The sequence below is a fragment of the Pinus tabuliformis genome, chromosome 4_2 (genome assembly GCF_031772625.1).
Source record: "Pinus tabuliformis cultivar Carrire ecotype Pingquan chromosome 4_2, CPIR1, whole genome shotgun sequence".
Classification (NCBI taxonomy): Eukaryota; Viridiplantae; Streptophyta; class Pinopsida; order Pinales; family Pinaceae; genus Pinus; species Pinus tabuliformis.
The window spans coordinates 751,718,694-751,790,782 of record NC_142304.1 but is presented as its reverse complement, the minus strand read 5'-3'; the positions used below and the strand labels follow the sequence as shown (position 1 = coordinate 751,790,782).

Here is a 72,089-nt window from a genome sequence, read left to right as displayed (position 1 = left end):
TCTCATCCAGATCAGAAAACAAAACTCGATCTCCTGTCATGTGAAAAGATGCACCACTGTCCAAGAACCATACCGATCTCGTCAGACTTGATACCAAGCATGCGATTAGGGAAAAATCTAGCTCAAACTGCGAGGCTAAGGCCTCTCCCGCTGCAGATCCAGCAACTTGCTTATTTTTATTCTTCTGAGGACAATTTGTGGCATAATGTTCATGTTGGTGATAGTGAAAGCACTTCATCTTGGACATGTCCTGCTTCTTGCCTTTCACACTAGAATGAGAAGCTTTCCTGTTCTTCCCCTTCTTTTCTTTGGCAGCAAAAGCACAATTTTCTTCATCAGATGCCTTTGATGAAGATTTGTGCCTGATATTCCGCCTAATCTCCTCTTGCACAAGATCAGACCAAAGTCTCTCCCATCCTGGAAATTTCTCCCAACCATTGACAGAGTCCTGATAGGAATGCCAACTCTTCGGAAGACCAAGGAGAGCCAAGCTCACCAAGTCGTCATCATTGACAGTCACCCCCACACTACCCAGCTCATCCTGACATTGGGTGAAATTTGTGAGATACTTGGGCATACTGTCTCCTTTCTCACACTTAATGTTTCTGAGTTTATCCTTGAGTGCCATATTCCTCTAGTCGCTCTTGCTTTGGAATAAATATGTCAATGCTTTCCACTGAAAGTATGGAGAAGCCTTTCCATGTAGGCTGGACACAATGTGATCCTTCATGCCCTCGAACAGAATCCTTCGACACTTTGCTGTCTTCTTTTGCCAAGCCTCAACTTGAGAAACATCAATAGGCTTTGGGACCTCAACATCTATGAACTCCTTCAACCCATTATCATCTAAAACCATCTCCATCCTGTCTTTCCATGCAATATAATTCGAGTTGCCTTCAAGGGCATACTCCAATCGCAATACATTGAAAGACATTTCAACTTCGACACTAAGAAAACACTGCTACAAATTTGAATTCCACCAACTCAAAACTCAACCGCTTCTGATCTAAAATTCGTGAGAACAAATTATTTCTCATACAGAGATTGATTGTATGGGCATTTACCAGATATCTCACCTTAGAAAAGAAGGATGAATCTAGAGGCTACCTGGCCCGATTATAGACTTTGCCTGAAGAAATAAAATGTAATCACTTCTGAATAATAGATCGATGATCAACTTCGCTCTTATACCATGTAGAAATTTGAATAATATAACACCTTATTCACAAATATTATCCTAATTATACACTATTTTCGGAATGCATGCATAATATATAACCTCCTCTACCATTGATCATCAATTTGCGGAATTAAAGAAAAAACAATCGCATGTGCACATTGAAACATCAATCGCACATATCAACACAGTATGTAATGGGGAAAGCATACAACTGAAAATCCCCAACTATCTGTATATTATAATGATAGAGAACATGTAACAATACATAGTACAATACTCCTCACAAGTACTCAGTACTATCTCCACATGCTACACACAAACTAGCTCATATCTGAACAAGTCACGGGTTCAAATCTCCTCCACTACTTGCCTGCCTCTACTGCGTAATCCAAGTTTAGAATAGATCACATCCAACTTCGAATTCCCTTGGCTTGTACTACACAATCCTCATTTGCAATCTCAATCAATGATTGTGCAAATCTCATGCACAACTATAGTCACAACTGATAGTAGACTCACCTTTTCACCCACCTCTAACACTTATCTCCAACGAGCTCTCCATGCGCTGAGTTAATTGATGTATCCTTTAGTTGATTTATGAGTTAATAATTAGTGAATTAATTAATAATTAATTCACAACAATGATCACTAGTGTATTTGGTAGTTAGACTAAATACAACTAGTTGAACTAAGTCAAACTGAACACAACTCCATCAACTCCTCAATCAACTCCACGAAACTCAATCATTTGAGTTCTGATTGAAGTCCTTCATGCAATAGCTCAACTAACCCATAGGAAAAGTGTATTTCCTTCTGGCAGTTGCATGTGCCACATCCGTAGCTTGAACTGAAGTGCTGCAAGAGGATAAGATAATATTTATAGTCCAAGTATTATTAAGAGCTAATAATATTCGATTGTTGTATTTTTGACAGGCAATCTAAAAATAGACTCCGCCCATATGTCTAAAAATAGAGATCCATCTATTTTTACCAACATGACCAATCATCCATAAATAGCATCCTGCAACCCATAGACCATGATCCATATGCCTAAAAATAGACATAGTCTAAAAATTGACTTTGCGCCAAAAATACCCTACAGGCCTACTTAGTGAAGGAGACTTCTTTTCACTAAGCTCTATCATTTTGTTGCATTTTCAACAAAGCCCATTCCAGAGAAATTCCTTCATAACCCTATGGTATGTTTTTAAAAATATTGAGAGTCATCCTATAACATGTGTGCAATTCGAAAAGAACCTTTTATTTGAGTTGGGAGTTCTTACATAGATATAATCAATCTTCATACCATAGTGAATCATTTTTCTAGATAAATGTATCAAATGCACATGGATCTTGTTACAACTTTTGAATGGCTTTCGACACTTCTTTGTCACTTTCCCATTCATGCCCTTCTTTGGTTACTGAATCTATGTTTCATAATAGAAATGGCACAAGGAAATTCCTCCACATGATTAACCCTTCCTGAGAGTGCATTTGCAAAAAAAATCTTCCATTTTTTGTAGATGACTTTAATGTCATAACCCAACATCTTTGTAATCCATTTTTGCTACTCTTCTACAGACAATATTTGTTCCAAGAAGCAGGGAAAATTATAAGGATGGAATTTTATATTAAAGTTTAGAAACCTTGGTGAATATTCCTAGTCAATAATATGCAAATTATAAAAATTTTGGTAATATTTGTAAAAATATTTAGATATTTAATTATTTTATATTATTTATATGAAATTTTGACGATTTTTGAGGTAGATTAATTTTGTACTATAAAATTTGGGTGAACCATTTTTTGAAAAAATGGAAAATTAACCAATCCTCTTTTGGAGAAAGTATAAAAAATTAGTCCACTTGCGAATATTAGCCCCTAAAATTTTCCTTTTAATGGTGTATTTTAGACTATAATGATCTATTTTTACCTTGAAACATCTCCCCATTAGTGAGGGCACCGTTGTTTCACAACATGTAGTATTTCCAACATTTCCTTGTCGTAAATAGGTTTGTTTAAATAACTTCCCTTGAATGGATGACTTTCAAAAGCAACAGGTCTTCCTTCTTGCACTAAAACAACACCAATGACATTTCATGAGGCGTCGCTTTCCACAATAAATGTTTTTGTGAAGTCTAGTGTAGTTATGACTAGAGCTCATTACATTGCCTCTTTAAGATGTCAAAATTCCTTAGTTTCTTTTGGAGTCCAAAAATATGCATCTTTATTCAGTAATATTGTTAGATGTGTGAGTATGTTCCATAGTTATCAACCAACTTGGGATAATAGCTTGTCAACCAAAGGAATCCTTGAAGATTCTTTAAGCTTATTAGGATTTTCCATTCCTTTGTGGATTTAATTTTGTTAGGGTCTACCTTAACACCCCCATGAGATACAATATGACCCAAATATTCCACTTCATGTACCTCAAAGAAAGATTTGGAGTGCTTTGCATACAATAGTTTCTCCTATGATAGTTTGAAAATGTGGATGGTGCATTATAATGGTTAAAAGGCATGACTAAAAAATCATAATAGCCTTCATGAGTTTTGAATGTTTGTTTTCAAAATGCCTTCTGACTTTATTCTAATTTGATGATATCCTGAATAAAGATCAATCTTGGTGAAGTAAATTGCTCCATGTAGTTCATCCAACAATTCAACAATGAGAGGAATGGTAAGTTTATTTTAAATAGTGGGCTTTTTGAGCTATTGAAGAAGAGAAATAAATTGTGATTGGTTGATTTATAATTGCCTCTAGCATTTCTGTAACCATGTGTTCAATTTCACTCCTTTGGTCATAGAGATATCTGTATAGTATGATCTTTGGAAGAACACTTCCTGGAATCAAGTAAATAGTGTGAGCATGATCACAAATATGTGAGAGACCTTTAAAAGTATCAAATACCTTGCCATAATTTTCAAGGACCTTTAAGAGTGCCACATACCCGCATTGTTCCTTCAAAATATTTGTCATACCATTAGAGATTATTATCTTCTCATATTTCATTGTGACACCCCTTTATTCAATTTCGCTTCCTTCCGAGTAAAATTTCAATGACGAGTTGATATAGCCCTCGTTCCCATCGTAGATCAGCAAAATTTTGTTATGTCCTCTACCGTTCATATGAAAATATAATTTAATTACTTTGAAATTATTTTGGTTCTTTTCATGTTTCCATTCTCTCTGCAGTTGTGAATTAATATGCAAGAACAACTACTTCCTTGTTTCTTTCGTTGTAGGTGAAGAATTAAACGATTAGGAAGTAATATATTCTTGCCACGGCAAGAATTAAGGTGTTTCATTGATTAGAAACATTTTGGGTGTGTTTGTGTCTCTTTTGATCCAATCCGAAATGCATATAAGGATAAATGCATTTTTCTATCTACGCATTATTATTTAATTAGAAAATATTAAAGTGTACACGATTTTAGAGTCAAATGGGTTGGGAATTGGATAATCTAACACTCTTCGTTAATGGAGGTGTAGAAGGAAAATTCAACACTCTCCCTGCATTTCGCATGTGCTTAACACTAGCGATGTGATTGTTTACTAATACCTGTGGGTTTTGGTGTAAGGACAATAATAACTCCAACCAATTGCAAAAGCCAAAGGTCTTGAGTTCCAAACACACCGGGATCACCTTGGACCTGTGGGTTTTGGTGTAAGGACAATAATAACTCCAACCAATTGCAAAAGCCAAAGGTCTTGAGTTCCAAACACACCGGGATCACCTTGGAAATTGTGCCCGGATGTTGGAAATGCTAGAAGGGGTTAAATTTGACGCCCGTATGCAACGTGTGACAGTGATCGGATGGCTATCACCGTATGGCATTTTTAATATGGTGTACCGTGTGACAGTGATCGGATGGCTAATGCTATCACCGTATGATGTATCAAATTTGGGGTGCGGATTTTGCATTCAATTCGCATTTCGGCCTTCATCACCGTATGATGTATCAAATTTGGGGTGCAGATTTTGCATTCAATTCGCATTTGGGCCTTCTGGTTTACCGCTTACCAGTTACCAACTTACCATCAGATTTCATTAATGAGTCTGCGTGGAAATAATCCATCAATTTACCACCGAATCCCCAATGCCCATCACTTGTAAGTTTTGAATCTGTGATGTGCAGCGTGCTGTAGCTAAGTTGTGACTCAGACTCTCAGAGTCATCTTCACTACTTGTCTGTGTGTAAATTGGTGGGAGAATTGGGTTATGGTAGATAGGTCTTTCGAAGGTCGATGGTGGGAGAATTGGGTTATGGTAGATAGGTCTTTCGAAGGTCGATGTCGGCCGGCATCTGTAGATTGTGGATGGTGAATCAGGTATTTTGAATTCTTTTGTTTTTCTTTTTATGATTACGAGTTCCAGCGTCCCAGCGTCCCTGTGCTCTTGACAGTGAGAGCTGTAGGGAACTCTCTTTATTTTTCTGAAAGATTTTGTGTTGGGTTCTGCTATGTATATCCTCCATAATATGGATATCTTGATTTGAAAATGGAATGGGCGTATGCATGTCTTCTCACGATAAATATTTACATGTAAAAACTCGGATAGAGGAGAGATGGATAAGAGGAAACAACATCTATAATTTGCACCACAAGTGTAGGTACTCCTTAATATTGGTTTTGCTTTGCTGTTATGGTTGTGTACCATTGATTTTCGTTATGATATCTAGCTTACCAGTGTTTTGTCTTGGAATTCAGTAAAACATTCCAGGATTACATTTTGTGGTTTTGTCAAATGAAAAGGTAAGCATTGATGCTTACCATGTTTTCAAAATCCCAAAGAAGAATTTGATATGCGTCTACTGGTTGTCTTTGTCTGCCATAGGGAAGTTGCATGCTAACAAGATTCTTCAACTTGTTACTTAGATGATGCTTAAAACCCCAAAGAAGAATTTGATATGCGTCTACTGGTTGTCTTTGTCTGCCATAGGGAAGTTGCATGCTAACAAGATTCTTCAACTTGTTACTGAGATGATCCTATTTGTCGTGAAACATAACTGTGTGCGCTGGAGGCTAAACTTAACGTACAATTAAATAATTTTAAGAATCAGTATACATTTCCTAAGATTGCTTGACATAAATTAAACAGTATGAAAAAAAGGTGAGGTTATAAACTGACGAGGCTGACGGTAAAACCTTCGCGTTTTTGCTGACTAAAAACTTATTTATGAATTCACAAGTTGCACGAAAAAAGTATTAAATAGGTCAGTTCAAACCACGTTTAAAATTCAATTAGCTATTCTCTTATAGATAAAGGAGTTGTATTTGAATGCGTCATACCTTATATATATATGGTGCCTGATACCCATTCAAATTCATATAGGGTTTTTGACTGGTTCAAAGCTTATTATTTTGAATAAAAACCAAAGAAAGCACAAATGTCTAGTAGTGGAGGATCATATATGATTACGTGGAACCAAGTTGGGATAAGGTCTGAAACGCACTCCTGTTTTATTTTATTTTATATGAATTAATAGGCATGTTTTATTTTAGATGACCTAATAGCCAGTTTACGTCTTAAACTATTGCTGAAGCCTGAAACTATAGGAAATTCTAGATTTGGTGTTTGGGTAGGTATTTGGTGAAATTGTCCAAAATTTAATTTCTGTAAATGGTGATATTGTATTTACTTTTTGAACATTTATATAGTTCAACCACTTTAAGGGGCAGTCCAGTCAACTTTAGCCTGGTTCAATTTATAAATTAATTGTGAAAGGTTTTTTGAAGCAGTTTAGAAATAAATAAATAATCCATTAAAAAAATATGCTATGCCTGATTTTATTCTTAACAAACCAGTTCACTACTTTGTATAAATTTTAAAAGTCATATGATGGACAGTTTAAAAATAAAAAAGTCATAAAAAATTCATTGAAGAGTAGCTCGTCAAATTTAACCCCTGGCTGGAGGAGAATAGCAATACTTCTAATTTACTAGTTACAGTCGTCTGGGAAAGCTTTCATCTTCATCCTGAGCTGAGGGAGCAGCATATTATTGGACATAGCACCTATCCATTGGCTGCTGCTATTGCAGCTATGGAGACTTCTCAAAATATTTATCTGTCTCAAGAGTTCGCAGGCACTGACGATGATGAGCGTAATAGGTTATTATGCGCAATCTGCCATGAAGTGTTTTCCATGCTGGAACCTGTAACAGTTTTGCGCCGTAATCATCGTTTCCATAGGCGATGTATCTTTCACTGGCTCGTACGTCGACTTTCATGTCCACTGTGCAGAGACGAGTTGCTGTAGCCCTCGTTCCCTTCGTAGATCAGCAAAATTTTGTTGTGTCCTCTATCGTTCATATGAAAATATAATTTAATAACGTTGAAATTATTTTGGTTCTTTTCATGTTTCCCATTCTCTCCGCAGTTGTGAATTAATATGCCGGAACAGCTACTTCTTTGTCGTTTCTTTCGTTTAAAAAAACTAACCATTTTCAGTGCTTCGATCAACATTACCATTGCGTAACGAACTCACTTTTACGTAGTGATGGTTTAAGATTGGCGTTTACTAAATACCGTCATAGTATAACAGTCCATCTCCTATTCAGATTGACAACAAAGCTTGGTGCAACTACATATTAAATGTTTTATCGAAAACTACTACAGACAACTGTTTGTTAGATAAGTTTTGTACCTAAGCATATACCAGTAATATATGTTCAAATAATATATATTAGCATGTTAAATTTGTATAGATATTATAGTGGTTCAAAATTACTTAAAAGTAGGATTTCAATACAATAAACATGAGTGGAACTAATCTAATAGAATCGTTTTTAAATGTCTAGTCAATAATTTCCACTGTGTTTATATAGTTAATTATCATAGTCAAATCACCAAATACCTATAAGCAAAAAATATTCCTTCTCGTAGAAAATATTAAATGTGTATAAAGAGCTGAAAAATCCTTTAGATATTTGTTCATTGGCCCACATTGAATTTATCAACAAAATGGAAGTTATTTATCAGGTGAAGTGCGAAGCTTATACCACTAACAGGTGGGATACCTTAAGAGGCACGAGCGTACCTTTATGGGAACAAACACCATAAAAATATATCTTTAAGCCAATTCGCTTTTGACAAGTAATGTTATAACCTATCATGAAACTTAAATAGGCCCATTACCACCAAGATATGAAGGGTTTTAATGGCGCTATAAACATATTTTGTTAAAAAACAATCGTTATAGCATATGAATTTCAATAATTTTTTTATATAGTACAAAACACGTAAGCCCATATTTATTCCTCAAATATAACTTACTCATGGTGACTCTAGCTTCACATAATAAAAGAATTAATACAAGACCGATTTAGTCTTTCGTATATGATACTCTACTATGTTCTTGGCATGATTTAAAGATGTAAAACACAAGTGATAATGGTCTTCTTGGTTAATATCCACCGCCTATTCTTCTTAGGACAATATTCTCCACAATGTATCAATATGTAAATTATCAATATTGTTGAGAACTCATATTTCTAATACTTGTAGGTGAAGGATTCAAGCATCAGTAAGTAAAATATTCTTGCCACGACTATACCAATTTGGATCTAAAAACTTGAGTGCAACCTCAAAGCAAAAAGCTATGCATGGATGAGATATGCAAGAATTAAGGTGTTTTATTTGTTAGAAACATTTTGGGTGTGCTTGTGACTCCTTTGATCCAATCCAAAATGTGTTCAAGGATAAATTCACTTTTCTACTAAAATCCTTTCATCCATTATTATTTAATTAGAAAATACGAAAGCGTATTTTTTTTTTAATTTCTAGTAAAGTTTAAAAAATAGCTTTTTAAACCCCATTTACCTTACTACTTAGGAGAAGTTAGTAAATTCTAACTTATGTAGTGTGACCCCGAATATTCCGTAGTTCTGGTTGAACATACATTTAGAAGTTAATGTCAAAAGTACAAATAAACAAGTATTTCCTCAAACAATAATTGATTTATGCGCATCAATTTAGCTATACAAAAAACGTTGAGGATTGCGACAAATGTAGAATTATAGCGGTTCAATATTCAATGGTAAAATATAATTTCCTCCATTATATGAAGGAAATATTCATTGAAAACCTCAAAGAATTTTGCAAAATGAATAGTAATCCAACGTAATTTCCAAACAGGCACTCATTTTTTTTTTTTAAGAGAGTCACTGAAATATGGTTGTTATTCTTTGGACACGAAATTGTGCATATCTCCTATTTTTACTAGTTCTGATTTCATGAAAAGTTCTTTTAACTATTTCACCCAAACATCCATATTTAGTAAACTTTTAAATCTTATTACCATACATGTCATTTGTTATATATCTAGATGAATAACACAATTGCACAGGGCAATTCCTCCACATGATTAACCCTTTTTGAGAGGTCATTTGCAAAAAAAAATTCTTCCCTTTTTTTATATGATTTTAACATCATAACTCAACATCTTTGTGACCCATTTTTTCTACTCTTCTTGAGATACTATTTCTTCCAAGAATTAGAGATATTAAAAAATGGATTACTTAAATGATTAGACATCTAGTGGGCATAATTCTGTAATTACTCCTTATTGTTCCTTCTTCAAAAGCTTTATCATGCCATTAGAGATTATTATCTTCCGAGTTTTCATTTTGATACACCTTAATTCAATTTCCCTTAATTCAGAGTAAAATTTCAAGGAATGTTCTTGAAAATAAAAATTTATTATCCACATAGATTGTAACCATTAAACTCCTAATACAACATTAGCATCATCCATTGGAATGGAAGATATTAGAATATTTAAAACATGTTCCTCCACGGTTATATTGATATTATGACACTTTCTTGAGAAATTTATAATTCCTCCATTTGCAACCATCACATGAAATTTTGGTTCTGGATATAAACAAAAATTCAAATCCTTGACTATCTTACAATGAATAAACTTATGTGTACTACCTGAATCAATCAGAACTATTACCCTTTTCTTCATGATATATCCTTATGTCTTGAGAGTTTGAGGAGTGGTGATTCTTGCTAATGCATTACAAGATATTCTTAGATTCATTTCTTCCTTTTTAACTTATGGGTTTGTTCCTAGTGTATATCTTCATCTTTTGATGTTTCTTGTTCATTTTCTTCCTCCTCTTCACAATCTATGTAATATTATTTCTTATTAGAACACTTTTGACCTTTAATTTATTTGCTATCACTATTCTAACAAAGTCCTTTTTCTCATTTTCCTCTAGTTGTTTTGGTTTGACCTCTGTAGGTTGTGCGATGATAAGTGTGAAAACACTTCCATCTTTATATTTTTGAGTTGAGGACCTCTTTGTTGCCATAATTTTTCTTTCAACGTTTCTTTCCACCCTAAATGCATTCTCTAAAGACTCAATTTCCTAAAGGTGAACCTCATGTTGGATGTTATCTTTTAAAGTCCCTGTGAATACATCAATTATATGATCGTCTGGAATATTAGTTACCTTGATATTCAATATTTGGATGTTTTCAATGTGCTTTGCAACTAAACACTTTTCGATATTTATCAATTGGCTAAATAAGAAGTTTCTCTTTGTATCCTCATAATGTGTACCAATTCCTCCATGAGAAATGTCCAAGTGAAAATTGATTTATGAGAAAAAATTCATCGATACCAGATAAAATGATTGGGCTCTAAATATAAACATGTAATGCGTACCTTCTGTGTGTGTTGCACATCATGTAGACCAAGTAATTGCTCCATTTCTACTATCCATGTTATGGGATTTTTGCCATCAAACTTATTCATATTGATATTTGGGATATGGTTGGTGTTCCACCCAAATTCAGAGTCTCTAAAACAATGGTTCAAACTCCTTTTTTTCTCATCATGAATTTTAGGGAATACCTTTTCACCATTAGGAAGAATTTCTTATAGAATATATGTCAAACCTTTCACTAAACCTTCCATTTCTTCTATTAAACCATACTTCAAGCCTTCAATCTATTCTTTTAAAGTATCCACATACTGTTTTCTTCTTTCTTCTAAACCATCCATATTAACATATATTGCTCCCAAATCATTTTTAGTTCCACTTTGTGAGAGTTAAATTTTTTGCATTTGCTCATGTAATTTTGATATATCGTGTTGCATTTCTTATTCTTCATGCATTCTAGTATAGCTTTCTGAAGGACTAGTGACTGTATATCTTTTTCTTCGGTGGGGGGGATGTGTTTTGGAATAAATTAGTGATACCTATGCTTCACCATGCCCTTTGAATCACCTGAAATTGAATTTTCAAACAAAAGCTATGGAAATTTAAAAATAAACACCGTTGTATCTCTATTATTTTGACCTCCTAAGGTCTAAAATTTTATTTGATGGTAGCCCTCTATTTCTTATTTTCAACCCCACTAGTTAGACTGAGATTGGATTCTTCAAGATGAAGTTATACTGAGTGTCCCATGATGTGATCCAGGTGGCACCAGAAAGACACATAGGATAAAGGGGGTTATGAATGCTCAAAAATCAAAGTGATCGTAATGGTGTCAAATTAAGACCAGAGTGTAGATCTTGTCTTTTTTATTGCAGAGGTCTGAATGGTTCATTAATCCGAGTCTAGTTGATGAAGTTATTGTGAAAAGAGTTGCCTTGGCTCCTTTGAAAAAAGGAGGTTTTTCTCATAAAAATGGGTTTTAAGCCTTTATAAGGAAATCATAATCAGAGGCGGGGGATGGCCAATATCAGCGCTATACAGGCAGCGATTGGTGATATCTATGCTTGGGAATTGGCGATGGAGTGTTGGATCAGTGAAACCCAAAGGCTAAGGACCAGGACCCCTGAATATCAGCAAATGCGATTAGTGATAGCCGATATCGATGATTGGAAGGATCAGTGTTGGAAAATGCTGAACGAAGGACTCCGGTCCGTAGTGATTGTCAATCTGGGATCCCAGCTCGCGATATAGTGTGGACCCGATAGATTTATAGGTCTGATTTTATAAAATTTGAAATCTGAACATTCAAATTTTTCAAATTTTTCCAATGTTTTCCAAGTTTTTGTATTATCGCTTTAAAAAGGATAAAAAGGCTATTTTTAAAGTTTGTTGCGCCCACCGATTGTTCTATACTAACGAATTATATTCTTAAGCAACAGGCCTCTGATTTTGAAGCAGCCTTGTCCCAAACATGTTATAAAACACGATGTATGACAAAGAGCAGAAGCTAGAGGAGCGAGAGAGCTTGCATGCTAGAGAGTGCCCAAGAGCTTGAAAGCTTGTGCTAGAGTGTCAAGAGCATGGATGCAGAGAGCCGAGAGCAGTAAAAGGCTACGTAACAGACGGTGAGGGCATTGTAACAGAAATCCCAAGAGACTCTATGGAGAGACTGCGTGAAGAGAAGCCCGAGAGCCTAAGTATGTAGAGAAGCATGAAGCTAGAGTAGCGCTTCAAATCCACAAAGCCATGGAGCTATAGAAAAGCACGGAAGCCAGATCTACACTTGAGATGCGTAGAGCCATAGAGCTTGAACTTCAGGCGGATAGTAGAGCTGAAGTGGCATAAGCCAGTGGGATACAAAGCCAGATAACTAGCGAGCTATAGAGCCAAGAGTGTTTAGAGCAAGTCTTCTCTTGTGATTGATTCTTCTTCTTTGATCGAATCTTCTCTGATCGAATATTCTTTGATTGATTCTTCTTTCATCAATTCTTCTTCTTGCAATTGATGCTATGAAATCGATATTCAACAAGCTTCAACACTTTGACAGTTTGATTTAGATGTCCACATTCTTATGCGAGCAACCATCTTCCTTCATCGATGCCTTCAAATCGATGGTCTGAGCAGCTTCAGCAGTGAGACATCCACTTCTTCAGATGGCCCGTGGTGTGAGGAATATGATTATTGTTCATGTATTTCTTCTTTTACATTATGCTGCATGGTTCCTTGGTTGATATTGATGTAGGAACTTGTTTATTTCACGTTGTCATGATTCCTTGCTTTATTTTATGCAAAATCTTCTATATGATGTACTTTCTCTCATAACTTATCATGTTATGATTCAAGATCCCTTGTCGTATGTTGCTAGGATAGTCTTGTTGTCATAATGCATGTGTTTTGCTTTGAGATCCCTTTTGTCCCATGTTGGAGGGATGCACGCCATGATTTTTTTTGTGTCATATTGATAGGAGTCTTTTGATTGAGAGTTCTAGTTGTGGAACATCTCTTAGAGCCACTCCTGCGTCAGGGCATTCTTCCTTGTATGATCAATACATCATCTCTTGTGTACATCACCATTATTGATAGCACTTAGCGCAGCAACCTAGACCATCTTAACACCGAGGCCCAGAGACGTAGTCCCTCCTGAATGAACTCCATTATCAACGGCTTTTGTTCTCATGTACTGATGTTGTTATGCTCCTCTTCTTTAAAGCTTGTAGCTATATTTGTTAACGTTCTTTTAAAATGCAATTTTAACACATCATGAAAGTAAAAGGTCTTGGAGAGGCCCTTCTTCACACCCAGACCTGGATCAGGTGGTATCGGAGCACGCCTTTACGTCAATGTGAATTGTAGCATGAACAATGATAGAGGATGAAAGAGCAATGTACGAGACCATTCTTAACATTTCCAAGAAAGTGGAAATCATGTATGAAACTCTACAGAAAGAAAGAAAGGAAAAGGAGTGCTTACATCGTCAATTGCAAGCAATGGAAGAGGTTGTGGATGAACTGAAGCAAAACAAATGCAATCTTCAAACAAAGAATGATGAATTGAAGATGCGTCTACATGAAGAGAAAGAGGAGAAACAGAGTTTGCTAATACAACTGCAAGCAAAGGATGAGGCCTTGTAGAAGCTACAGTGTAACCCATGTGAGGTAAAATGTAGTTCTCCATCTTCATGTATGTTTCATGATGATGATTTTGCTGTGTTTGAAAATCACACCATAGGAATTGGCTCCAAACTATTGAAGAGAATGAGGTATGAAGGAAAATGCTTAGGCGTTAATGGCGAAGGCATTGTCAATCCCATTCAAGTAGAGGAATTATCGTGCTAAGCAGGACTTGGGTATGTTAGGAAAGAAGTTAGGGATTGCGCTGAGACAGTTAGCAAACCACCGACAACGAATGATGAGCAGACCTCATCAGTTATTTCCAAATCGAAAGAGAAGCTAAAAGATATTGATTTCCTTTCGATTTCATCTTCTCATAGTTTGATGTCTGTTGGAGATTTGGAGATCCTGATTACACAAAAATATGAGGCTCCTTATAAAGAAAAGGCATGAGGAGAAAGAACTTGGTGCTAATAACTAAGGCATCACTCAACCTTTGGATGTTATGCATGAACCTCGATTTGTAGGCCCAAGGTACACCAAAGGCGAGTGCTCAAGGATGTTAGATTTGTTCGAGACTTCGTCGAGGAAAGAGAATGATGGGAAAACATCCCCATCATGACATGGTAGTTCCCATTGTAGGGAGAGAGATGAGGTAATCTCATCACCATACTGACATCAGAAATAACAAAGGAAGGTATAATCACTTTCGATATTTGAATGCTAATTTTGATCATGTTGCTAATAATGAATGAAGATCAAGGCATTGAAAAATATGTACTTTTTGTGGTTTACTTAACCATACCTTTTCCATGTGTTGGAAAACAATGACAACACTCATGAAGCATGAAAAACCCTCTCGACAACATGAAAAGAAACAGGTTAAGATGGTATGGAGGAATAAAACCTATTGTAGCCATTGCAACAGAAATGGCTATTAGAGAGCCACTTGCTGGAAGCTCCATCTAGAGCAACACCTTAAAGACAAAGCATCGGTGCGTGAACCGGGAAAAGTAGTTGTTCGACAATTGAAACCACTTCAGGGAGGTGACGCATTCACATTGATTAGTGAGAAATGGTTTCTAGACATGTTGTCATTTCATGGTCATTCTTTTGTAAATCATTTGTTTCATTTTAAGGTGTAAAATTGATGATGTTTTCCATCACTTGGTCATTATTAATGATGTCTGGTCATGTTTTGAGTCGTATTTTTGAGTTGCATGTTCAAACTATGAAGGTGATGAATCCATCCCTTAATGACACAATAGTGTTTCGTATTATGTATGTAAATCATGCATTGCAGTGATGATGTGTTTTTCGTCACTTTTTTAAGCAACCATGATGAGCAAGCCTTATTGTCATAGCTAGGGTATTACATCCATCTTGCTATAAAATTGACCACCGAGTATGTCTTATAAGCTCATGGCAGGTATGGGACGTTTTGGGTCATTGGTTGGTCTTGTCATTGAAAGCATGTAATTAACAAAATAATGTACTACAGTTTGCAGAGGTAGCAGGTGTCGTCTCGTCACTTAAGGCTCCGAAGAACAAAGGTGAAGGAGATGGAAGCAAGACCTTTTCAGGATGCTTGTGATGCAGATAGGGTATAAAGAGAGTTGCAAATTACCTTTCATGCTTTTGGAGGATGAAGAGCTCCTTAGTGGCGAGGATTGATCTAGGTGGCTCCAGAAAGGCACGCAGGATAAAGAGGGTTATGAATGCTCAAAAATCAAATTGATCAGAATGATGTTGAATCAGGACCAAAGTGTATATCTCGTCTTTCTAATCATGGAGGTGTGAACAGTTCGTCAATCCGTGTCTGGATGATGAAGTTATCATGAAAAGAGTTGCCTTTGGCTCCTTTGAAAAAAGGAGGTTTTTCTCATACAAATGTGTTTTAAACCTTTATAAGGCAAATTGCAATCAAAGGTAGGATGATGGCCAATATCAGCACTATACAGGTACCGATCATCGATATCGGCGCTTGTGAATCAATGATGGAGTGTTGGATCGGTGGAACCAAAAGGTCGAGGACCAGGACCACTGGATATGAGTGAATGCAATTAGCAATCACTGATATTGGTGATTAGAATGATCAGCGTTAGTGATCGGAGTCAGCGGATGCCAAAGGAATGACCCCATGTTGTAGCCATCTGTGATCCTGACTGGTGATATATCATAGACCTGATTGAGTTATAGGTCTAATTTTATAAAATTTGAAATCCAAAGTTTTGGATTTTTCAATGTTTTCTATTGTTTTCCAGGTTTTTGTATTATCTCTTTAGAAACGATAAAAGGCTATTTTTTAAAGGTTTTTGCACCCATCGATTGTTCTATAGAAACGACTTCTATTCTTAAGCAAAATACCTCCGATATTCAAGCAGCCTTGCCCAAACATGCTATAAAACATGATGTATGATAGAGGACCAAGGCTAGAGGAGGGAGAGAGCCTGCATGCCAGAGAGTGCCCGAGAGCCCGAAAGCCTATGCTGGAGTTCTAAGAGCATGGATTTAGAGAGCCAAGAGTGGTGAAAGGCCGCATAACAGAGGGTGAGGGAAGTATAACAGAGAACCCGAGAGACTATGTGGATAGATTACGTGGAGAGAAGCTTGAGAGCTTGAGTACGCAGAGAAGCATTAAGCTAGAGCAGGGCTTCAAATCCACACAGCCGCAGAGCTACAGAGAAGCATGGAAGCCAAATCTGTTCTTGAGATGCATAGAGCCACAGAGCTTGAACTTCAGGAAGATCGTCGAGCTGCACCGACATAAGCCAGAGCATTATAGAGTGAGATATCTAGCGAGCTATAGAGTAGAGATTCTACAACAATTCTTCTCTTGTGATCGATTCTTCTTCTTTGAACGAATCTTCTTTGATCGATTCTTCTTCTTTCAATTGATGCTACGAAATCGATATTCAGCAAGCTTGAAAACTTTGACAGTCTAATTTAGATGTCCACATTATTATGTGAGCAACCATCTTCCCTTGTCGATGCCTTGAGATCGATGGTCTGCACAACTTTAGCAGTGAGACACCCACTTCTTCAGATGGCCTGTGGTGTGAGATATATGATTATTGTTCATGAATTTCTTATTTTACATCATGCTGCATGGATCCTTGGTTGATATTGATGGAGGATCTTGTTTATTTCATGTTGTCATGATTCCTTGCTTCATGTTATGTGGAATCTTCTATATGATGTACTCATTGTCATAACTTGTCATGTTATGCTTCGAGATCTATTGTGATATGTTGCTAGGATACTCTTGTTTTTGTCATGCATGTGTCTTTCTTTTCCATCCCTTTTGTGCCATGTTGGAGTCATTCGCACCATGCTTGTTTTTGTGTCATATTGATAGGAGTCTTTTGATTGAGAGTTCTAGTTGTGGAACATCTCTTAGAGCCACTCCTACATGAAGGAATTCTTCCTTGTATGATTGAGACATCATCTCTTGTGTACATCACCATTATTGACAACACTTAATGCAGCAACATACACCATCTTGACACCGGGGCCTAGAGACGTAGTCCCTCCTAGACGAACTCCGTTATCAATGACTTTTGCTTTCATGTGCTGATGATTATTATATTCCTCTTCTTTATAGTCTACATTTGTATTTGTTAATGTTCTTTTAAAATGAAATTTTAACACATTATGAAAGTAAAAGGTATTGGAAAGGTCCTTCTTCACACCCGGACCTCGATCAGGTATGATGACCTCATTATGAGCTACTTCAGTAGACAGAAATTGTACGGTATGTCACATGTCATTGTTTTAAATTTAAACCCTGAGACTCATACACCAGAAACTTTATTCATAAAATTTCAGTTTCTTTTTATGAAATTCAAATCTAATGCTTGAAGAAAAAATTATGACGATTTTCCCTGGGACACCTATTTGAAACATAATTTTGGAGCATGCAGAAAATATAAATTATTTGGACCATATCTTTGAAACTTTAGTGAACCAAGGTAACCAAATATTCATCAAGATTTTGCCTTCACTTGTTATCGATTTCATAGTTTGAAGCTTCGAAGAATAAAAGATATAGCAAAAATTCCATGATGACCTATTTGAAGCATCAAAACCTTATGATCAAGACCTTTGATACCAAATGTTATGTATACATGTTAAAATAACACAAAAACACAAGAAAATATATATTATCAATTAGAGTATAAGCCACTTCTTACTGAAAACCTTCCTTTACATCACATAGATGAACAATTCTTGGATGATTAAAATGACAAAACCTCCTTGGTATATACGAGCCAAAGGGTCAAAATATGATTAGGGCCTACGTAATAATAATAATAATAATAATTTAATGGCATAACAATTGTGGGCTTCTATAGGGAACAACAATAAATAAATTGGGACTAAAATAGTATTATAGGGATTTATCATCATTCATATCCAATATAGTGTTGTGGATCTTTGGATAATTTGTAAATTTATATAAAAAAAAAAAAAATAGATCTACCACCGCAATAAAAAATACTACTTTTACGTAGTCATTGTACGATTGTGTTTGACCTATATAGAATGGATGGAGCTATAAAACAATGAACACAACTTGAAAGGAAGAAGAAAGAAATAAAATTGAGATAAAAATAAAATGAATCATGTTCGTGAGTAAAAAAACAATGCATTAAAATTTACATATGATATACTCTACAACGATAAACTCATGTGCCACAGTAGTGAATCTAGAGAGATTTGGACATGCACCAAAGAAAATTGACACCTAGCCATACGTAACTGGCCTCATGAAAGTGGAGATAAGTAAATCTCATACATTCTTTTTTGCATCACCCTCATGGTTATAATAATGATGATTTGATGCCTGACTCCCTCTACTAGTCTAATCAAAATAAAACTAGGTGTGTCTACTATTTCTAATACCCCTCCTAAAGCAATACAGATTTGCGTTGTAATCATCATTTCCATAGGCGTTGTATTTTTCACTAGTTTGTACGTCGACTTCCATGTCCACTGTGCAGAGATGAGTTGTTGTAGCCCTCGTTCCATTGTAGATTATTAAAATCTTGGTGTGTCCTTTACCATTCATATGAAAATTAATTTAATAACATTGAAACTATTTTGGTTCTTTTCATGTTTCCCATTCTCCACGACAGTTGTGAATTAACAACAATTATTTTCTTGTTATTTCTTTCGTTTAAAAAAAATAACAATTACCATTGCATCTAAGGAATTCACTTTTATGTAGTGATTGTTTAAGATATGGGCTTAGTAAGAACTTCAAAAATCTCTACGATCACTATAACAGTCCTATCCATCTCCATTTCAGATGGACAACAAAGCTTGGTGCAACTACAAAGTAAATATTTTATCACAAACTACTCTAGATAAATGCTATTTAGATTAGTTTTATACCTAAGTAACGTTGAGTTTTCAAAATCATAAATCCCCCTTTCAAAATACATTGATAAAAAATAAATACAAATTCAAGGTATTTTAATCCTTCCAATGGAAGAATTGAAGAAAAGGTGAGTGATTTTTTTAGAACTAGGAAATTATTGAAAATTAATGAGGCTTCATCATGTATCAATCCTCAAATGTAGTGCATGTGGAGCTCATGTTTATTGTCACTGCATTAGATCTTTGCAAAACTTTGGTGTGCTTTTATTATTGCACTAGATGATAATTGATCAATGAAATATGATACCAGACGTAGTAAGGAAATTATATAACCATATGGAATGAATGGTAATGTAGCCACACCATTGTATTCTTCATCCACTGATGACATATAAATCATGGATTGTTGTCTATTGGGACAACAACTGGGGCCAAAACCCAAAATATGAACATATTTTAAAGTGCAATTATGATCAATATGATCACCTACCCAATATGAATCAGGGTCGCCAAATAAAATATAAACTACATCCTACTACATAATGAATCCCATAGTTGATATTTTCATTGACCTATTTGAGTGTGAACTTAGCTTTCGAATATGGATCATGTGGCTCTTGCATGGATTTGGAAACTATAAATTCTACATATGAGAGATCTAGATAGAGTGAGAGGGATACATTAGACTTCCCATAAGATATTTGTGAATTGTACAATATGAAAACAATGTATTCTTATCACCCTCAACATTTATACCTTGTCAAAAATGTGCAGTTGTTGACTTGCAGTGAGTCATAAGTAGTTCACTAAGTTCTGTGACCAAAGCAATCTAGATGATAAAGCCAAGATATCTTAATTCTTCTTACACAACTTCGCCTTAACAGACTTGAATGTGTGGGACCCCAATTTAAAGCTCGGGGACTTACAACTGATTCCCTTTTCATCATGGATTATTCATGAGGAGGCTAGGGCTAAGGAAGTAAAGAGGGTGTTGGAAAGAGAAGAAAAATAGACCCTTTTACATCATATCAGAACATATAAATTCCATGGTTGTCATTAGCAACCACACCATCATCTACAATGATCCCCATCTTACACCGAGATACCTAGCTACATAAGAGCAAGCAATCACTAATTTTGAGGACACCTTGAGCTTGCTAGCGGATGAAAGCCAACGCGCATGCCAAAGGACGTGGGGCACCCTACTATACAACCACTACTACACCAAGGGCACTTTTAAGGCATTTTTTTAAGACGAACTAAATCTTTTTTCTTAAAAAATCACTTTTTGTTTTAGTTATTTTACATTAAAATTTAATATCAATTGAATTGTCTAAAATATGAACTTTAAGACAAACAAATTGAGACAAAAATATTTTAAGACAAAACCATATATTTAACACAAAAATAGTTTAAGACAAATATTTTAAGACAAAAGCAGTTTGACACAAAAATATTTTAAGACAAAACTTTATATTTAAGACAAAAATAATTTAAGAAAAAAATATTTTTAGGCAAAACTTTCTATTTAAGACAGATCTAGTTTGAGACGAACATTTAAAGACAAAAAATTATATTTAAGACAAAAAAAAATTAAGACAAAATTATTTAAGACAGCTTTATATTTAAGAAAAAAAAAATTGAGACAAAAAAAATTTAAGACAACTTTATATTTAATACAGTAACCGGTTTATATGAAACCTATTTAAGACAATTAAAAATTAAGACATAAACATATCAATTTAAGACAATATTATTTAACAACTACAAAATTGACTCTGATAGTGCGCCCTAACTCCACTAGTTTGCATGGAACTACTATCTTGTGCCTATACCAAGGTTGTTATTTTACTTACCATTCACATTATCTTATATAAAGACAAAGATTTGTTATGCTCTTTGCTTTGTCGGGGTAGTCAACTAAGAAGAACATGAAAACTTTTACTGACAATATTTATCGAACATCAATGCCTCTTTTGTCCCTTTCATGTCTACTGATAGGATTAGAGACAACTTGTCTATCATTGCATTCAGCATTGCTACACGGAGGGCGATTTTAAGACAATTTTTTAAGAGAAGAAATATTTTGTCTTCAAATTTTCAAGACGAGGCACTAGTAAAAAAGATAAAGGTAAAGGATTAGGGGTCCATCTGAATATGGATAAGCAATATCATAGCTAGAGTACTTTTCGGGGTCTCCATCGTTGTTTAAATATGTGTTTTCCTACTGTTTCATTTATTTTGAATGCTACTTCTATCTGTCGGTTGCTATTATCAGCACATTATTGTGCTGGAACTCTTGACTGTCATCGACAACATGGATTAGATTCACTTGAAGCATTGTTGAAAAATGTAACAATAAATTCTTAATTTGATTTTTCCTTCATTAAATTGAGAAAAACATAATTTCAACATCCGTATATAAGTTGGATACAATTAACTGTTGTGACATGCCTTATGTCACCCAGTTTCTTGACTAAATTAAAGTTAGAGGAGTTAGAGTTTAGTTAAGAATTTGTGATTGCTAATTTGTATCAATCAAAGTCAGTTATCTCAAGTTGTATTCAGGTAAACTAGTTCTAGTTGTTGGAGGAACTCGTGGAAGGTCAGTTGTGCAGTGGTACTTCAGTGAAACTCAATGATCATCTAGTTAACTGATTAATCATCTGGAAATAACTTGTGCATGCAAAGAATTAAGTTCCCTAGCTGTGGTGGAGATTCCAAGGCAATGTAATATCAGTTGTTGACCAGTCTTTAGCGTACAAGTGTTTCATGCAATCAAATGATCAACCTTGGGAATTGTGCACTCCATTTTTGAAAATTTCCTAAATAATAGGGGAGTAATTTCTTGAGGAATTGCACAAGGAAATAGGGGCTCAAGTAAAGGCGTAAATTCACTAAGTCTAGGTTAGAGCTTCTCAATGAGTAGAGAAAGAGGTTATTCACTTGGAGGTTGTGTTAGTTGAGCAAAGAAATTGTAATACATCTATGTTCATCATATTAATGCAATCATACATTGGGGTTTCTACCAGATTAATTTCCCGAAGAAATATATTGTGTGCATGTGTGTTTTTTCTTATTGCATGTCTCAAATTTTTGTTCTAAGTTTGGAATTAACTTCCATAGTGTAGTAGACTAGGTTTTTGTCTTGTAATTTTGATGAAAACTTCATGAGCCATCGAAAATCTACACCATAATTTGTACACGGTATTACAGAAGGATTCACATTAGAGAAGGAATTTTGAATTTTTTTTCTTAGGAGGTTCAAATTTGTAGTTCAGTGTAGCAAGATCTCTTCAGAGCTGAGAAGATGACCTTCAATGTGTTGAGGCTAGAGTGTTCCTTGGAATGCAACTCTAATTTCATAAAATGGAAGGATTTCATGGAGGATGTATTCAATGACAATGGATTTCTAGAATACATCAAGGGAGATGTTGCAAAACCAATGAAATATGATGCTCAACACCTTGCTTAATGGAAGAAAGATGTAACCAAGGCGAGGAGAATAATATTGGAGGGATGAGACCACATTGTCACCAATCTCCATGGGAAAGAAAATAATTATGCAATGTGGTAGACACTGACAAATCTATTCCAGAATAGTAGTGAACACAAGAAGCTAGAGCTCAAGGATAAACTTTGAAATATGAAGATGTAGAAGAATGACACTATCTCACAGTATCTGAGTAGGTTCACACAAGTTCATTAGGAGCTTTCAATAGTTGGTATTATTGTTTTAGAGGATGACTTGGTAAGCCGAGACCTTCTGGGCCTTCCCAAGAGTTGGCATAACTATCAAGATTTAGTGAATTGGAGGAAGAAATTACTAAACTGGGAAAACTTATGGTCTGATTTGGTACAGGAGGAAATAAGGCGGAATACTAGAGATGGGACCTCATCCGAGGCTGAGGATAAAGAAAACTTTGGATTGGCTTGAAAGGGAAAGAATTGAAAATGGAATAAATCTCAAAGCAAACCAAAATCCACTCAAGGGGGAAGAAGAATGATCTGTCAAAAATTAAATCCTTCCATTGTCATGAATGCGGACACTATGCCATGAAGTGTCCACACAAAAATGCAAGCAAGAAGACCTTAGGAGGAGCAACATGTTAAACCTTGGCTTCATAGTTCGAGCTTGACCTTACCCTTATCGTATGCATGTTGAGCGCAATGATGGGGAGCATGTGGTCCTTGGACTCAAGTGCATCGTTCCACATGAGATGGTGTAAATATTTTTTCAATGACTTGGAGGAGAAAGATCTCTAGATACACATTAAGCTAGGAGATGAAGAAAGGTACACTGTGACTGGTATTGGTACATTCACCTTTCAAAGGGATTTAGGCTCCCCTCTTAGGCTCTAGGATGTCATGTTTGTTCTAGGCCTAAAGAAAAATATCATGTTTGTTGCAATTTTGGAAGACCATGGTTGTGAAGTGATATTAATCAAAGGAAAAGCGTTCCTAAGACAAATAGCCATGGGAAAAGTGAAGAAGATTTGGGTTCATGTGAAGAACCTATATAATCTAGATGTGGAAGACTATGTTGCATTAAGAACTGTCATGCGGAAAGAGTCGTTAGTGCGGAAACAACCGACCTCCCAAGAAGCAAAAGCTTTCTAGTGACAAACAAGACAAATAAAGCTACCTTTCTCTAAACATGCATTGCAAATACAAGTAATCAGGGGATCTTTAACATACCTTTAGTCCAATGCTTTGTAGTAGTCCAGCGTTGCCGATCCGGATGAGCTCCTCCTTCTCTTCGAAACCTGCATTCACTAACAAGCCAAAAGATTAAATAGCACCTGATAAACTCATAAAACAATACATATCTATCATATAGACCAAGGAGTATATGAAACAAATCATGAATAACAATCTGTTGAGAAAAATAAGTTCATTTGCATTAAAAGGTAACAAAAGGAACCATTACAACCTGAGCCTTGGTGTTGTGCAAGTCCCTCCTAGGGTCCAGCAAGAGTTTTCCTTTACTTTGATTAGCTCACCCACTCTCAAATAAGGCTAGGAAAGGATGGGAATCTCTCCTCTCAAGCTTTACAAGGGAGTCCTAATTCCAGCAACATCTACCCTTAGGAATGTTCAGCTTTCAAACTCTCTCCCTTTGGCCCAATGCCTGTATTTATAGTGCTCTAGAGGAAGTTATTCAGGTCCACCATCCATGGGATAAGCCCCTCTTTGGATGGGATAGATCCCCTCTTGATGGGATAAGTTCCTCTTTTGTAGGGATACATGAACCATCTGGAGGTGCTTCATACACGTCAAACAAGCTTCTAGAATGCTCTAGAAATGACCACAAGTAACTTTTTTGGAGTGAAACTTGCGCCTTTTGACCTTTACAGGAGTACGCACCCATTGCTTTATAGACAGAGCGTACAAGTACGTAGGTATTGTGAACTTGGGGTGCATACACGCAGGTAAGGCTAAGAGAAACTGTGTGCCCAGAGATATATAGAATTTTAATGACTTTCTCTCTTTCTTGAAGTTTGACATGGAGAGCAAGGGTATGAGGCTTGCCAAGGAGGATAGTATGACAGTTGATGGAGCCATACTAACTGCAAATAGTCATGGTGACAAATTTTAGTGTAACAGATTGCCCCCTAAAGTGCGAAGCCTGTAGTAGATAAGGGTTTCATATCATCTAGGAAGGGTGAAGTACTTTATCATTTCAAGGATTATCTTGTGGAGAGCCTAGTCGGAACCTGGAAGTATTCAACACAAAATACATATATATGATCATATAATCGCTGAGGTAGGCATTCCCATACTCAGATTGAAAACTTTAACTAATTGACTATCTACTGCTCTGATACAGGAATGATTCTGCAGTGCATCATAATCATAGACTTTTGTAGACACAGTATGGATGCAGCCATCTGTTTATAATTTGTCTACTGTATAATGTATACAAAACTCCTCGCAGCCTGGATGGTGGAAACTAGATCCAGGGTCTTCATTTCTACTTCCCGAACAGGTACGATTCTAACCATGCGAATAAAAGAGTTGATGTCGAACATGGTAGAAACCACTTGATTACCAGTCAATGATGTAAACTGTTAACAAGCGTGAGAGAGACCACCAGTGATGTCAATGGTTCTCAAAGTACCCAGTACAATCCATGAGATGTGAATGAATGAGTTGATGTCGAACATTTCACGGAATCCTTCGATCGAAAGTCAATGATGTAAACTGTCGTCAAAGGCGAGAAATCTGCCATTGATGCATGCAGACTTCAAGGTACTGACGATTCCTAGGTCATCTTTCTAGATAATGTGTTGATGTCGATAGAAAGCGACCCGTTGCAGGCAAGCCCACAACACGAAATCATAGATCAAGTTGAAGAAATATAGCTGTAAGGACTGACTCAGGGATGGTCAAAATGGATGATAAGTATTTTGCAGATGAATTTTTATTGCAGAGACCTCTTGAACACATAACGACACGACAGATGGCTTGGTGACATTTGACCCAAAGTTAATACCTGGCTAAAGACTTTCAATGTGGTTTGATCTACTATGAGGCAAAGGATTTCCCAACCCAGGTGAATGAAAGTTTCGTGTTCAAGAGTGGTAATAAGGCTTCTTCTGAGACAAAGGATAACAAATGGGCTCATTTTTCTCTCTTTTCCCCCACCATTTTTGGCAAGTACCTCTTTATTTTTTACAAGCTTGAGGAGGATAACATATGCTTGATTATAAGCTCATCCTTCGGATGAGTCCAACTTAGTTTTGATTTGAACCCTAAGAAGGAGTGGTCCGTTCTTGTTTGTAATCGAACAGGTCCTTTACTGTGAAATTTTAACGAGTCCAATATAGGAGAAACTCGGCGTTTTTCATTTTTAGAGAGTTTGAAAAAACTTAAGAAGACTCCAGGTTGAACTTTTTCGTAAAGTTGTGTCTCCCAAGCCCGAAAAAGTATAAAATAATACTTGAGAGAACCGCTTAGTCTTGCAACCAAGGAGTACTTTCATGATTAGTGCCTCTGACCTGACACGTCATTTTATTTCCAGTATCTAGTTTGAAACGACAAAAACCCGGCAATATTTTCCTGTTTTTACGGTCAGAAAAGAGCTATAAGGGGACCGTCTTTTAATTCCGTTTTAACGAGTGTAAAAGAAACGCTCGGCGATCTTTTCATGTTTTAGGAGTCAGAAAAGGGCTTAAAAGATGACTCTGAGGTTTCACTTTTTCGTAAGTTTTAACGACTTCGAAAAAATGATAAAAATGTACTAATGGTTTTCACTTTTTCGTAAGTTTTAACGAGTTCGAAAAAATGATAAAAATGTACTCATGGTTTAACGACGGAAAGAACTCGGCATTTTCATTTGTTTTACGAGAATGAAAGATAGCAAAATAATCTCGGGATTTTCATGAGTTTAACGAGTCTTGAAAATAACTGAAATTGACTCGAGATAGGTTTCATTTTTACAAAAGCTTGAAACAGACAAAAACTATGCTTCAAAGTAGTTTCATTTTTGCACAAGCTTGAAAACAGAGAGAAAACTGTGCTTGATGCCCCCTAAGCATAACTTCTAGGGCGCATGCCCCCCAAGCTTCATTTCATTCAATCGGTTGGATGAAATGAAGGTTGAATTACGAGATCATTTGAAAGAATCGACCTAAAACTGTAAGAAAATTATGCAAAAAACTGAAATAACTAACCTAAATACTTAGCATTTATGAGATCTAGTCAATCTCTCGACCCAAGTAGAGGAGGATTTGTTTCATTTTTTAACGAGCTTGACATAGGAAAAGAACTATGCTCGGATTCGGTTTCATGTTTACGCAATCTTGAAACAAAAAACTATGCTTGTTATAAGTTCACATGCCCCCAGCATAATAACGTAAAATGAGGTACATGCTCCCCAAGCTTCATTGCATTCAATGAAGTGGATGGAATGAAGCTTTACTTTCAAGGTCTTGTAAAGATTTGACTTGAAAAGGGAGTTGTTTCATTTTTTAACGAGCTTGACACAAGATAAGGAACTATGCTCATAAATACTCTCTACAATCTACCTAACAAAAAACTCTACTCTAAAAACCTTGATTCATTTTTTAACGAGCTTGACACAAGACAAGGAACTATGCTCTAAAATCCTTGATTCATTTTTTAATGAGCTTGACACAAGACAAGGAACTATGCTCTAAAATTCTTGATTCATTTTTTAGTGAGCTTGACACAAGACAAGGAACTATGCTCATGACTACTCTCTATAATCTACCTACTTAACCTACCCTTGTTTCATTTTTTAACGAGCTTGACACAAGACAAGGAACTATGCTCAAAAAGTTCGCATGCCCCCAGTATAATGATGCAAAACGAGGTACATGCCCCCCAAGCTTCATTGCATTCAACGAGATGGATGGAATGAAGGTTTACTTTCAATATTTAACTTGAAAAGGGAGTTGTTTCATTTTTAAGGAGGTTGACACAAGAAAAGAACTATCCTCATACCTCATTCATTTTATAACGAGGTTGACTCAGTAACAGGAACTATCCTCAAAATCCTACTTTCTACAATCTACCTACATATCCTAAAATCTACCTGATTCATTTTTTTAGTGAGGTTGAGTCAGTAAAAGAACTATCCTCATGCTAGCCTGATTCATTTTTTAACGAGGTTGATACAGGAAAAAACTATCCTCGTACAACTGATTCATCTTTTGACGAGGTTGACACAGTAAAAGGAACTTTCCTCGTACTAGCCTGTTTCATTTTTTAATGAGGTTGATACAGGAAAAAACTATCCTCACGGACACCTGTTTCATTTTTTAAAGAGGTTGGCACAGGAAAAGGAACTATCCTCGCTTACTGATCATGGCTTCCAACTGGAAGAAAGACATGTCAATGGACACACCTTGATCATGGCTTCCAAGAGGTCTTCATCAGAAGGAATAATAGTTCTCTGGAAGGAACACATGTCAAGGGACTCAAAAGGGATAAGAACATCGTGTTCAAGTAATCCCATAGATTTTTCCATGTCAATTACCGGATCTAAATCAAAGGAAGATGAGCAAACTGTGAGAGGCTCACTTACATCGGTAACTGAAAACATGGGACCAGTTGCCACATAATTAACCCGTGGCAGGGTAGATACCACTTTAGAATCAGGAAAATTTAGGGCTGTCATATTATTGGTAGTTGAAACAGGACTAGGGAACAAAAGCTGGTCTACAGTCACAATACTGCCATTTTGAGGGAAAGACATCACGCGAAAGAGTGTCGATACGACAGCTTTCATTGCATAAACATATTCTCGTGCAAGGAGTAAATTGAAATCCAAGGGACCTCGAACTACCATAAGATCAATACAGACAGTTTTACCTTCCAAGGTAATAGAAAACTTAGGAAGGATCCCTAAAGGTTCACTAATGGTTCTGTTAAAATCTTTCAGATTCTGCGTAATAGGCGCAAGATGAGGGGAACCCAAAGCTTTCCAAACAACTGAGGATAAAATACTAATGGAAGCACATTCATCTACCTGTGTGCGATGTATGTCCGTACCACCAGCCTTGACAATGATTTGGAAAGGGATGGAGGAAGGAAGACGAGGTTCTGTCAGTCTATTCCAATCAAAGGAAAAGACCTCAGTACTTGGAGGGGGTTCTGTAGAAACAGGTGAAATGCCCCCTGGCATAGAAAAATCTGATGTAACAAGAAGAACCTGAGCGGTATGAAGTTCACTTTCTAAAGGGAAAGTGGGATCGACCGAATGTGAAATTGAATCGACCACTTGATCAACTAATGGATCATCAACCTGAGTGACATGAGTTTCACTCTCTAATGGAAGAGTGTGATCGACTGTACTTGAAATTAGATCAATCACTCCGTCAGTTGACGGTAGGTTGGGAGAAAGTTTACGGTAACTAGTTGGGAATTCTTGTTGTGGAACAGTAAGTTTTTCCAACAATGTTGAGGCTTCATCCATGTGAGGGCAAATGTGAGTTTGATGACTCCCTTTGCATAACTTACAAGGAAACCTAACTTTACCCTTTTTCCCAGGAACCTGACTATCACTGGTTGATGGATCAATGGAAAGTTGATGAGATTTTTCTGACCATACTTCCAAGACCTTTGGAATACCAGGACAATTGACAAGGAAGTGGTCACCCTTACAAAGCCTGCAAGGGTATTTGGGTTTACGATGCATGTCGGAATTTTCCTCAACACAACTAACACTTACAGCCATGGTTGGTTGGTTGACTTCTTTCTTATCTTGCTTCTTCTTCTTCTTCTTCTTCTTCTTCTTCCCTTTCTTCTTCTTCTTAGACACCTGGTTACTAGCATCAAGGCTTTTACCAAGCGAAGAGGGAGAAATGGAGGAAGAAAAATCAGGCGAAGAAGGTAAAGGGTCAACAGAAGGTTGGTGATGTTGAGATGGTGAACTCTGTTGAGGTGAAGCATTCGGTTGAGGTGGAACAATTGGAGTATTTTTGGCCAACGAAGTTGAAAATAACCATATCGATAATCCTATTGTAAATCCAGGTAATGACAAAGTAGCCATATAAGGAGGACCAACATTTCCAAAGTAAGGAAAAGTATTAGGATTCTTGTTAGGAGGGGTTCCTAGGTTGGTAAATTCCGGAACGTTTGCCATTATATTCAACTTCAGTGAATTTTATTAACAATTTTAAAACTAAAATTAACAATTCACAATTCACACCTAAAAATTAAAATTCACAATTCACACCTATGGTCTCTAAAAGTAAAAACAAACAAATTAACACGCGCTATCAAATCTAGGAGTCAAACAATACACAAACAGTAACCTTCCGGACCGAAAACACTAGTTGGGGATGAAATCCAACATCGCAGAATTCAGTACAGAAGTGGCGGGTGGAACAGTTACCCTGACAACCTGCTTAATGAATAGACTGGACCAAGTTCCTCCATTTTAACCGTCTCGAGTGAAGTGAACCCCCCAGAAAATCCAAGTGAGTCTAGCCGACGTCTACTCCAGGTACAGTGGGATCTTCCCTCCACCATCACCTTGGGTAGAACCCTAAAGATAATGGTCACTAAGGTCACCAACAGCAACAAATACACCTGGGGGAACAGTCTACGACCCGATAGCACGCAAGGGCAGAGTAACAAGCTCAATCCCCTTATCGGTTCCTTGACAATAATCCAAGGTTTACCGACAAGTGACCCCAGGCTCCTCGACAATAATCTGAGGTTTACTGTTTGTAGTACGTGCATATCTGGCATCTTTCCCAATGAAGGAGGATTGATCCCCTCACTGGTTCGGACACGGTCTCGTGCTTCTCCTTTAAGAGGAGCTTTCCCAGAGTACAAATGGAACAGTTGGATTTATCCTACCACAAGATGAGCTACTTGTTTGGTTTTTTGTCTTGGAGAGTTAATTACTCTCCTACTCCAAGACACTAGCCTGATCTATATTGGTGTTTCAGAGCCCTAGAAATGTAAAAATTACTAGATGAATTTTAATTAAGCGCTGTGTTATTAAGGTTGTTATTACTCAAATGGGTAAATGGATACGAAACCAATGGTGTTATGACCCGACTCAACTGAATGCAATCGAATATGATAATGTAATCTTTTCAATTCGATGAATCCTAACTAAAGTAAGGAGAGAGTTTCCATTCACTTCCAACGATGCAAAAATTGATCACTAAGAGAAAATATAACAAATTCTCTAAGGCACTAATTTCATCAAGAAAAACTAATGCAAATCAATTCCAAAATATTTTTTTATTTTTATTTTTGTGTAAATTCAAATCAAAGAAAGTTGATCTAAATCTACGATTTATTTTTCAGAATGTAAACTATGCAATTGTAATCTATGCACAGTTCACTTGAAAAGTATGCAAATGTAATCTATGCACATTTTTCATTCATATTCTGAAAATGAGAATTCTAATTATGCAAATGTGATCTATGCAACAGAATTCTCAAACACAAGATGATTCTAATGTAATCTAAGAACCAATCAAGTGTAAGTCGAGAAAATTGGGTGAGAGTTCCAAAGATCAAAAAAAAAAAAAAAAACACTCAAAGGCGATTAACACTCATACACAAAGGGGGATTTTTTTTTTCAAAAACAAAAGCAAAAAGATACAAAATTGTGAAAAGACTGAGACAAACCTCCAAGTAATGACCAAAGGAAATCAAATCAAGAATTTCTCAAAAAGAGACTCAAAACACCCAATTGATGAAAGCTTAAAGTAGGAATGCCAATGAAATTAACCAAGATGAAAGCTTTTGACAGGTGAACAGTGGATCTTGGCAGCAAAAAAAAGCTATAAACAAAATCTAAAAGATAAAAAAGAAGAAATTGAAATTTTCTAGGATTTTGACAGGGGTACGTAGGCAGCCTGTTTGCACAGGTGTGGGTACGCTCTGTGCACAAAGCGACAATGCGTACAGGAACGCACTGTGCTCAACACAGAGGCTGCGTACTTCTAGCAAAACAAAGAAAAACTGAAATCTAATTTAACCCTAAGCTAGCCCACCCAAATACACAGTCAGACAGCCAAAAACCAGAAAACAAATGACTTTTCTCAGATCAAAAGTTGATACAAAGGAAAAAATATTCACATCAATGGATTCCCCAGCAGAGTCGCCATTTTGTCATGCGGAAAGAGTCGTTAGTGTGGACACAACCGACCTCCCTAGAAGAAAAAGCTTTCTAGTGACAAACAAGACAAAAAAGCTACCTTTCTCTAAACATGCATTGCAAATACAAGTAATCAGGGATCTTTAACATACCTTTAGTCCAATGCTTTGTAGTAGTCCAGCCTCGCCGATCCGGATGAGCTCCTCCTTCTCTTCGAAACCTGCATTCACTAACAAGCCAAAAGATTAAATAGCACCTGATAAAATCATAAAACAATACATATCTATCATATAGACCAAGGAGTATATGAAACAAACCATGAATAACAATCTGTTGAGAAAAATAAGTTCATTTGCATTAAAAGGTAACAAAAGGAACCATTACAACCTGAGCCTTGGTGTTGTGCAAGTCCCTCCTAGGGTCCAGCAAGAGTTTTCCTTTACTTTGATCAGCTCACCCACTCTCAAATAAGGCTAGGAAAGGATGGGAATCTCTCCTCTCAAGCTTTACAAGGGAGTCCTAATTCCAGCAGCATCTACCCTTAGGAATGTTCAGCTTTCAACCTCTCTCCCTTTGGCCCAATGCCTGTATTTATAGTGCTCTAGAGGAAGTTATTCAGGTCCACCATCAATGGGATAAGCCCCTCTTTGGATGGGATAGCTCCCCTCTTGATGGGATAAGTTCCTCTTTGGTAGGGATACATGAACCATCTGGAGGCGCTTCATACACGTCAAACAAGCTTCTAGAATGTTCTAGAAATGACCATAAGTAACTTTTTTGGATTGAAACTTGCGCCTTTTGACCTTTACAGGAGTACGCACCCATTGCTTTATAGACAGAGCGTACAAGTATGCAGGTATTGTGAACTTTGGGTGTGTACATGCAAGTAAGGCTAAGAGAAACTGCGTACCCAGAGATATATAGAATTTTAATGACTTTCTCTCTTTCTTGAAGTTTGACATGGAGAGCAGAGGTATGAGGCTTGCCAAGGAGGATAGTATGACAGTTGATGGAGCCATACTAACTGCAAATAGTCATGGTGACAAATTTTAGTGTAACAAGAACTAAGGCGGAGAAAGTGCAGGTCACGATGTCAATGAACTTTGGCACAAAATACTTAGGCCATTTTCATCATGGTACCTCGAATATTATACAACAAATAACCACTAGTCTCCCTTAAGGAGCACACAAGTAGTTGGATGTATGCAAAGGATGTATGTTGCAGAAGTACATAAAATCCACATTCCATGATGAGGAAAACAAGGCACATGTAGTCCTAGAAAGGATCCACTATCATGTTTATGGACCTTTCTTCGCAGCATCTTCTATCAGATACAAATATTTTGTGATTTTTATTGATGACTTCTCATGGAAGTGTTGGATCTTATTCATGTGGAAGAAACATGAGATATTCTCCATGTTCATATAACTCAAGACACTGATTAAAGAAGAAGCTGGCAAGAAGGTGAAGGCTCTATTATAGTGGCTGCAAACACCCTCCAAAATTTTGGCCTGCACTTAAATATCAGAACCTACTATGGATATTATGATCAATCATTCCTTAGTTACTTATTAGTAAGTTTATGATCTCAAGCTCCCCTTTTCGATCTTAAGAATCATTCATGCTTTTATATTTATATAGAATGTGTCATCTTTGGGCATGGGGGTTATTGGTTGTCATGCAAAGGGAGGTTTATTTTTCTTCAGGGGGGAATATTTATGAGAATGGGTTGTCCTCACCACATAGTCAGGTTTCATAGTCATTTCACACACTCTTACACAAGTGTTGCATTTATCCTCCCAAAGTCTATCATCGGAGTCGCACTTGTCCTAAGCTGCCACAAAGTTTGTTGCATTAAGCGAAGTATGTATTATATGTTCTGGATGGTTTATGCTGTAATGCTATGTTTTCAAGTGTGTGATTATAGCCAAGTTTTATCATTGTTCACATCAGTTTCATTAATCCCACACTTAGCCAAAGTTTAGAATTTCCTTAGCAACCTAGCCTCATCCAACTTTCCTAAACTCTGCACTTCACATATGTAACCCTCAAGAGTTTCCCTTGCCTATTGGAATTGTGAAATGCATAGAAATTCCAACCTCCTTAGCATTCAAAACTATGCAGTGGTTTCCTCCAATCTCCTTCCCTCAGCCATAACTCACCGTCTCTAGAAAATGTGTAGTTTTGTCCCTTGACTACCCAGTCTGCCTTGCATCCTGAAACTGCATAGATGTGTCCTCCTATGGCCTCATCCCATAGCAGTGCCTTGCATCCTACAACTATGTAAATGTGTCCTCCCAGTGCCTCATCCTACAATAGTCATTGTCCGCTAAAACTACACAATTATCTTTCTCAGGGGCCACAAAGAATGATGACATGATAGATGACTCTCAAGGAGCTAAGGAGAAAAATAAGTAGACCAAGAAACCCAAGGTATGATAGAATATCAGTACCTCATCAAGGATCCATCTGATGCATAACCCTTTGGAGTCTAGGTATGGAAAACAAAGCACATCTTTTGAAATACACCTCTTAGTGTAGCTTAAAATATTTTTTATCTTTGTCGTATCATTTTGTCTTCAATGACATGCATGGTTGCAAGAACTTAAAGTCATTCCATGCGTTTCTTCTTCGTGTTTTTCTCCCTTTCACTTGTTTATTACATAGCTTAGAAGACAAAGAGGATTACCATTTGTTTACTTAAGCTACGGAGGTTGTGACCAACATGATCTTATGACTAACTAGGCATGATGCAATGCATCCTAAGTGGGATGAAATATGTTTGATGATACATATATAGTCAATACATTCCTTTGCATTAATCGTTGCTTTGTATCTTATATGTACCCTCACTACTTGTTAGATTTAGCTACCTGCTGCCCGTAGTCTCTTAGCTCTTTCTTCACAAAGCAGGGGAAGGAATTTCCTTCAACATGATTTATTCAAGGCTCTTCATAGAAAGTATAGAGCTAATATAAGGAGAAGTAGAATCTCACTATAAAACTCTTGAAAATACTTTGCATGTTTGAATCTATCCAAACAGTTAAGTTGCCACTCAACAACATTGTCAATCTTGGAAGACTCAAGAAAGATCATACCTCTAGATGTTATAAACTTCTTATTCACTTCGTCATAGAGATGGTATTCTTTGGAGGTATGAGTATCCAAAGAAGATACATTTGTGACTGTTTGCACTGAGTTTTTTTATATGTTCCTTAGGTGTCATGGCATAATAGGAGGAACCAAAAACCCTGAGATGCCTCACTCAAGGAATGTGGCCATACCACATTTCATACGGAGCCTTGTTTCTGATAGCATGAGATGGCCACCTATTCTTTATATACACAACACGTAGAACCACATTGGCCCAAAACCTTATGAAATTAACATGTGACGTATGCCAATTTCATAGTGAAATTAATATATTCTAGTGAACTATGTGTTGAAAAATGCAACATGAAATTCTCAATTTGATTTTTCCTTGATTAAATTGAAAAAATTTGAATTTACACATCAACGGACAACTTGAATGATGTTAACTTTTGTGACATGGCTTGTGTCACATAGTTTACTTAGTAAATTCAAGTTGGAGGAGTTAGAGTTTAGCTCTTCATATGTGATTACTAGTCTGTAGCAATAAAGTTGATCCGGATTTAAACAAGAACGCAACAAATTACAGAGATAACCATATACACAAAGATGCAGCGGAAATAATACTTCATTTCATTAATGGAAAATACTGAAATATGCTTACAACCAGAAATGGAAATAAACCAGCTAGGGCGATGGTAGCTTATCTCTGAGAAGAGATGTGATGGCTACATGCCTCTGAACTATGTTACAATGAGGCTCTAAGGCCTATTTATTGTTGAGAAACAATGGAAGACCCTTAACATTCCAAAACCTAACCCTAGGAGATGAAACGCCAAACTGTGGGCCCCGTTTGGGGGTAAGTTGGTACATCAACTTCCCGGGGTCGTAACTTTGGCATATGATCTCCGTTTGACGCGTACAATAGCTCATTAGAAAGATCTACCTGAGCACTATCATTGTTGGAACGAGCAACATCGGTCCATTCCATGGACCCATGTTGCCCCCTGATTCCCAAAAAAACGTCGCTTAGGGCCTCAAAACAACTCCGGAAGTTCAGGACCCGAAAAATTGCTAAAAATAATAAGTTGTGCTACAATTAAGGAAACTGAAAATGCTGAGAAAGACAATGGTGGGGGTCCAGGTGGACTTGGCAGGTGGCCACCAATATCCACCTGGATCATTCCTCCCCCCTTAGGAAGCAATTTTCCCCATTGCATTGAGCTCCTCCATGAGATGAGGAAACTTCTGCTGAACTTGTTCCCTGGTGAGCCACTTGCCCTGGTGAAGGAGTTGGCCTGCTTTGACAACTCGATACAGTTGGATATTCTGTTGGCGAGTGTTCTTGATCTGTGTGTCCATGATCCGATCAGTTGCAGCTTGTTCCATGCAATCTGGATTTAATTCTGTGGGTTTGAGCTGTTCTGCAATGTCGGATGTGTCTAGCAATGGTGGAAAGTATGGCCAAAGGCGGTCCACATTGAACACTGGGTGCAGGCCAAGGAATGGGGGAATGCTGAGCTCAAATGCATTGTCTCCCATAACCTTAGTAATGGTGTAAGGACCATATCGAAGTGGTCTCAATTTCCGATAGGCTCCAGTAAGGCGTTCCTTTTGCAAATGCAACCAGACTTTGTCGCCACCTGAAACTTGTGTGGCACCCGATGTTGATCATGTCGCTGCTTGTACTTGGCATTTGATTTCTCAATAATGTCATGGACCTGTTGGCGAATATGTTGGATGCACTCAATGAAGCTGGTGGCCTTATCTGTCTCAGACTGGACATGAGCTGAATTCATGTGAGTAGCTGCAAGTGGCATGGCCACATCAATGGGGCATAGTGGCTGGAATCCCAAACCCACCTGAAAAGGGCTATGGCCTGTGGAGCTGTGAAGAGCTCGGTTGTAGCTGTGCTGAACATAGGGGAGGATCTCGTCCCATGTGCGTGGATGCTTTGAGTTATACATGCGCAGAATGTGCACAATCATCCTATTGACAACCTCTGTCTGGCCATCAGTTTGAGGATGGAAGGCTGTGGACTTCGTGAGTTTGGTGTCCAGCATTGACCAGAGACTGGACCAAAATGTGCTGAGAAACCGACTGTCCCGATCTGAGATGATAGACTGTGGGATCCCAAAGTGCACCCACACTCGTTCAAAGAAGAGTTTAGCAGTGGCTTCTGCTGTGATATTCTTCTTACAGGCCACCATAATGGCCATCTTCGAGAACATGTCGACGACCACAAAAACACAGTCATTTCCATGCTTAGTGGAAGGGAGGCCTGACATGTAATCCATGGAGATGGATTCCCACGGTCGACTAGGGGTAGGCAACGGGGTATAGAGGCCGAGCTTCTTAATGGCCGGTTTGGCGATGGCACAGGCAGTACATGATCGGATGTACTTCCCAACATCCTGTCGAAGATTCGGCCAATAGAAATAATTTTGCAGTACTGCGACTGTTTTCTCGCCCCCGAAATGTCCAGCAGCCCGACTGTAGTGTGCTTCCCAAATCATCTTGGCACGCTCGCTTGAAGGAACACAAAGGTGACCGAGGTGGCATAATAGGGCATCCTGGAGGTGAAAATCTGCAACCTGCCGACCCTCCAAGAGTGTCTGGTATGTGTGGCCGAATTCTGGGTCGCTTTTGTAGAGAAGTGGCCAATCAGAAGTCTCGTGCCCACAAGAGTTGAGCACAATGGTTAGCGCCATGATCGGTGGTCGACTGAGGCAATCTGCAACATTATTGGTGCTACCCTTTTTATACTTGATATTCAAGTGAAACTGTTGCAGGTATGTAGACCACTTCTGATGGCGATCATTCTGCAATTTCCCTTGGGTTTGTATGAACTGCAGAGGTCGGTGGTCTGTGTGGATGACCGTTTCCTTCCCCAAAATGTAATGCTTCCATTGTCGGCAGGCCTGTACAATGGAATACATCTCTTTATCATAAGTGGGGTACTTCCGGACTGTGTCTGAAAGTGTTTCACTGTGATATGCCACTGGATGTCCATGTTCAGTAAGGACTTCCCCAATAGCATAGTCAGAGGCATCTGTCTCGACCTCAAATGGTTGTTGTAAATCTGGTAACACGAGCACTGGTGCCGTGCAGAAGCGATCCTTCAAATCCCTGAATGCCTTCTGTTGAGATTCAGACCAAAAGAATTTTGCTTTCGCCCCGCCCTTGGTGACTTGACTCAAGGGCCAAGAAATATGAGAAAACCCCAACACAAACCTACGGTAGAAGTTGGCAAGAGATAGAAAGCTGCGGAGCTCTGTTAGAGTAGTTGGAGAGGGCCAATCCCGAATGACTTGGATCTTGGCTGGATCAACATGCACCCCCTGTTCATTAATGATGTATCCCAGATACTGAACCTGGGTCATGCCAAAATTGCATTTCTCCAAATTGGCACATAGCTTGTGTTGCCGCAGTGTTTGGAGAACCTGTCGGATGTGGTGGAGGTGCTCTTCCCAACTCTGGCTGAAGATCAGAATGTCATCCAAGTATACTACTACAAAGGAGTTGGTGAATGGCCGCAAGATGTCATCCATTAGCCTCATAAAGGTTGCAGGAGCATTCGTCAATCCGAAAGGCATGACCAACCATTCGAAGAGGCCCTCCTTGGATTTGAAGGCAGTCTTCCACAGATCGGAGGGTTCAATTGGTACCTGGTGATATCCCGACTTTAGGTCGATCTTGCTGAAATATTTCGCCCCTTTTAGTTGGTCTAGGAGGTCATCAATCCGCGGGATCGGGTACTTATTATGGACAGTGATCTTGTTCAGCGCCCGATAGTCAATACAGAGTCTCCACGTCCCATCCTTCTTCTGTACCAACACGATCGGGCTCCCACAGGGCGATGAAATCGGACGGATGTGACCTTTTTGGAGGAGCTCCTGAATCTACCTCTTGATTTCATCGTTCTCCAGAACGAAGCGCCGATAAATTGGTCCATTGGGTAGCGGCGCACCTGGGGTCAGATCGATGGAGTGCTTGACCTGATAGTGCAGAGGAACCCCTGCTGGGGAGGTGAAGATGTCCTCGTACTCCTCCACAATCTTGTCCATCTGTAGTTGTCGTGCAGAGGGGCCCCGTTTGGAGGCCGCGGCCACTATCTTCTTCTTTCCTTGAGGGTGTATCATCAGGAAAACAAATTTCCTGGTTTTGGAGATGATCTTACTGCATTGTTTTGCAGTAATCAAAGAGAGGGCGACAGGTGGTGCTACCTCTGGTATCCTGAACAAATTATTTCCCAATGTAATAATAACAGCATGGGGCCTTGATTCATACACATCATGTCGCTTCCACAAGTATGGTTGTCGTAGTAATACATCACAAACTTCAAGGGGAGCAATGTCACACAATACCTCATCCGTGAAGGGCTTGATGTTGTATGGAAGGCGACACTGCTGGCTCACGCGAAGATCTCGTCCTTGGTGGAGCCACCCAATGGTGTATGGTTGTGGATGTGCTGTGGTCGGTAAGCCCAACCGCTTCATGACCTCTGCCGAAATGAGGTTCTTTTGACTCCCGCTATCAACAATGAACTGTATCGGGGAGCCCTTTACCCACATCTGGGAGTGGAAGAGACGCTCCTCCTCCTCTGGATCTTCGGGTTCATTTTTTTGGATCTTTGCGGTAGAAACAGTGGCGCTAGGGTCCGCATCAATGATCTGCTTCCCTTTTTCATACCCCTTATTAGGTTCTGACTCAGAGTTGGAACATGCATCTGATTCTGAAACCTTTAGCTCAACCACCAGTGACTACTTGGCCCGACACTCACTTGTGTTGTGAGTGGAGCTCTTATGGAACTCGCACCATTTTCCAGTGTCCTTTCTCGGCTTCGCGGCGCTGTTCTTTGCTTGCAGCTTCGACTGGTTGTCTTGGGCTGTCCTGCCTTGGCTTTGTCCTTTGTTCTGTGGTTTAGGGGCACCTTTCCCCTGCTTTGGATTCACAGATCCAAAGTCTCGCTTCTTTTGTTTAAACTTTTGCTCGACCTTGACGGCATACCGGTATGCTGTGCCGAGCGAGGGGATGTTTAGGAATTGTATTTCTTCCTGGATGTACTTGTGCAGGCAGCCACGGTATTTGAGTATCAAATGTTGCTCTGAATCCTTGATACCCAACTTTGTGCGAAGGGTATGGAAAAGATTGGTGAACTCCGGCACGTCTTGGCCCCTTCCCTGCCGCAGCGTGGTCCACTTTATGTATTCATCCTCATAGCTCCCGACAGGGTAGTACTGCTCTTTGATGGCATCCCGAAACGAATCCCAGGTGGGTGCGGCTGAAAATAGTGAGCCAATACTTTCATCCTTCAGCTCGCAGTAGGTTTCCCACCAGTCCTTGACGTGGGGGGCTGCTTTGAGGAGAGAAAAAACAATCCTTTTCCGACTCGAAAATTCATGAATAGAAAAATAACCCTCTAGCAGATTTAACCATTTATCTACGGCATCTGCGTCTATCTGACCCTCGAATATGGGGATTTCAAAATTAACTTGTACCTTAAAGGGTGTGGCGTTTCCAGAGTAGCTACTGGAAGCTGATGCGTTGCTTCTCGGTAGCCGCTGAAGGATCTGGGCAAAGCTGTCCATCATCGCGTTCCGTTGTCGCTCGAGGGCTTCTTCGAGCAAGATTTTGATGGGATCTCCTGCCTCCTCGTCTTTCTTCTCGTTTGCCATGGGAGGCTGTCGGGATTTGTGAGGCTGGTCTTGCAAAGGTTCAACCAGTTCAAGCCCTAACTCCTTATATCTTGACCTTGTTGGGGACATGCAAAGAAAAACAGAGAAAAAGCAGACCGCTCTGATACCACTGATCCGGATTTCAACAGGAACGCAACAAATTATAGAGATAACCGTATACACAAAGATCCAGCGGAAATAATACTTCATTTCGTTAATGGAAAATACTGAAATATGCTTACAACCAGAAATGGAAATAAACCAGCTAGGGCGATGGTAGCTTATCTCTGAGAAGAGATGTGATGGCTACATGCCTCTGAACTATGTTATAATGAGGCTCGAAGGCCTATTTATTGTTGAGAAACAATGGAAAACCCTTAACATTCCAAAACCTAACCCTAGGAGATGAAACGCCAAACTGTGGGCCCCGTTTGGGGGTAAGTTGGTACATCAACTTCCCGGGGTCGTAACTTTGGCATATGATCTCTGTTTGACGTGTACAATAGCTCATTAGAAAGATCTATCCAAGCACTATCATTGTTGAAACAGGCAACATCGGTCCATTCCATGGACCCATGTTGCCCCCTGATTCCCCAAAAAACGTCGTTTAGGGCCTCAAAACGGCTCCGGAAGTTCAAGACCCGAAAAACTACTAAAAATAGTAAGTTGTGCTACAATTAAGGAAACTGAAAATGCTGAGAAAGACAATGGTGGGGGTCCAAGTGGACTTTGCAGGTGGCCACCAATATCCACCTGGATCAAAAGTTCAATTATCTCCGGTTGTTGTCAATTAAACTAGTTCCAACTTTTGGAGGAACTAGTGGAAGGTCATTTAAGCAGTGGGAGTTCAGTAAAACTCAGTGATCATCCAGTTAAATGATTAATCTACCCAAGATAGTTAGGGCATGTAGATAAGTAGAGTTCCCTAAGGTTGGTGGAGATTCTGCGGAAGTTTTAACTTCTTGTAGCTCACACAGTTGCAAGAACTTACTGTAACCATAGTGGAGGAGGTAGCTTGAGTAGGAGCTTCTTGTGAAATTTGAGAGGGACTGATTGTTGGTAGAATTAATAGCCTACCAACAATTTATTTTGCACCACACTTCAATGTTTTGGGAAGGGTTTTTGTGGGTGGATAATTTTTTCTCATACTTTTTGGTCATGCACATCTGCCCTAACTATCTTGGGAGGTCTGTAGTAGTTCCTTGCATGCAAATTCTCACTAAATATATTTTGGGATGTCCGTAATAGTTCCTTGAAAATTCCTGTTTGTCAAGGCTTAGCTAATGATATTAGGTGCTCACAACAATCTGAAAGTTTATGGCTCTCTCCAAATCACCGTTCCAGGAAGGATCCAACAAAATGACTTGAGAGGAAGAAGATAAGGGCACACTCTTATTGGAACTAGCCTAGAACTAGTGGAATTAGTTGGTCCCAATGGTTTTAGTGTTGTACTAGTCTAATCTGGTGGTTCACATTGGCTAAGGTTGGTATTGTATTGAACTGACCTTAAAACACCAGAGTGACTAGTTCTCTACTGAACTAACTGATTCTGAAGAATGTAGTGCAACATAGAATGTACTTGTGCATATTAATCCGAAGTTCTTATAAACTTTACCATGCTCATAAAATGATTGTTGTTTTCAACCTATCAATTTATCAGTTCAACTTTGAGGACCAATAAGATAATTGATGGTCTTATTCGGCCTCTTCCTAAGGTAGACAAACCATATCATTGATATTATTCATACAATATCTTTTCTCCATTCATTTATTTGATTCGTATTTCCAAGATTTGAAGCTAATGCTAGAATTAGTTTATAAACGTTAAATGATATCTATAACCATGGAAACTCTGACTAGAACCATGGAAACACTAAAGAGGGCTAGATGGTTTTGCGCATTTTGGTGTGGTGTATAAGGAACAAGACACTTATTAGTCTTCTTATTCTTCTCCTGAGAAAAATTAGCAACTACCTTCAGAATTAGTTGCAACTTCAGACTTCTTCATAGGGTGCACAACCTCTCCTCTGCATTACCTTGGAAACCTAACTTCAACCGACTATGCTGAGAAAAATGTCATATTTCGATTCATGTAACACTTATCCATTAAATAGAGAACTTATTGTAACAAAATACCATTATAGGGATATTCTATTCTAGTTCAACAAGTTATATGATGTGGAATTGTCCAACTAGAGCGAACAACCCTTTTTTCACACTTATCAACTCTCCAGTTTTATTATCCCTTCAAGCTTGTATTCATGCAGTCAAGCTTTAAAACAAAATTAAACCTAATCGACTCCAATAAGGCATCACAGCCTGTATGAGAATCTCTAAAGCCACCCCATCGGAGGTGTCAATCATGATTTCATGCATCCATTGTACTCAGAACTAGCTCGCATATTAATTAGTCCACTGATATATCAAACTTATCCTCATGCAAGGGAATTGGAATAGACTAGAGGTCATGCAAATGTTTAAATGAAGGTGTCTTGGATGGTGGATTCCATCCACCAATCCTAACTCATGTTATTGTTTTTGGTACTTGCAGTATCATTTTAATGAAATGAAACACTAACCTTCAAATAATCAAAATAACCATTTGTGATGTCAACCTTGTCAATCTTATAACTTCATTTTCACTCGTATCACATGCTTATGTCTTTTCTTCATTGTTGTAATGCAATCAATTTATTGTTTAGTTACAATTCGTCAACATAACAAAAACCATAGAAACTTTTAACCTTTAAGCCTAATTATTTCCCACACTAGGATAATGTTGTAATTTTCTCTAATATCATCTGTAACAAAACCCAACACCTTGAGTGTTATCCAAGCAATATGGTCAGCTTCTTTGGAAACACACAATGGGAGAGAGAGGTCTTATCACTTCAAAAGTTAACTTCCTTACGATAATGGCTATGGGTATCACTTAAGATCAACCCAACACCTTGAGTGTTATCAAAGCGATAGGGTCAAGTTATCTGAAAAAACAGAAAGAGAGGGAGAGATATTATCACTTTAAAAGTTAACTTCCCTGCAATAATGGCTACAGTTATCACTTGAGGTGTCATTTATGTAGTGATCTAGGGTATAGTGTCACATCTAACAAGTGATGTAGGGTAGGGTTGAAAGGCTAGGTTAACCCAAGGGTTGGGCGTTGAGAGTAGTGGATTGGCTCCTGGGGCTCCTGTAGCAACTGAGCGAGGTCTGTAAAGTGTTGGTTAGTTGGTTCCACTTCCTTGACTTCATTTAGGGAGTTTAATCATATCATAGTAACTCTTCATCACATGTTTACCCCGGTGGATCTATTATCACGGGTAAATGTGGGAGGAGGGCATTACATAATATAAATCGTTTATTTGAGTATAAGCTGGTGTATTTATTTGTCTTGTGTTTGCATGCTTATATTTGCTTCTAACTAACAAGAACTTATCTCCACTTTGTCATGTAAGAAAATTATGTCCTCACTTGGGAAATGACCCACTCAATCATGTTAAACATTGGGTCATGAATTGTCTTATGGATGCTTGTTTACAAAGGGAGACCCCTCTTGACTCCTTTAATGCGATTTATACTCACAAGCCTGTGAAATATATTGGATGAGTATATGGATGACTATCAAATTAATGAAATAGATTAACTTGATTGTGTGGATATTTGTCTTCTACACTATGTTATTTGTCTTTACTAGATATATTATTTATATGCAACATGGATACTTTATTTCCCCATGGTATGTTGGTTGTCTTGGATGTACTTTCAATGCTAGTTTTGGTGCCATTGACAAAAAGTGTGGTCCTTGGTGCTCCTCCAATTGACCAATGTACTTCACTCGTTCCTTCTTCGAGACTTCAACCAAAAGACCCAATTACCAAGTTGTGGAATGATGTTGGTATTGGTACTATATTGATCACTAAAAGAACCTTTATTGGTACTATATCGTTGCAGTCTTTTTACCCTTGGCTAATTCAATTTCTTTATTTTTTCTTGCCCCAACTTAGATACATATGTGTGACGTTTTCTTGTGATATTTTAGTTATGAGATGAAGTAATAAACATACATATTTGTGAACTCTAGGCAATCTACTGCATTTTGAAACTTTTTAGGTTGCAATTGTGATCAAACAATGTTATGTCCAAACTTTATTTAATTTTCCCAAGATATCATATGCATGATTTAGAAGTAAATACGTATAGAGAAATTTACTATGATATTCTAATATACTACCAAATGTTCTATGACGGTTTGTCTCAAAGGCTGGTGAATTGTTTGAATGTTAAACATGCAACTGCAGCAGTAGTTGAACTTCTTTGGTTTTTTGCACTTGAATTTAACTGGTGGCGAGGATGGACATGGATTGCAAAGGATTCCTTTTGAATGTGTGATCTGGATTTAATTGGATGTGATCCAATGGCTAGGAATTTGTTTTTTGTTGATCCATGTGCTTTGATGTGTTCTAATGGGAAATAAAATGGGTTGGGTGTCATTTATTGAAGTTATTGAGTTGGGTGTCATTTATTGAACATAGTGGGTTTAAATTTTATTGGGTTGGGTGTCATTTATTGAACACAATGAGTTTAAATGTTGAACAACACAAGAATTATGGTTGACATATATTCACTTTTATTATGTACAGGTATGGATATTTATTTTGGATACATAGCTTCAACTCTGATGAGTGGGGGTTAATGTGAATGCTACTTTGTACTTCTAGAATAGACCATTTTGGAAGGACTTATGGCTATAACTGTTTTGTAGTTCGGTCAATATGATTCGTACTCTTAAGTATTAAGATGATATTTATGGATAGTTGTGCACCCAATCAATGTTTGGGGAAATTTCAGACATAAATTAAAATGTATTTTCACTTAATGTTATTTACTTTTGTATAAATATTGGTTGCACAGGTCTCAACTTTTGAAGGTTTGGTGGGACTAGTACTATATCAATCACTGGTCATTGCACAACGTTAAACATTAGACATCTCTCCCCTAGATGTGGGATACAATATGTTTTTTCATGTGAAAAGAAAAACACTATGCTAGCCTAATGAATAACTATGTTGATGTGTCACGTTGTTGATCATGTGGATGTATCGACAATGAGTTGTTTCATTGTTGAAGATGCAAAGGTTGCATATTTTCCACATTATATGTAAATGTAAAAAACATGTATTTACATTTGTTATATTCAAATGATAAAATTTGGTATATTAGTATCTATTTATCATTTAAATAATGTTTTCCCATTAAATATTTAGAAAATTCTATTTATACATTTTTTTTAAAAGTACAAATTCCTAGTGCCGTTGTGAGGTAACTAACACCAAACATCATTCAAAATTTACAATATAGTTTTGTGTGTTTCATTCGGTGATGCATTCGTTACCATGACGAGAGTTTTAGCCAAATCCCTAGCCATCATGATTTTTCACCCAAATCCCTAGCCCCCTTTTCCATTGACACCTAATTATTCTATTTCCCTCTCACTCAAGACTAATTATACCAACATAGGTCCATCTTAACCACAAATCTAACTTGAGGAGAGAGGGATCAAATTTCATTTGACTAATTATACTAGCATAGATCCATCTTAATCACATATCTAACTTGAGTAGAGAAGGATCAAATTTCATATTGTGTAAACTTATTTGAGACTGCAAAAAACAACCTAATTCATCTTTTGTTATTGATATATTTTTAAATATATGTAAATATTAATTAATATTAAAATATTTTATTTATAACCTACATTGGATATTTCATTCTATACAACATTAAAATATTTTCTTTTAGCAATCTTTTTCTATATATAGATATATATGAAGTGATATCATGTATTAAATATCTTGCATACTTTCTTTGTACTTCTAATTACTTTAGATGAAATTATATTAGGTTATATGGACAATTAATAAAATATGCATAACAGTTTTTTCATTTTTATTATAGTCGACATTGTTTTTCTATTTAGAGATGGATATACTTATACATTGCCTTCACATTTGATATTGGACTACAGAATGATCATATTGACTCAAATTTTTATTTAATTATTAAATATTAAATATTATCAATTTCAAGGAGAAAATTAGATATATAATTTTGAATTTTCCACACAAATATATCAACTTTTTATCTGTTTGGTTTATTAATTTTTCCCTTTTCATGATAATTATTCTTCTTCTCATGGTTTTTTTTAAGGTCATAAATAAACATAAAAAAACCTCATAAATAAAAATTAATATCATTTTTTATTTAAGTACTGAGGGTCTTTCATTATTCTTTTTTCTCATAATAATAAAGAAATAATATTTTTTAAGTATTATTTTGCTACGGTGAAATAGTAATATCATTTTTCTAATTATTCTTCTTCATCATAATAAAAAATAAATATTATTTTTGAAATATTATTTTGCTAAGGCTTACAATTTTTAAATTATTATCTCCCCATGTTTAGTTTTTTAAAACATCTTAAATAAATACTAATACCATTTCTTTAATTATCTTTTTTGTCATGTTTCTTTTTAAAAACATCATGAATAAATACTAATACTATTTCTTTAAATTTGGTTTGCATCATGTCTTTAAATAAACATGCAATTACTTTCGCAGAAGAAACTCCACCTCAAAAATATAAAATTAACACATATATACAAAAACATAAAGCTCTACCATCATCTCAAACCTCACTATAACATCCACTTGGCATACCATAAAAAAATCATTAAAAAAAAATAACATAGAATTACATATTCCAATATTCCGTAAGCACTACCACAGGTTAATAATTATTATATCAAGTACTTGGATTTGATTAAGTGTTGTGAATTCCTCCCTAAGGTCTCAGTCCTGGTGATATTGAATGCATAGCCTTGTAACTTGACAATTTGTAACTTTGTGTTTGGAACTTGGATTATTTTTTCGTGTCGTTGATCTGTGTTTTTCCCACCCAACTTGGATCTGATTCATTTACATAATATTATGCATGGGTGTACCATTACCCATTCTCAGTTTTGCTAGAACGAAGGTGACCTACAACCCTTCCACCTCATCATGATCATTGATTTTTATTTCCATAATCTTGATCACATAGGTTGGGTGGATGGGAGCGGACTTAGGGCAACGAACTACCCCATTCCCCATTACAGTCAGTCATTTGCGCTGCATCTATTCGAAGGAGGAGGTTCCACTGTCAAGGGTTTGAGGTTTCTTGGTTTTCACACAAAAATCTATGCAACTCACCAGTCAGGTATATTTCTCTGGGCTTGTTATCTCCTTTACATTGAGTCGAATGGAAGAGGCACAATGTTTCTGCAAGAAATTTAGTAGAATGGGTTCCAGTTTGATTATAGGAATAACCAAATTCCTTATCATATCTTCTTCCTATATATGAGTTTGGGCTAAGCTCAGTTGGAATGATGGAACCCCAAAAGTGCTTCCTCGGCTATGATGACATAATCAACTCCCCTCAGGTAAATCCTTTACCATGTTACAATTTTTCGCTTTCCTTACACATTTTATTGTCATTCCTTTCCCTTATAGGTTCTCTTGGACTGAGTTTGGTGGGACTCGGAGGAGGCAGGGTTCGATGCTACTATTTTAGCCCCCGGGTATTTAGTATTATTACCTATTCGGCCACACTCTAGTATTTGTAATGCCAAACATTGTTAAATTCTGCAGGTTACATAATAGGGTTTCATCTTGCCCTTACGATTTTACTTTTATTTTCATCATTTTTTCTTCTATCTAAGTACGAGGAGTCCTTTAATATCTATGGCTGGTATTATTAATGTATACTATAAGTTGATCAAATCTTTCTAGAGAAGTTGGCTCCCTGAATTTGTTGCATGGCACATTCTGGCTTTTTTTGGTGTAACAATTTTATCTACAATCATAAAGATGTGGGTTTTTAGCAAATGTAAGTGTTCTCTTAAGTTTTCTAGTACTAAGGCTAGTACTAAGGCTAAAACTATGCATTCCTTCAATTTTTGTTGTATTTTTTTTTTCAATCAAAGTTTTATATATATTTTGTATAATTCGTTCTATTTTCTTTTGTTTATGTGAATTACAACTTTCTTTGCTCAAGACCCCATGTATATGGATTATGGGGTCAGTTGTATATTCTCTTTTTTATTTACAAGATACAAGGAGGGCAAGCACATGTTTTGATAAATATTATTTTCTATTTGAAGTTAATTTATCGTAAATAAATAAACCATAGAAAAATGTGTTTTTTTATTCTCAAGTTAATCATTTAGAAGGCTTCAACGCATCTTCGTTTTGGCTTTAACAACTAATAGTTTCCTTTTTCCATCCTTCCACTATAAATAAGTTATTCGTCTATGTTGATTTTCCCTTCTCGGGACTTTCCTTTGGCTGTCAGTAACTTACCCCAATTGATGCCTAATTAAGTGTAAATTACCCACAAGTAATTTTGTTCTAGTCATCCAATGCACTTTGTGAGTTTATGGTACTATAGAGGCTTACTTACAGGGAGTCTACCAACCTCGTTGTTTCAACACAACTTTTGGTTTACAGTCTCCTATAAACCCCTTTCCTCAAGTACTTGGTGCCCCTTAAGATCATTCCTAAATGTGATAATGTTTTGACTAAATGAATTTAAAATACTATCAATCATAGATAACAATTTCTTTTCAATAAAAGAACACAAAATAACATTTCAACTAGTTAAACTTCTGGAAAATTTAACTAGATTCTCGTTCTTTGATAGATTGAGCTTTTGTTGAATTTTGTAGCAAACAATCATTTTTAATAACTTGTGATAAAATTAATATTTCCTATACAAGATAATGATTTCATGGCCTATAGGTTAATGCATTGTCTCAGCTCCTCTGTATCACTTTGACTAGCAAAGACAGCAACCAAAACTTTTTCTTGTGTGGTTCTTGATCCCATTCTAGAAAAGGGTTTTCTAGGCTGCGAGTAGTTGTAGTTTGTTTGAACTATATTACTATATTCTTTAATTAATATGGAGATATTATTCTGATCTGCTCTGAACTTATTGTTATCTCTGGTACCTATGTTGATATGATATTTTCATCTGTGGATTTACTAGTTTGTGGTATACATCTATTATTTTCTTACATCTGAATATAATACACATATTTTTGGCTTTGTGGATACATGGTAATGTGCTAGTTGCTTTCTTCCACAAGTCATTTATCTTAGAACCAATGTTTCTAATTCTTTTTCTTTTTCGTTTTCAACTTTGTAAAGTATGATTTAGAGAATGCTTACATTCTCGAAAAGGGATTGTTTATGTTCATAAAATGTCTATTTTTGGCTAAATAATATTAGTTGGTTGTGTACTTGTTAGGTATGGCCATTTCGGACCTTGGACTCGATATTCTGGCTAGAACTGGTGTTGGCTGGCAAAGCATGTGGTGGCAGTATGCTATAATGTAGTTCTCGCTGAAGTGCGTAGAAAGTTGCATCGCACTTCTTGGATTTACTTTGGATCATGCCTGTATGGATCAACAAATTCAACTTTTTTTCTACTCATGGAAGTTATTTGTTTGAAACTCATTGGTGTTGGTCGCTTATTTTGATTTCTAGAATGACAGATTTTATGCGCTATAGTTATTGTTTGGATATGCTTCTTCTATGAATCTAAACACAAAGCATAAAATTATCAAAAAGAATAATCACACTATGTTAACCACAAGGTTGCAATATTTTAGCATACTTATTTACTAATACGTGGTGAATTACAACTCATAGACACACTTATCGTCATTTGGCTATCGGGTTATTCAAGATTTTGCATGTCTAGCTTTTAAATGATAATCATTTTTATTCTATTCCATTATTTCATGTGTCTGTTGTTATATTTATCCCTTATATAACACCATTTCCAAGGAAATTGTTAAGTTGCCTTTCTTATTAGTCCCTGCCATCTGGCATCCGGCAGGGACTATAGTAATCGATATGACCCCTAGTTAGCATTACTTCACCCCTTTTAGGAATCGATTTTTAGTAATTCGGAGTGTTGTTTGGCGATTAGATCAAGGTTTCAAGGATGTCTGCCCTCCCCGCCAGGATGCCGAAGGACTGCCATCTTATTTGGCCTCTTCCCGAGGCGGGAGAGGCCAAAGCTTAGGTTATTTCGGAAATAGGCGTGTATGTTTCGCTGTGACCGTCAGTGGTCTGATTTTAATGCTAACATTAATTCATCAATTCATATGCTAAGGTTTCTGCAAACAGGAATATGCTAAGGTTTGGCATATTCTCCGGCGGAAAGTGTTCAGCATGCAGGCGACGGCAAGTGTTCAGCATGCAGGCTGCATGCACTGCAGCTGTTGCATTAAAGCAACTTACAGATGCCTCCACTGGTGCTATCTTAGCTGCTTGTTGGTGTTCGATTTGGTCAGAAGAGCCTCTCCGCGACTGGTTTCGGCTTGGTCCGTCAAGCTGCAGATTCCCCTCCCTCGCCTCCTCGCCCCCGAAAAGCCTCCTCATCCCGAAAAATTGGGGGGTCCTGTAACTCCACGGCTTGTTTTACTGCCTTGATGTCTTGGGTTTATTTGCTTCCAATTGAGCTGTAGAATATGTTTCGGATGCTAATCTCCATTTTTCTTTGTGTTAACAGGAAAGAGGGACTGGTCAGGTGTGACGAGATGCAAGCCCTGGTCGCGTCATGGGTTCATTTGTCTATAGGTATGTGAAACCCTTTGCCTACATTACCTCGTTGACTCTTATCGCCTGGTTTTCCGATTCGAGTGCTAAATGTCTGCGTTAAGAATGAGGGCGGTACTGTTGATTAGGAATCTCTCTATTCATTGTTTTTTTTCTCCTTCATCATTTGCGAATAGTGTTACCAGAAATGATTTTCCTTTGATGTGGTGAAAGCGGCCTCTGGTTTTGACCTGTTGTTTCTAATTTCTTATTTTGTGGCCCTTGGTCGGGGTAGGACCAGTTTCCTCCACAGATTTACTAATTTACTTCCGTTTTAGTCTATCTGTGACAGGCTACCTTCCTATCGGCTCGTGACACTCGTTCTCGACCTGTATTGGGGTTTCCCTTTTTCCAGTACTGATGTTTACGACTTTATGACAGTTTTGAATGAATTATTCTAGGTCATATCCCCCTCTGTCCTTGTATTGGTTTTTCTTGACCCTACAGGACTTGGTATGATTTCGAAATTTCCTGACTTCATGTGCTCTAATCAGAACATATGCACTGTGCCACTGTTGACTGGGTTCAACGATCCTCCATTGGTTACCCACCAGAGTCATATGGAAATATAGTTTCCTCTGTTTTTGAACAAGAACACATCATGGTTTATGTATCCCGGCGTGTGGACGACCTACATTCTCATACTCTTCTTCACATGGATCATCGTACTCTCTCTATTCGGATGCACTGCTGGCACTGCCTGGACCATTGTCAATCTCTCCCATTTCGCGGTCAGTATTCAATTCATTGCTTTTCTGTCATTAATTTCCTGAAAATCGACTCTTTAGGGTTTATGTTTTGGGGCCGTAACAGGTTTCGTGCAAACCAATTACTTTTCATTACGTTTTTCTTTCCCACGGGCTTGAACCCTCTCGAGTGCAATCCCCTTTGTTTTCCCTTTTTTGGCTGTGTGATTGCTTTAACTATATTGGAATATGATCTCCAAACTGTATCAAAAAACTGTTCTTCCCAAAATTTCTTTCTATTAACACAAAAATAAGATCACTGTGATTACCACATCAATTCTCAATGAAAATGGCTACAAATTACATATATCAACTGGGAATTAAAGGAAGATATCTGTAGAATCTTGTTACGATTTAAATTTGAAACAAAGGTTTATGAGCCTTACATTGTGCTCGCCACAATAGGCCAATTAATGCGACTAGAGGCCTCATAAACAGAGCATGGCCTTAGAAAGCGTCTTTCTTGAAGATTCTTGTTGGTCTGTAATATGTGTAATGTTCTTAATACCAATCCAGTTTCTTGTTTGCAAGTCATTTTAGGAGAATTTGGTGGAATTCTCTTGTTAAAGGCATTTGGAATGCTTCTGATGAGATGACAATCTCATGAACATGCTAGAAATTGAAAATAATCTTAAAAGTCAAGTGCAATACATGCCAATGCACATGATATATCTGTGTGGTATAATGGAATCAGCGCTGAAAAATTCGGCTTCGCAAACGACTTGTCGATGCAGGAGTGCAAGAATTGGGTTCAGACTCTGAAAGAACTCGGCAGCAGAACTTATTCAAAAACGAGGGTTTTTGATCTCCTTTTTGGCGTTTAGTTTGACGCGGGCGGTTTTACCATCTTCCCACAAGTTGGACTTGCCAGGCAGTGAATAACCCACGAGTACTTGCAGGTCTGACTTACTGTTCGTGACTTTGACCTGTCAGCAGGATTCAGACTAAGGACCGATCTGAGTTTGATCTACAGCAGTACTCTGAAAACTTGACAATTTCTCCATATTCTAGCTTTGTGCTATGTTTTCCAACTATGAATGGAATTCTTCTAGTCCCCTCTTCCAAACATGTATGTCACGAGACACAACACTATGATCTTATTTAGAGTGGGGCAATGTTCCATTGTACAATAAGCTTGACCAAAGTGACCTATTTAATATTGAAATAGACATATACTCTATCTTCACCCTACAAGGCTTTTTAACATTTTCCTGTTTGTGTCAAATCAATTCTCTATCTTTCTGGGCATATACCTAGCTGCTGATTCCAACGGTAGAAGAAATGGCCTTTACAGTGAATTAGTTTCTGCCATAGCAAATCTGCGGTGAACATAGTAGCAATAAATGGCGCCCTTTGTAAGATTCTGTAAGATTACCATGCGCAAAGTTAATGACATCATTCAAAGTAGTCATTGCGATTTGAGCTTATTATGTCGTGGCACCCTTTTAAAATTCCTTTCATCTTTTGATATGCGATGTTCAACAGCACCCATTCATGTTTTGAACTATGAATTTTTCAAGATTAACTCATGCACCACTGATCAGATTTCCGGACTTTTTTGGACTGCATTGTGTTTTACCTGTTTTCTGGTTCTATTGTGCTTAACGGCTGCTATTTTTTGACGTGCTTTTACAACATCTTCTGGTTCATTGTGCTTGTGCTATTTTTTAATGTGATTTTGCAACATTTTCTGGTTTTATTGTGCTTAATTGGTGCTATATTTTGATGTGCTTTTACAACGTATTGATCATATCTTTTTATACAAAAATGGGGTATACGTAGATCTTGCCCTCTGTTTCCAGATTGGCTTGAATTACATCAGAGGTCAACTTTTGAGTCGTGGTCAAACAAAATGGAGATGCCAAATTATTGACAGTGCTAGAGTAGGGAATTATACTTCTTGGATATTATATTTCTTTTGTCAGACTTCCAGTTATTCCATTTGTGCTATATTCTAAGGGATTTTGCTATATTCTAAGGGAGCTTCACAAATTTTGACATTTTGCTAGTTGTGTCATCAGGCTCCTCATTTTATTGGTCTGATGTGGACACAGTAATCATCTTTGTTAATGTTGCTGAAGATATACATGTTCAGACGAATAGGTTCAATATTGATATTGCCTTCCCAGACACTTGGTAGTCATTCATTGGCTTGAAGGCATTTGAAATGTTTTATCCACATCACAAACAGAAATTCCACATCACAAACAGAAATTACCTGCAGAAATTTCATGAAATAAAGATACGTGATCTATTACAGGACAGTAAGAACTGCTTACACACAGGATGCTACCATCTTAGTTGTCTTCTATGCACTGTCTCCATAAAAGAAATTGGCTGCTACTACAAAAGCCTCATCCCGATACATAGGCAAGTGAGGTGACTGGCCATGATATCCCTACTCCATTGCTTATCTTCTTTAATTAGTGATTCAGAATCCTCATTAATCATTAAATGGCTTACATATTTGGTGCTTTATACTAGGGTGTTTTTCATTTTTTATTTAAGTTTTAAAAGCTCATTTTACTGTACTTTGATATCTATGGTGGATAATGTTTTCTTGCGTTTCAAGCAGCGAGCATCTGGATTGAGCTTTTACCATATATCCATTGTTGGCTTATGATTTTGCATGGCTGATTACATTGCTTGTTTTTATATAGCTACTTAAATCACCGCTGCTTGCCTGCTACATTTAGAGCAACTACTGCTTTGTGTCCTACAGTTCCCATCCCTGCACAAAACTCGTGACCCTTTTAATTTGTCATTGGGTTTAATTTATTTACTTCTCTGTGAATCCATATTTATATCTTTTACTAAAACAATGGTATCTTGTTACAAAGGATTTCAACAAGGCGCATGATTTGACTTGAAGGTAATTACTACACAATTTATCTTCCTTGTTTCCTTATTTACATAACTTATATCATTTTTGTTTACAATTACTAACGTAGTTTTCCTTCTCTGATTTTTATACAGATAAATATTGTACCAGTCTACCAAGTATTTTTTCTTCGATACTTTCGACTTGGATTCACAATATTATATAACATTTAGATGGTAAAATTTATATAACATTTAGTTGTCTTATCAGGTCGGATGTTCTTATAAACCTTAGTTCCTTGTCTGCTTGCACGTGACTCCTGAGTTTGAGACAAACACTAATTTTCCTAATGTTTGTTTTCAATTTAGTAATTATTTTTATTATTTCTCACTTGTAAAAAATTTACAACTACAGGCTTCTATGCCTATTGTATATTGTAATTTTCGAGGGTATTTTTTTTAACCCAAAACTATTGTTAATTAAAATTTATGGAGGTCAATTTCGACTTACACTATTGTTTAAGAAATTTTCTCCATAATTATAAACAAGGAATGTTTATAATTTTCAACTCTTTGACTATATAAATACATTTCATATCTTTACACATTCAATGCTCCTTATGCAATGGCTGCTCTCTCTTGTATTTTTCTGTATAAATAGGTCTTATGACTGCTCAGTCTTCTGCCGCGTGCACATACACAATGGTTATACTTTTCAACTCTTTGACTATATAAATACAATTCATATTTTTATACATGCAATGTTCCTTATTCAATGGTTGTGTTCTCTTGTATTTTTCTGTGTAAATAGTTTTTATGACTGCTTAGGGTACACAGATAGGTACAGAGTGTTTCTCATTGATTATCATTTATAGACATACAAGGAGCTTCTCTACTAAGTTTTGTTTGTATTAGAGCTTGCCAGCATAGCTATGACACATCTCAACTTAGTGCAGGGACTCACTGCATCGCAGCTATCCTTGTTTGAATTATAGAGCACTGAGAATGACTATGGAGACTATTATAATTTTACTTGCCTATCATTTTCCTTTCTTGTAGCATTGAGTTGGACGATGGGTTGTCTAAGTACAGGAATGCTCGAAGAAAATATGTGTTTGCAATAGGATCAGGTCAGTTGAAATGCAGGCTATATTGAGAATATACATATTTCTAATTTCTAAATTATTTTTTTGTAATTTCAAGATTTAAAAAGATATTGGTGAGTATCTGATCAGTTTGACTGTCCTCATAAAATTTAAACCAATTGCAAGTAATTATGTAGTATCTCATTCCAAACCTATTTCATGTGTCTAGCGAAAAATGGTGTGGCTTTCTACTGAAGCTCTAGCGTAAGCATAGTGGCCAATTTAGTAAAATTAAAACCCAAAAACCAAATTTGAAGATTTTAATGTTTCTACATGTTTTCATCAGGGATATTATTGTTTTAAGCTATGAGAGTTGATTTTTTTTATTTTTTATTTATATTTGCTATTATTATTTATTTAAAATATCATCAATCATAGATAAACATTTATTTTCAAGAAAAGAGCACAGAATAACATTTCAGGTAGTTAAATTTCTGCAAAATTTAACTAGATTTTCAATATTTTCAAAAGATTGTTGTTCTAAAAATTATCTCTTACATAGACATAATAAATTTCCTCAAGAAATATTTAATCTATCTTCATCTGAGAAAATATTAGAATATATTTTATCTGTTTTTATTTATTTTTTATCTATTGTTATCTTGACCACAAATTTACAGAAGGGACCACTCCACCCTTCCAACAAGAAACTACCTATTACGCCAAGTTTTCTCCCCGTGCTCCTCAGTTCTAGAGAAGTCGCAGAGTCAAAAAAATTTCACAATAATTCATCGGCTTGAGGACCCTTTGTCCAACCCAGAACTATTCACAAAATCTCTCTGCATTTTTCTTTATAGATTTCCACCGATCTCTCCATCTCGAGAAATATTTTTCCTTCACCCTTTTTGATAGTGTCCTATCCTTTTTTTCTTTTCCAAACGAAATCAGGCCTTAACTGTCAACTTTCTAGTAAAAGAGAATTATCAAGGTTGCTTCCGTAAATTCAAGGACTCCACTAAATTCCAAAACAGCTAGGTTAATTATTTTCTACTAATTCCCTTATTGGTTAGCTGATTTACAAATTCTACCACCCTCATAGTAGTGTTAGTATCCATCACTAGTTTTAAAATTCATAACAAATATAAATATAAAATATATTTTGGTTTAGTTTACTAATTTTTTTTATATAGTTGATTAATTTATTAGGCCTTAAATGATGAGGAAACTAGTCTTAAACTTCATAACAAATATAAATATAAAATATATTTTGCTTTAGTTTAGTTTAATTCTTTTATAGTTGATTAATTTATTAGACCTTAGTGTAATTTATTAAGCTTAAGTGTAATTGTCTATAGATTTTTTTTGGCATTTTTTTTTAGGTTTTTCTTGCATATTTGATTGGTTTAAGTTGTTTAGAATTTATTAGAAATTTATTAAAATCACATGTTTGAGTTGAAAATTCTCTAAAATTCAAGTTCCCTAGAAATTTAGAATATTTTCTAAAATATAAATAGACATATATATATATATATATATTAAAACCTCATTATACATAACAAAAAAGAAAATTTAACCAAAAAAAAAATCAACCCAAAAGTCTAGAGCCAACTATTCATTAGATTCATGTTATATTACTTAAATTTTAACATGTTACATTAAATATCATGCTATTTAATTAATAGTTTTAATAGTTTTGCTGTGTTAATAGGATTTGATTTTAATGTTATTAAAAGATTAGTTATTTCACATTTACAATTAAAAAAGATATTCAAATCATTTGTATGAAAAATTTGATAGAAATTATGTAAAAATGGTTTATTGCACCACGAAAATTCTCCAGTGCACATAGAAACACTTATAGCCACTTCCTACTCACCAAGTCTTTTCCCAACCAAAGCCAAAATATTGTAATGTGTGGTGAAATTAATAAAATGTTCTTTCAAACAGTTGTAATCTCTACTGAAATTAATAAAGATGTTTCATAATCTTTGATTATTTCCTCTGTTTCGAGCTATACACAGTATATGAGAAGTGATAATAAGCTAGTAGAAGTGATAGTTGAATCTACTATGGAGCTGTGCCTTTGCAATGAATCATTACCACATTGAAGCCAAGAGGGCGTGTGGAGTTGCTTATGATGGATTTACGTTATAGGTTTTCCTAATTACTTTAAACCCCTTAACCAAGATCTACTCCTTTGTAAGAAATCAAAATCAATGCACAGCGGAACTTACTTTCCATCTTCAAAGGGCTCCTGGGCTTTACTTGAGTTGTTGGCTCTTGAATCCTTCCAAGAGCTTGCAATCCTTCCAGTCTTCAATGGAGCAGACAATCTTTATGAGTTGATTGCAAGCCTTGGAGACTCAGCCCTTTTATAGCACTGCAAAACCCCAATCCTAGGGCAGCCTAAAATTTAGCTGAAACAAGTTTGTCTGAAATTTCAGATTGATTGAAATCAATCAATCAATCAATCAATCAATCAATCAATCAATCAGATTTTGATTTCCTTATTCAGCTCAAATTTAATATTGCTATTTATTTTAATCAACTATAATCGGTCCATTAACAATTATAATTGATTAACATTAATCTACATGTATTTGTATCCAAATCCTTATTTTTAAATACGTTTAATGCCATGACTTAATTAATCACATTATTTGGTATATGAATGTAATCTTGCTGACAGTAATTGACATCATAATCATGATGCACGTATGTCCAACTTAATTATTGCAATTAGACGTCTCTAAATCCAACAATCTCCCACATGGACAAGTGCAACCTTTTGATTATATGTCCTTAACTTTATTGCATGCAACTTTTCTGTCTTTACTTATCGTATTTCTTAAACAATTCCGTCCATCAATTATGTTAACAAAGGACTTAAGCGGCATTTGTCACATTTATTCGCAACTAAACTGACATAAATCACGCTGCCAACATAACTGAATGACATGAATCTGATTTGGACATATAGTTTAGAAATTACACGCAAGTGTGATTAGACGTGCCTATTTCTAATTGAGTCACCTTTACTTTACTGTATGAGGCCAAAAACTTAAACTTTAAAGAAAGAAATAATGAAACTGAAACTGAATGCAACTTGTATATATCGTCAAAATTGTTTACAATTGCATTACATAGAACATCAAAAAACAGAACTTAAAACATATTCAGACTCCCACATTTTTCTAATTATCCTAAACCGATATTACACCCATACAAGCAACATGTTGGTGAAACTTCTTGGGTGGTAATCCTTTAGTAAGAGGATCCGCAATCATGGAGTCTGTACCTATGTGTTTTATACATAATTCATTATTCTGCACTCTCTCTTTTACAACCAAAAACTTAATGTCAATGTACTTCGACTTTGACGAACTTCGGTTGTTGGATGTGTATAACACTGTTGAATTGTTGTCACATAATAATTTGAGTGGAATCTGAATAGAATCCACAATTTTCAGACTTGTGACGAAGTTCTTCAGCCATACGCCATGATTAGATGCTTCAAAACATGCAACAAATTCAGCTGCCATAGTGGAGGAGGCTACCAATGACTGTTTAGCGCTCTTCCATGACACAGCACCACCTGCCATCATGAAGATGTATCCTGATGTTGATTTCATGCTGTCGACACATCCTCCAAAATCAGAATCGGTGTATCCAATGACCTCGAGCTGTTCCGATCTCCGATACGTGAGCATATAGTCCCTTGTTCTCTTTAGGTATCTCAACACTCGCTTGGCTGCCTTCCAGTGTTCCATACCTGGGTTACTCAAATATCTCCCTAGCATTCCGGTAATGAACGCAATATCCGGACGCGTGCATACTTGTGCATACATGATGCTACCCACGGCTGAGGCATAGGGAATATCTTTCATGAGGTTTTTATCTAAGTCAGTTTGGGGACATTGTTTCAGACTAAACTTATCTCCTTTTGATATAGGGGTATCTCCTGGTTTGCTGTTTTGCATGCCAAATCTTGTTAGAATCTTATCGATATAGTTCCTCTGGGATAACCTCAGAATACCTTGAGATCTATCTCTAAGTATTTCAATCCCTAGAACAAATGATGCATCACCAAGATCTTTCATTTCAAAGTTCTTAAATAAAAAATTCTTAGTTTGATGCAACATGTTCTTATCGTTACTGGCAAGCAATATGTCATCTACATATAAAACCAAGAAAATAAATTTACTCCCACAGAACTTAAGGTATATACATTCATCTACTATGTTAGACTCAAAACCAAATGAGCTAATAACTTGGTGAAACTTATAATACCATTGCCGAGATGCTTGTTTTAGCCCATAGATAGATTTCTTAAGTCTGCAAACCATAGACCCTGCATCACCTGATACAAAGTTTTCTGGCTGCTTCATATAGATCGTTTCATCAATGTCACCATTGAGAAACGCCGTCTTTACATCCATCTGATGAAGTTCTAAATCATAATGTGCTACAAGCGCCAATATAATCCTTAAAGAGTCTTTCGATGAAACTAGAGAGAAAGTCTCTTTATAATCAATGCCTTCTTTCTGTGTGAAACCTTTCGCAACAAGACGTGCCTTGTATTTTTCAACATTGCCTTTAGAATCCCGCTTAGTCTTAAATATCCATTTGCAACCAACGGGTTTCTTGTCTTTAGGCAACGGAACGATATCCCAAACGTCATTGTCATACATAGATTTCATCTCTTCATTCATGGCATTAATCCACATTTGAGAGTTAGAGCTTTCCACAGCTTGTTTGATATTAACAGGATCATTTTCAAACATGCCAATGTCAAACTCATGTTCTTGAAGATATGCATAATCCTTTGATTGTGTAGATCTTTTCTCTCTAGTAGATCTCCTAATTGGCACAGGCTCTAGATTTTCTTGAGGTTCATTTACAACTTGATCTTCAACAGGAGGAAGAACATCATTACCAACTTCTGACTCTCCCACACGCCCTAGGCCATCAACATTTGTCATGTCAATGTGAGGGTTTGGGTTGGGTTCAGGTCCATTTGTGTTCTCTCTTCCATGTTCAGTTTCTAACTGAGTTGTTTGGGATGATGAAGTTTGCACATTGTCAAAAGATGTATTTCTAAACGCAATCGGAATTTGAACAAAACTAGGACTTTGGTCCATAGTCTCATTCGCATTCGTCTCTTCTTCTTCAAAAATACTATCTTTTGTCATATCTCCCCCCACTAACTCATTATCCTCAAAAAATTTTGCACTTCCTGACTCGAAAATTGTATGTTCTGTTGGATTATAGAATTTGAACCCCCTAGATCGTTCAGAATAGCCTATAAAGTAACAACTAACGGTTCTTTCATCCAATTTCTTTTTGCTTGGCTTATAAGGCCTAGCTTCACATGGACATCCCCAAACTCTCAAATGATTCAAGCTAGGCTTGCGCCCAACCCATAACTCGTAAGGGGTCTTGTTAGCTGCTTTAGTAGGCACTCTATTAAGTATGTATGCTGCAGTCTTTAAGGCTTCTCCCCACAAATTCTCAGGTAGAGTTGTACGAGCAATCATACTTCTCACCATGTCTTTAAGGGTGCGATTTCGTCGCTCAGCAACACCATTCATTGCAGGCGAACCTGGCAATGTATACTGAGGCACAATTCCGCATTCCTCTAAGTATTTTGCAAAGGGACCTTGACGTTGTTCTCCTGATCCATCATAACGACCGTAGTATTCACCACCACGATCCGAACGAATGGACTTTATACGTTTGTTAAGTTGTAACTCAACTTCAGTTTTGAACTTTATGAACACGTCTAATGCTTCTGCCTTTTCTTTTATTAAGTAAATATGACCATATCTTGAATAATCATCTATGAATGTGATAAAGTAACGGTCACCATTTCTTGTAGCCTTTGGAAAAGGACCACATATATCCGTATGAATCAATTCTAAGACATCATTACACCTTTTTGCATCATACTTACGTTTATTAGTTTGTTTTCCCTTTATACAATTTACACAATCACTTAAGTTTGTAAAATCTAAAGGTTGGAGAATTTCATTAGACACAAGACGTTCTATCCTTTTCATAGAGATATGTCCTAATCGCTTGTGCCATAATGTTGCAGATTTCTCGCAAGTTAATTTACGTTTTCTATTATCTATATGCAGTGCCTCTGAATGTGAAGTGTCTATATCTAGAAAATAAAGATTATCATAAGAAGACAGGATACCAGAAGCAAGAAGCTTAGAATCTTGACACAAACTGAAATTTCCATTACCAAATGAACATACATAACCATTTTTGTCCAAATAAGATATAGAAATTAGGTTCCTTCTGAAAGATGGAACCACTAAAGCATCAAAACTTAAATAAAATCCTGTCTTACATAATAATCTAAATTTTCCTATGCTTTCCACTTCTACTTTATTGCCATTTCCTACGTAAACGTAGCGCTCTGCCTCACTTGGCTTGCAATGGCTTAGGCAACCCTGCATCGACATACTGATGTTAGTCGTTGCACCTGAATCTATCCACCAAGTATATCTAGATACAGAACTTAAATTAACTTCAGAACAAACCAAAGCAAGAGACATACCTTTCTTTGCCAACCATGCATGATAGTTGGTGCAGAATTTCTTTGTATGTCCTGGCGCTTTGCAGAAAAAACAGTTCCTTTCTCCTGCTTTCACAGAAGTATCTTCCTTCTTGCTTTTCTACGCGGCATTGTTTGCAGCTACCTTGGTAGGTCCCTTTTCCTTGGCAGTAAACTTGCGCTTCTTGCCTTTACCCTTAGGATTAGATGTTACTACATGAGCACTTTCTCCCTTAGTCATTTTCTGTCTCTCTTCCTCCTGCACCAACCGAGCCTCAAACTCAGGTAATGTCCACGTCTCTTTTTGACAATTATAAGTCATCTTGAATTGACTAAAGTTAGACGGGAGAGACAGAAAAATGAACTCAATGAGAACCTCATCAGAGATGTCATAATTATGCCCTTTCAAGGCACGCTGAAGTATTGTCATCTCAATAACATGCTCTCTAACCCCTTCTTTTCCCTTGTATTTTATTGTTGCCAACTTCACAAAGAGTGTACTCACATCAGTCTTTTTACTCTTTGTGAATTTTTCTTCAAGGGCCTTAAGGTATTCAATAGCGCCTGTCTCTGTATCAGGTATGATGCCTCGAAAAGTCTCATGGATCGTTTGCTTCATCACCATTATGCACATGCGATCTGAATGCTCCCATCTAGCAATATCAGCCTTCTCTTGAGGAGTTACCTCACTCTCTTTATTAGGCTTGGGGCGATCAAATCTCAGTGCTGTGTCCAATTGCATGATCCCTAAGACTAATTTTAGCTTTTCCTCCCACTGTTTGAAATTGTTCCCCATGAGGGGCTTAATCTGACTTAGACTTAACATTATGTTTGGATCTGAAAAATTCAAGAACAAGGAAATAATTTAGATACGATGTGTCACGATTTAATCATAATTCTAAAATCTATCTAAAGGCATGTGTAAAACTATTTGCTCAATTAAAACTTTAGCCAAAACACCATTCAGTAATGAAACACCTTTGGGTGCAATCATTACATTCAGGCAACCCTTATGCACCAAACAACTTAGCAGGCGCCAACCCTCCTTTGGGAAAGCTAACACCCACGTCCATTGCCAGCACGTTACTTCAACTTGTCATGAGTCATCCTTGCAATTGTCTTACAGAGAGCGGTTCGTTTGCGAACATCAATGCTTGACTCATGCGAAAACAACACATGTATACCAAACACCGTCTTTAGTTAGATTCCAAAATTATGTCTAAAACCTAATCTAGGACGTACCTATAGAATCCACTCGTCCTATATAGAATACAGTATCTCATAACTCTTTTAAATTTAATATGTCAACTATATTCATCAAAATAATTATTAGGTTTTAGTAAAACTTTAGCAGTTTCTACAATGATTACCTTTTAGAAATGCTTCAATAATTTATTTAGAGAATATTAAATAATTTATGGTTGCCATGATTAGCATCATTGTGATCAAATCCAAATTTAGTATTATAACAATAATTAACGTTAACACAATTTTTTATGCCATAATCAACATTATTGTGATAAAATCCGAATTTGGTATTATATCAGTAATTAACGTTAATACAATTTTTTATGCCATAACTTTGAAGATCAAGGTTAACTCCATATACATAGCAGACCAAAACTAAGAACCAAAAGTTAACCCATTATCCAGGTTAACCAAAAGTTTCGTTAAGTTAACATTGAATCGTTAAGTGAAAAAATTAACCCGTTATTAAGTGAAAAAGGAGATTAATCCTATAAAGAAAAAAAACTTCAAAAAAAGATTTGTAAATGAAAACCTCTTTTTTTTTTTTTTTTTTTTTTTACTTAACGAAATTGACACATTAACATGGTTAACCTCACGTCCATGAGAGATGAGAGATCGAATCCCTTAAAGTAAACATCTTTAAAAAGATTTGAACTGAAAACCCTTTTTCTTTTTACACGGTTAAAATTTACTATTCTAAAGATTTGATTTTGATTACATTGCTTGATAAATCAACGCCACAATGCTCTGGCCATTACAATCATTAATTCACTTATATAGATCCTTTTTTCAATTCACGCCTGGTAAATTTTTTTTATATGTCATTCTGATAAATCGTATATACAATTTATACATACAGGATTCTTTAATTCTTATTCAGAATTCTTTAATTCTTATTTAATTTATACAAGAAACAAACAGAATAAATCGTATAACTTATTCAGAATTCTTACAAGAAGAGAACTAAGAAACCATTGATAAGTCGTATAATCTAAAAATTAATGGCTGCAAAATAAACTTTGAAATCCTTACTAATATCGATTTGTATTTATGATTTTCAGAAGTTTGCCTTCCTCTCATAAGGGGGTTATTTCAGGCTGCTGTCTAAGATTTTCGGCCCTGTCAATGTTTCTGGGCATCGGGCCATTTGATTGGGTCTGTTTCCATATGCTTTCTGGACCTTTAATTATCCGCATATCCATATAACCGATAATAGGTTAACGGGAGCTCTTTGCAAATAACCGACAAAGCATTTTTATCTGTTGCATTTTTGGCCCACGTGTATTTTGATTAATAGTTAAGGCTTCCATGAAGACTGACAGTGGTTAATAAACCCCAAGGCTCACAGGTTCCTCCCAGAAGGTAGCATGTATGCAAGAAACTTTGACGACTGAGGAAGACAAAAAAGACAGCCACCACACGAGCATAGAAATCCTTCCCAAAACAGTGAAAATCAAAAGAAAGACACAAAACACTAAAACCCATAGATTTCCAATATATGCAGGAATCATAAACCACCAAAAAAATCTTCAAATGCAGAGAATAAAGAAAATTCATAAACACTACTGTTGAAAAAACCATTATATTCACTCATTATTACAACTCCAGACAACTTTATCCAATACACTCAGAAAGGTCAATGTATTCCCAACAATACGAGAAATGGGATAATTTATTCTAGGGTTCGATCCACTGTTTCATTCCAACGAACAAGTTCAAGACCAGATGAATAAAAAAGAGACTGTTATTCCATACGAAACAAAAAAAAGTTAATCTCCAAAAATCAAGCACGGATTCTTACAGAAGGGGGCTCTGATACCAATTGATGGATTTACGTTATAGGTTTTCCTAATTACTTTAAACCCCTTAACCAAGATCTACTCCTTTGTAAGAAATCAAAATCAATGCACAACGGAACTTACTTTCCATCTTCAAAGGGCTCCTGGGCTTTACTTGAGTTGTTGGCTCTTGAATCCTTCCAAGAGCTTGCAATCCTTCCAGTCTTCAATGGAGCAGACAATCTTTATGAGTTGATTGCAAGCCTTGGAGACTCAGCCCTTTTATAGCACTGCAAAACCCCAATCCTAGGGCAGCCTAAAATTTAGCTGAAACAAGTCTGTCTGAAATTTCAGATTGATTGAAATCAATCAATCAATCAATCAATCAATCAATCAGATTTTGATTTCCTTATTCAGCTCAAATTTAATATTGCTATTTATTTTAATCAACTATAATCGGTCCATTAACAATTATAATTGATTAACATTAATCTACATGTATTTGTATCCAAATCCTTATTTTTAAATACGTTTAATGCCATGACTTAATTAATCACATTATTTGGCATATGAATGTAATCTTGCTGACAGTAATTGACATCATAATCATGATGCACGTATGTCCAACTTAATTATTGCAATTAGACGTCTCTAAATCCAACAACTTAATCCCTTTCCCTTGGTTTTCTTCTTCTTTCGTGCAAGCATTTTTTATCTTGCTTGCCTACATACTGCATAATAAAAGTCTGTAGTAGAAATATGGAATTTTGAAGGAATTTTTCTGTCTTTTTAGTGAGGACGTTAAACAAAAGAAATGAACAAAAATTTGTAAATTCTGCATAGTAAAAGTAGACAATAGAAATAGGGAATTTTGAAGTTTTGACAGAGAAGGAGAGCCATCTGATTTCGCGGGTGTTGATATTTTTGTCGGTGCAAAGGACCCTCTAAAGGAGCCTCCTCTTGTCATAGAAAATATTGTTTTGTCTACCATTGCCGTGGATTATCCTATCGATAAAGTTTCAAGCTATGTTTCTAATGATGGAGCATCAATGTTGACTTTTGAAACCATTTTAGAAACTTCGGAATTCTCAAGGAAGTGGGTGCCATTTTACAAAAATTATAGTAACGATCTGAGGGCTCCATAATTCTACTTTGCCGAGAAGATTGATTATTTGAAGGATAAAGTACAACCTTCCTTTGTTAAAGTGCAGAGAGAAATGAAGGAAAGTGGACATTAAAGTATCCAAATGTAATAGCTACTTCTATTGGTTTATTGGTTTTTCTTGCCCTTGACATCTTCTGTCCTTGTGCCAATATCAGAGGGAATATGAAGAGTACACGATCCGTATTAATGCTCTTGTGGCCAAAGCACAAAAAGTGCTAGAAGAGGGATGGACCATGCAAAATGGAACTCCATGGCTAGGCAACAACATTGGAGACCATCCTGGGATGATCCAATTATTAGACACTCATATTCTACCCAGAGTCTTATCTTTCCTTTGTAAGCTATATGGAGTATCATAATTTTCTCTCGCTATTGTTAACATGCTTATGAATATGTTACAAGTAAGGAAAATTAATACTACTGAATTTTTCACTTTCAGCTTAAGGTATTATTAGGTCATAGTGGGGGAGTTGACAATGATGGTAATGAATTGCCATGGTTAGTTTATTTACCCATGAAAAGAGGCCTAGTTTCCAATACCACAAGAAATCCCGTGCAACTAATGCATTGGTACATTCCTAGTTATGTACACATCACTCTTTTTCTGCTGATTTCCTCATATCAAATTCATTAATTATTATGTTGACACTAATGATTGGTATCCATTGCTCCACTTAGGACAGAGTGTCTATTGTCCTCACAAATGGCCTCTTTCTGTTGAACCTTCATTATATAAGCAACATCAACGCTATTCGTGAGGCAATGTGTTTTCTAATGGATTGAGTTCTTGGGAAGAAAGCTTGCTATGTATAGTTTCCTTAGAGATTTGAAATCATTGATAGACATGATTGATTGTAACACTGTTTTCTTTGATGTAAGAAATGATAAACACCCAAAATGTTTTCTTATATGCAATTATGCAATTCTCATATAATTTCAGCCTACCATATTTATTTTGAAATCTTTGCAGACCAACTTGAGTTGTTTCGATGGTATCTAAGGGCCTGTTTATGTGGGTACATGGTGTAGTTATAATAGACAATCGCTCTATGGTTTTGCTCCACTTCTCACTGAGAAGGATCTTGAACCAGCATGTTTTCTGAGATGTTGAAGGGGATCTAGAAAGAAGAGTAGAAAAGAAAACAAAATGTATGATGACAATAAGAAGAGAACCAAGCAAACTGAATCTACTATACCCATATTTAGTTTGGAAGATATAGAAGATGGTGTTAAAGGTAAGTCCAAGTCCAAACCAGTGATTTGTATTTTTTGACAACACTTTTACCCTTAAGCATTGTTCACCCTTACCCTTCTTTGAAATTGCATAATGCAAGATTTGATGATGAGAAATCATTTCTCATGTAGCAAAGGAGCTGACAGAAAATATTTGGTTAATCTACCCTAATGGAAAATGGTGGTCTTCCAAAATCTATGAATCCTTCTTCTTTATTGAAAGAAACCATTCATGTTATCCACTATGGATATGAAGACAAGTCAGAATGGGATAAAGAGGTATGAGTAGAGGTGGATCTGCATCTATTTGATGATGATGCTAATTTTTTTTAGTTCATTGAAGTAGTTTTTTCTATTGTGATGTTGTATAAACATTTTTTCTGAATGTGCATAAATCCTCTTCAGAATAAGAACATTTTTTTTAGGAAAACAAGCACCAGAGAATTATTCTTGAAGAAAATATCTAATATGAATGGGTTCTCATATTTTGTGCAGATTGGGTGGATTTATGGTTCTCTCATAGAAGATATTTTGATTTGGTTTAAAATGAATGCTCGAGGTTGGATTTCAATATACTCCATTTCTGCATGTCCTACATTAAAGGGATCTACACCAATCAGTGTTTCAGATGAATCAAGTGCTCCGATGGGCCCTTGGTTCTGTTGAAATTTTACTAAGCGGCCATTGTCCAATTTTGTAAGGCTACACCAATTGCAAAGTCTAGCATACATCAACACCATAGTTTATCCTCTCACATCCCTCCCACTGGTTGCATATTGTACCCTACCAGTTGTTTGTCTTCTTATAGGGATGTTTATCATTCATGAGGTAATATTGTCAACCCTTACTGACCTTAACCTTGTCAGGCTTTACTCACCTCTAATGCAACCTGTCGTTTAGATTTTTTTTGGATTTTGTTCTCATACAATGCTTCACATTTTTCCACTAATTTTTATATTTATTTTGATATGCAGATTAGCAACTTTGCAAGTGTGTTCTTCCTATTATATTTTATTTCCACTTTTGCAACTGCTATTCTAGAGCTACATTAGAGTACGTTTGGCATCAACGAATGGTGGAGGAATGACCAATTTGGGTGTATTAGTGCATTTGTTTTCCATCTTTCAAGAGTTTCTGAAATTTCTAGCAGGGATTGACCCAAAATTTACTGTCATATCAAAGTCTTCAGATGAAGATCGTGAATTTCCTGAGCTTTATTTTTTTAAGTGGAGTAGTCTTCTCATCCCTCCAACTACTTTCCTTGTGGTAAATCTTGTTGGTGTAGTAGCAAGTGTTTCCTAAGCTATTAATAGTGGTTATCAATCTTGGGGTCCATTGTTTGGAAAAATGTTTTTCTCTCTGTGGTTGATTGTTCATCTTTATCCATTCCTTAAGGGATTAATGGGTCTATAGAACTAGACACCAACAATAGTTCTTGTTTGTTCAATTCTTCTTGTGTTCATATTCTCCCTGCTTTGGATGAGGATAGACCCTTTCATAGCAAACACAAGATCATCATCAAACACACAAAAATGTGGTGTAAATTGCTAAAACCCCTATTAGTGTTCATTAGCAGCAAATGAGGAACTAAAAACACATATGAGGGCCAAGAATATCTCAAATTAGTTTGTATCATCTCTAGATAATAATATTTGAGAGGGAGGGGCTTTAAGAATATTGCTTTCTAGCTAGTTCTAGCACAGGGACTAAACCTTGTAGCTTGTCTTTGATTGATTGTTAAGATTATACGATGTGGTTGGTTCTTTGTTTCAACCAAGACAACGGAGGTTCACTTGGATTCATCTCTATTCGAAAATTGATTTGATGCCACAAAATAGTGGGAAATGGATTATATGGTTTGATATTGAATAATCTATTTTTAAAATATTTATTTGTCTTAAAGTGATATTCCTATCATGGAAAAAATTATGGCACATCTTAATTGAATATTATATTTTTTTAAATGTGAAGTGGTCAATATCAAATAATTGTGTCTTGTAGGAGTAGTGAAAGTTATTAATATTTTAGGCATAAAAGTGCCTACAAAAATGGTAAATGTATGTTGTTTGTTCATTTCATAAAATACAATTATAAGTGACTAGGAAAATATTAAATATACGTTGTTCATTTGTTTCACAAATTACAATTATAACTATGTTCAGAAATCATTGACCCCATCTCTGATGACTCCATTGCGTCCAAAATGTTAGTTTTGTAGTGCGTTAAATAACATGCTTGTTTTGACCTAACACTGAATCATCTAAATTTGAGAATTTTTTTAGAAGTCTTTGTTCTAGGTTTCTATTTAAATTTCAGTGAATGGAAGTTTTAACGTTGTTCATTTTTTTTATCATAGAACTTTCTTAGCACATGATTCTTCATCTATATTTTGATACATTTAGCTGTCCTGTAATATTTCTCTATTGTATAAGGACAACATTACTGCTGGATTCCCAATCTCTTCTTCTCAGACAATGTTGTCGGCTAAAGAGATAATGTCCCAGCCCCTTGTTGCGAAAGTTCCATTGGAAAGGAATTTTGATTGTTATTGGGTGTCATCTATCTCAACAATAGAAGAATCTCTTTTGTGTGATATTTGTAGATTGCCAAAATCTACTAGATCAAACACAATTTGTGTTTGCAATTACTACTCGGTAATCTAGTTATTCCTTCTTCTATTTTATTTTTATCTTTCTATTTTATTTTTATCTTTCTATTTATTGCAGTATTGTTACAGTGAATTATAGTGGGTATCTTAAAATTTTCATTTCAACATTATATTGTTCTCCAAGATTACTATGGTACTTTAAGGAATTCTTTTGGAGGATAGTATTGTCATCCATGTGAAGCTTTAAACTGGTAATACCAACTCCAAGGCATGAGGCATCCAAATGTAGCTAGCCATGGTATTCCCAGTTGTGGTATGAATTGTGCTCTATGGGGTGGTTTGTGTGGTTGTTTTAAGAGGACTACTGATGGCCAGTGGGTTCATGTATTTTGCACTGAGGTGATTGAATGGTGTTCGCTTCGCAAGAATACAAGAAGTTAATTATACAAAATCATATTTTTGTTTCTGGATGGTGTGTTAATGGTTTGGTGAGGAGCAATATATTTTCTCCCTTATGGTATCTTCATTTCCTTTGTGAACCTGTAGTGGACGTTGGAGAATACATTCACCAGGGGTCAAATGGAGCTTGTTAAAGGCCTGGTATGTTTAAATTGAGATGTTGCTTCACTACCAATGATGCATATAAGTTTGAGCATGCTGAACTATTTTGTTTTACTTGTTGTGAGCACGATTGTTGTATCTGGATTCTGTCTAGCTATATGTTGTTAGAGACCGCTATTATCATCCCCAAAGCCCAATGCAAAATTGTATTTGCTTGGTAGTGCTAGCCTTGGTGTTCGCAAGCACTATTGCGATCTAGTTTCATGCCCCATTGTTCTCTTTTATTTCTAGTATCTTGTTACCTAGAGATGGAGGACACAATTAGCATTATAGAAGAAATTTTTTCCTAAATTTTGTTTCTTTTTTTCTCTTTGTCGAACAAAAAATAAAAGAGAAACAAGATTTGTTGTATCTAGATACAATCTTAGGAAGGTATTTAGCTTTTGCAAGATTTGATACCCACTTGAAGAAAAATCACAAAATGGCACTAGATGTTGATGGGATTTGGGAATGGATTGAGTGTTAGGTCAAGCCTTTCACACCCTTGTAAGATCATTGGGCTAGTTAAATAATTTGTCCACCAAAAAGAGCTCCTAAAAGGTGGTCACTTTTATTATGTACAAAACATGCATTGATATATATATAGACCATTTTAGTCACTAGAATGAGTGATGAACCCTAGTTTAAAGGTAACTTGCAATCTCCACCTCATTATTTAAATTTTTGATATTCTTTGGAGAAAATATAAAAGTATTATTACCTCTATTGGTGTTCCTTTGCACTCTTGGGTGCAATTGCTAGTTTTAAAATCAATGACTATATATGAAATTTCAAAGACTACCATAATTCTCACATAATTCTTTAAAAGGTT

The 72,089-nt window shown here is 36.5% G+C and overlaps 2 long non-coding RNA genes across 3 annotated transcripts; both read left to right on the top strand.

The window, feature by feature from the left end:
• Positions 1 to 51,175: 51,175 nt before the first annotated feature.
• Positions 51,176 to 51,801, top strand: LOC149171773 (uncharacterized). Of its 2 annotated transcripts, none has more exons than XR_016259581.1 (2): positions 51,176 to 51,391; positions 51,702 to 51,801. It is a non-coding gene; the product is annotated as an uncharacterized LOC149171773 (long non-coding RNA). The 2 variants fall into 2 exon arrangements; XR_016259580.1 differs by having other exon boundaries at positions 51,688 to 51,801.
• Positions 51,802 to 54,927: 3,126 nt separating this feature from the next.
• On the top strand, positions 54,928 to 55,359 carry LOC149171772 (uncharacterized). The gene is made up of 2 exons (XR_016259579.1): positions 54,928 to 55,027; positions 55,132 to 55,359. It is a non-coding gene; the product is annotated as an uncharacterized LOC149171772 (long non-coding RNA).
• The last annotated feature ends 16,730 nt before the right edge of the window (positions 55,360 to 72,089 follow it).